The sequence below is a fragment of the Cryptomeria japonica genome, chromosome 4 (assembly GCF_030272615.1).
Source record: "Cryptomeria japonica chromosome 4, Sugi_1.0, whole genome shotgun sequence".
Lineage (NCBI taxonomy): Eukaryota > Viridiplantae > Streptophyta > Pinopsida > Cupressales > Cupressaceae > Cryptomeria > Cryptomeria japonica.
Window position 1 is genome coordinate 60,282,033 of NC_081408.1, and position 72,089 is coordinate 60,354,121.

The 72,089-nt window shown below is 36.2% G+C and overlaps 1 protein-coding gene and 1 pseudogene across 5 annotated transcripts; one reads left to right on the forward strand and one right to left on the reverse strand.

Annotated features, from left to right (window-relative positions):
• Positions 1-17,166: 17,166 nt before the first annotated feature.
• Positions 17,167-18,035, reverse strand: LOC131040583 (uncharacterized; annotated as a pseudogene).
• Positions 18,036-25,536: 7,501 nt separating this feature from the next.
• Positions 25,537-55,989, forward strand: LOC131040577 (disease resistance protein RPV1). Of its 5 annotated transcripts, none has more exons than XM_057973525.2 (6): positions 25,537-26,375; positions 26,555-27,662; positions 27,790-28,089; positions 28,205-29,338; positions 29,433-29,866; positions 54,990-55,989. In XM_057973525.2, the coding sequence occupies exons 1-6, from the start codon at positions 25,873-25,875 to the stop codon at positions 54,991-54,993; spliced, it is 3,483 nt and encodes a 1,160-aa protein (XP_057829508.2). In that variant the 5' UTR covers positions 25,537-25,872; the 3' UTR covers positions 54,994-55,989. The 5 variants fall into 5 exon arrangements, with proteins under 5 accessions (XP_057829508.2, XP_057829507.2, XP_057829505.2 ...); XM_057973524.2 differs by lacking the exon at positions 54,990-55,989 and adding an exon at positions 53,364-53,725; XM_057973522.2 differs by lacking the exon at positions 54,990-55,989 and adding an exon at positions 47,518-47,796.
• Positions 55,990-72,089: the final 16,100 nt, after the last annotated feature.

Sequence of the window (72,089 nt, forward strand, 5' to 3'; positions counted from 1 at the left end):
GGATGTTCAGGATTTGCTAGACATCAAGCGATGTGATATTGGCCTCACTTATAGGCAAGTGAAAGTTGCATGTCTTGCTATCCCATCACTTGACTAGCACTATCATCATCGATGTATGTGCTCAAATCCGTGACCATCTTCCCATGAACCCTAATCCTACTGCATTGATTATCTCCCACTCATCTCTCCTTAACCACCTGAACAACCTCATCATCGACGGCCAGTGCTCCCAAGATGTAATCGGACCAAGGTCCACCTGTATCCACCAAAATCACCTCATTAGCCTCTTATTCTAGCCTATCCCTAAGCTTATTCTATCCCTAGGGCATCCCTGTGATCCCCCACCCCCTTTCCCCATTTCCCACTATCCTTCTTTTTTCTCCTTTCCTCCTTTCTAGAAGAGATGGCATTTCTCCATTACGGAGATGTTGAAACCGCAACACAGATGTCGATCCACAAAGCGAAGACGTTGAACCATAATTTTACCCTCTTTTTTCTTTATCCTCACAAATCAACGTCTACATAGATGATATTCATTTGCGTGGTTGGGGATAGACCTCCTTTAGCCAGTTTGGCATCCATGTAGATGTTGAACGCCTACGCAGACATCAATCCACCATAGAGACACCAAACAAGGGATCAAGGTCTCTGCCCTGACCAACTTTTATCCCCATTAATTACCCTAATTAATACCCTACCTACAAAATCACAAAGTTGGGATGGGGTACATATCAGTGGGTCATACTCGGTTAGTCACTAGAAGCATCAAACCCTGTCTACACAGTGCTCATGGTGTGGGATGCGTGCCATCTCTCTCCTAAGTGCTCTGAGCTACTTCTATCTCTAAGGTGTATGTATGACAATGACCCCTCCTTGGGCCACATGTGGCCTATATAAGGGGCCCCCTTCACTATTTTTCTTCTCATCCCCCTTCAAATCTCTCTTCCCCTCCTATCTTTCTCTCCTCTCTTTCTTCTAACTACTATTTTCTTCTTTTCGAGAATTTTAAATTTTTCTAATTAAATTCTCGAGGGGGCATATATCACCCACATCTTCATGCTAGGGCATATTTTTCTATCTTTTACCCACCACCAATTTTGCCGCTGCATAAAAAAGGGGCAAAATGTACACGTTTAAAATTAATTAAATTAAATTATCCTTTGTACATGATTAAATTATTTAATTCTTATTCTTCTTAGAATTAATTAAATTTAATTAATCTTGTCACTATAGTCCATTAATTGATTTATCAAATAAATAAATTATTCCCCATTCTTCTAAAGTCATCTAAATAATTAATTCTTCTAAATCCCCTTAAGTTAATTAATTTTAATTAATTAACTTAAGTCATGTGATTCCTACAAATCACTTCTTCTAATCCCACTTAGCCTAATTAATATTCTCCATTTTTTAATTCCCCCACTCATTCTCTCTCTTCATGTCACATCCTCCTAATTTATCCACTTGTTCTCTAATCCTCCATTATCTCACCTAATCACTTCACTAATCATTTTCACAATCCTAATCACCATGATTGGGAGCAAGTCAACTCCTTGCCATAAATGGCTTGTCTCCTCTCACCTTCCAAACCTTAAATGCGCCAACTTTGTTCATTTCAAGGATTTTAAACTCTCCCACTTTCCTGTGCTCCCTCATTTCCCAAGGAATTTTAAATTCCTTTCCTCTCCTATTTTTCCCATGAAATCCAATATTTGAGAAATTTTAATTTTCATGTCCTTCCCCAAGGATTTTTTAATTCCTATTTGTTCTCCCAGTGTACTTGGGGATCTCTTCCCCATGTACCTTGAGGTGTGTGGAGACAAGAAATGCCTTTATGCCAAATCTCTTGGTCTCCACACCTTATCCTCTCAATCCACTTCACCCATTTCTTTCAATCTTGACCCTTCATCTCAAATCAATCCTAGCCCTCCATTCTTTTCCTCTCAAAGCTATAAATTGGGGTATCCTCCCTTTCATTTTCATATCATCTTTTGTGAAATTACATGTTGCTAAAATAGAGCTTGAAATATCTCCATATCATCTCCATTATAGGCAATTTAGGCATTCACACTTAGTCATCAATATCACTTATTCATCAATACATCAAGTCATCATCTTGTTGTTGTGTGTGGAGAGCAATCCACAATCAATCAAGAGCCAATCCAAATAAGTTGGAGAAGAGCGCATCTTCAACTTCACCAAAGGATCTATCGGAGGAAGGAGCACAAGATTTAGGTATAACGGTTATGTTTATTTGAGTATTTTTTATTGTTTCTCATGATTTATGCAACTAATTATTAGCTTAGATTTAGGCCTCTTCAAAATGCCTCTAAATCATAGCATAACATGTCATAAAAATAAAATTTAAAAATGGATTTGAAAAATTATGCAACCCACAAGTAAATTTTACAATTATAAATTAATGTTTTTGTGAAATCGACCTCTAAATTTATTCAAATTGATTGAAAATGAAATCTATGAGTGCAGATTTGAATTTTAAAATGCATAAAAAATCAAATCTAAGATAATGAATCCAAATTAAGCAACCCTTATATAAGCTCAATTTTAGAATTATAAATTAGGGATTGTGTGAATTTAACCTCTAAATTTATGTAATTCAATTGGAAATAAAACTTGTAAGTGTAAATTTGAATTTCAAATTGACTGAAAATGAAATCTATGAGTGCAGATTTGAATTTTAAAATGCATAAAAAATCAAATCTAAGATAATGAATCCAAATTAAGCAACCCATAAGCTCAATTTTAGAATTATAAATTAGGGACTGTGTGAATTTAACCTCTAAATTTATGTAATTCAATTGGAAATAAAACTTGTAAGTGTAAATTTGAATTTCAAAATGCATAAACAATCATATCTAAGATCACAAATTAGAAATTAAGGTGTAAGAAGTTGGATTCACCAAAATGTAATGGGTGAAAATTAGGGTTTCACCATTAAACGTAATAAAACCACTAATTTTGCTTAATTATCATTACATTAAGGAGAGAGGAATTTGATAGGTATGATGTTGAGAGATCAAGATTCTAATCAGATTATAGGCCTCCTAAATGGGGCTCTTATTTCCCTAAGATTGAACTGAACTTGAATTATTTAAAGATTAGGGCAAAATAGTGAATTATTGAAGCAATTTGATAGAAATGGTAAGCTACAGTCTTCGTACGAAGCCACGAACTTAGATCTGAGCAAAAGATGATGGTTTAGATCTATTCCTAGAAGTTCCACCTAATTTGGTGGGACTGTAGTGGTGGTTGTCATGGTCCTCCGAATTTTTTATTGTCAAAAGGTGAACTTGTTCATCTCTGTGAATCTTGTCGATCCTTCAAAACACAGCTATGTACCTGTTCTTGCACACAGTAAAAGGGGGAAATTATTGGGAATAGGGATTTGCCTTAGGTCAAATCCTAATTTTTAAATTAACCATGAAATTGAATTGAAAATGTAAATGAAGTACTACAGTAAAATACTTTCATTTTGAGAGAAAGACTGAAAATGAATGAAAACCTAATTATATACCTTTAATGAAGTTTTCTTTGTCTTCACAAGGAATTAGGATTTCATGTACATAGTCTTCATAAAACATAGAACATGAATGTCATCTCCAATGCTTGAATCTTGACTTCACATCTACTCCAATGCTTGATAGAAGATTGATTGCTTGCTCATTTGAATGTGGGATCTCAATTTTTCTCTTTTGAGTTGATGATGAATTCAAATTATGAGTGTTCCATATCAAAAAGAGAGGGGTAGACCTCCTTTTATACTTGTTGGTTGAAAAACATTAAATTTTTGACAGAGGTTGACATGGAATCTAGGTCCCTACCCATATTAGGTGACCTTTAAGAGCTGCTAATATGGGCCCTTTTTGAGAGGACATTGACCATGGTCCTGATTTAGGACCACGTCATGTAGTGCCATTGTCTTGGAAATCAAGGTTCTAGAATCAAAGAGAGTTAAAAAAGATGGTGAAAAGTTTTGTTTGACAGTTGGTGTGAGTAGAATCAGTGCTTTAGTCATGCCTTAGAGGATGAATGCTAAAGTGAGGGCTAAGTGAGGACAAAATTGTAGGAAAGTACAATTTAGGATGCTATAGTTGAAAAAATTTGTATATAAGAATGTATGGTTATATGTGTTGAGGTATGGAATGTATGCGAAACATTGTGAAGTGGATGAGAATAATATCCAAGTAGATTTGGTGTTGGTGATGTGGGTATGTGCAGGATCATGGTGTGCCAAAACAGACCCTTAAGTGGCAATGAAATTTCAAAAAATCAGAGTTATGCAACTTGACATGAAAAATTGAATAAGTTATGAACATTATTTTTAAAATATGTAAGAAGAGAATCTATAGAAAATTGAATGTAGTTTCTAAGCTACTAGTTGTTTTTTGAAAAAAAAAAATCCTATTTGATGAAATTTTCAAATTTCAATGCAGTGGTACAAAAATTTCAGGAAAAAGATAAGAAGTAGGTGTATGTCTGACCACCCTAATCACAATCAAATCATAATATTTTTTTATAAGATTTATAATATAAGTATTAGACTCATGTCCGGATGTGACACATATTTTTTTATACTTTTTTATAAAGTAAATAATTATTTATGATTTTTTTACTACAACTTTTCAGAAATTCAGAAATTCCTACATCTGACCACCTTTAACTTGGTCAAAGCCTTATGAAATTCAATTTTTTTAAATTTTAGATGAAGCATAGGATGTGACGCATGTTTCAGATTCAAAAAATGTTATGTGGTTTGAAAGTTATGAGTATTTTTCAATCAGTCTATCAATCAAACTTTTGTCAGAATTCAATTAGAAAATAAATAATAATTATTTATTAAAGTCGAAATAAGACAAGCCTTATATTGTTGGAAAGCTAAGAACGTCCTTAAAAAACCCTTTTCATTTTTATCAATTTTGGCTATAAAAAAAGTCGTCAACCACCAGTGTAAAGTCTAAAAAATCAAGGAACACTGAAAAACACATTTTTTCAGTTGACATTTTTGAGGCTTGTCACTTCCAAGCCAAATCCCAAAGCAAACCCGAACCAAAATGTGGAGGGAAAAATTTATGTTGTAAAATTGAATATCCAATTTTATTGGATAAAATCAGATATCCAATTTTTGAAAAAATAAAAAAATATATTTTAGTAAATTGGGCATAACTTTTGTGTTTTATATCAAAATTTTGAATTTTTACAGACTTTGGAAAGGTAATTATGATTTTTGAAAAAATAAAAAATAAAAAGATTTTAGTAAATTGGGCATAACTTTTGCGTTTTATATCAAAATTTTGATTTTTTATAGGCGTTGGAAAGGTAATTAAGAGATCTATGATATGGAATAGGTATATTTTCAATTATTTGTTTTAAAAAATAATTATAATTCATTTAAATTCATCCTTCATTTTTAAAACATAAAAAACTCATCACTTTTTCATATGATTTCCCTATTGAATGAATTTTTGTAACAATCATCTCAAAATAAACTAAATAAGTAATTAATTAATAATAGAAAATTTATGAATTTTATTGAGTTCGATAAATTTTGATAAACCATGTTATCTATGTTTGTCCCTTTCTCCACCTTTCTCTCTCCTAAACCTATCACTCCACCTATTTGTTTCTTCCTCCCTCTCTTTTGTCCATATTTATACATCTCTCTCTAGACCTATATCTCTAACTATCAATGAATACCTCATTAAATCTCTCAAGCTCTACAAGGTGCTTATATTTCTACCTCTTCATAATTTCCTCCTCTATGTCACTCTCTCTTCCCTGAGATCTAGACTAGTCTCTTTGCATTTCCTTCTCATCTCTAGCAACAAAATTCTGAGGGGACAAGGAGAGGCATAGGGAAGTATCAAAAAAGGAGAAGGGGAGAGAGGTGAGAAGGAGAGATTAATTGGGGGAAGAGAGTGTGTGTGAGAGAGAGCTATAGGTAATTAGGTGGAAGGCGGAGAGAGAGGGAGGGGGTGATTGGGGTGAAGAGAGAATGAGAGGGAGAGTTTGATATTATTAGGGGGTAGGAGGAGAGGGGGAGAGGGGAAAGTATCAACAAAGAGAGAAGAGATATGGGGACAGAGGTTAAGAGAGACATAGAGAGTAATTAGGGGGTGGGTAGAGGGGGAGAGGGAAGTATCTATAAACCCATAGGAGGAGAGCGGTGATCGAGGATAATTGAGGAAAAGAAATAACGCGAGAGAGAATATGGTGTCCTAAAGGGTCATATGGTATCTCATGAACCTTTAGGACACCATATGACACCTTAGGACACCATATGATGTTATTATAAGTCTTATGGTGTTCTATGAGCCTTTAGGACACCATATGGTGTCATTAGGGGTCTATGGTGTGTTAAGGGGTCATATGGTATCCTATGACCCCTTAGGACACCATATGACCCCTTAGGTATTTTTAGGGGTCATATTATGTCCGAACAGGTCATATGGTGTTGTTGGGGGTTGTATGGTGTGCTAAGGGGTCATATTATGTCCTAAGGGGTCACAAGACATCGTATGACCCCTTAGACACCATATGATCCATTAGGTTTCGTTAGGGCTCATACTATGTCCTAAGAGATCATATGGTGTCCCATGAACCTTTAGGACACCATATGACCCCTTAGGACATCATATGGTGTTGTTATGGGTCTTATGGTGTCCTAAGGGGTCATATGGTGTTCTATAACCCCTTAGGACACCATATGACCCCTTAGGACATTATATGACCCCTTAGGATACCATACGATACCTTGGGACACCATATGATGTCGCAAGGAGTCGTATGGTGTCCTAAGGGGTCATATGGTGTTCTATGAACCCTTAGGACACTATATGACCCATTAGGTGTCATCAAAGGTCTTATTGTGTCCTAATGGGTCATATGGTGTTGTATGACCCCTTAGGACGCCATATGCTTGGGAGACTATATGGTGCTATGGGTCGTATGGTGTCCTATGACACCTTGGGACACCATATGACCCCTTAGGATACCATTTGGTGTTTTTATGTGTCGTATGGTTTCCTATGACCCCTTAGGTGTCATTGAGGTTTATTTTATGTCCTAAGGGGTCATACGGTGTCCTATGACCCCTCAGGACACTATATGACATTGTTAGGGGTCATATTATGTCCTAAGGGGTCATATTGTGTCTTATGACCCCTTAGGACACCACATGGTGTCGTTATGGGTCGTATGGTGTTCTAAGGGGTCATATGGTGTTCTATGACCCCTTAGGACACCACATGGTGTCATTATGGGTCGTATGGTGTTCTAAGGGGTCATATGGTGTTCTATGACCCTCTAGGACATCATATTATGTTGTTATGGGTCGTATGGTCTCCTAAGGGGTCATATAGTGTCCTATGACCCCTTAGGACACCATATGACCCCTTTGGAGACCATATGGTGTCATTATGTGTCGTATGGTATCCTAAGGGGTCATATGGTGTTATATGACCCCTTAGGACACCATATGATCCCTTAGGACACCATATGGTGTCTTTAGGGGTCTTATGGAGTGCTAAGGGGTCATATGGTGTCCTATGACCCCTTAGCACACAATATGACCCCTTCGTGCACCATACAATGTCCTTAGGGGTCATATGGTATCATATGACCTCTTAGGACATAATATGACCCCTTAGGTGTTGTTAGGGGTTATATTATGTCCTAACAGGTTATATGGTGTCCTACAACCCCTTAGGACACCATATGGTGTCGTTAGGGGTTGTATGGTGTGCTAAGGGGTCACATTGTATTCTAAAGGTTCCTAGGACATCATATAACCCCTTAGGACACCATATGACCCCTTAGGACACCATATCATGTGGTTATGGGTCTTCTTGTGTTCTAAGGGGTCATATGGTATTGTATGACCCGTTAGGATACCATATGACCCCTTAGGAAACCATATGGTGTCATAAAGGGTGGTATGGTGCCGCAAGGGGTCGTATGGTGTCCTAAGGGGTCATATGGTGTCCTATGACCCCTTAGGACACTATATGACATTGTTAGGGGTCATATTATGTCCTAAGGGGTAATATTATTTCTTATGACCCCTTAAGACACCACATGGTGTCGTTATAGGTCGTATGGTGTTCTAAGGGGTCATATGGTGTTCTATTACCCTCTAAGATACCATATTATGTTGTTATGGGTTGTATAGTCCTCTAAGGGGTCATATGGTGTCCTATGACCCCTTAGGACACCATATAGTGTCATTATGCACCATATGGTGTCATATGGTGTTCTATGACCCCTTAGGACACCATATGACTCCTTAGGACACCATATGGTGTCATTAGGGGTCATATGGTGTGCTAAGGGGTCAAATGGTGTCCTATGACCCCTTAAGACACCACATGGTGTTGTTATGGTTTGTATGGTGTTCTAAGGACCCTCTAAGACACCATATTATATTGTTATGGGTTGTATGGTCCTCTAAGGGGTCATATGGTGTCCTATGACCCCTTAGGACACCATATATTGTCATTATGCATCATATGGTGTCCTAAGGGGTCATATGGTGTTCTATGACCCCTTAGGACACCATATGACTCCTTAGGAAAGCATATGGTGTCATTACGGGTCATATGGTGTGCTAAGGGGTCAAATTGTGTCCTATGACCCTTTAGAACATGATATGACCCCTTAGGTATCGTTAGGTGTTATTTTGTGTCGTTAGGGGTCATATAGTGTCCTATGACCCCTTACGACACAATATGACCCCTTAGGTGTTGTTAGGGGTCATATTGTTTCCTAACGGGTCATATGGTGTCCTACAACCCCTTAGGACACCATATTGTGTCGTTAGGGGTTGTATAGTGTGCTAAGGGGTCATATTGTGTCCTAAAGGTTCCTAAGACATTATATAACCCTTTAGGACACCATATGACCCCTTAGGTATCGTTAGGGGTCATATAGTGTCCTAAGGGGTCATATGGTGTTTCCTGACACCATATGACCCCTTAGGACACCATATCATGTTGTTATGGGTCTTCTTGTGTTATAAGGGGTCATATAGCATTATATGACCCCTTAGGATACGATATGACCCCTTAGGTGTTGTTAGGGGTCATATTGTACAACCCCTTAAGACACCATATGGTGTTATTAGGGGTTGTATGGTGTGCCAAGGGGTCATATTGTGTCCTAAAGGTTCCTAGGACATCATATAACCCCTTAGGACACCATATGACCCCTTAGGTATCATTAGGGGTCATATTATTTCCTAAGGGGTCATATGGTGTCTCATGACACCATATGACCCCTTAGGACACCATATTGTGTCGTTATGGGTCTTCTTGTGTTCTAAGGGGTCATATGGTGTTATATGACCCCTTAGGATACCATATGACCCCTTAGGACACCATATGGTGTTGTAAAGGGTGGTATGATGTCGTATGGTGTCCTAAGAGGTCATATGGTGTCCTATGACCCATTGGGACACTATATGACATCGTTAGGGGTCATATTATGTCCTAAGGGGTAATATTGTGTCTTATGACCCCTGAAGACACTAGATGGTGTCGTTATGGGTTGTATGGTATTCTAAGGGGTCATATGGTGTTCTATGACCCTCTAGGACACCATATTATGTTGTTATGGGTCATATGGTGTCCTACGACCCCTTAGGACACAATATAGTATCAGTATGCATCGTATGGTGTCCTAAGGGGTCATATGGCGTTCTATGACCCCTTAGGACACCATATGGTGTCATTAGGGGTCGTATGGTGTGCTAAGGGGTCATATGGCGTCCTATGACCCATTAGAACACCATATGACCCCTTAGGTATTGTTAGGTGTCATTTTGTGTTGTTATGGGCCATATGGTCTCCTATGAACCCTTAGGACACAATATGACCCCTTAAGACACCATATAGTGTCGTTAGGGGTCATATGGTGTCCTATGACCCCTTAGGACACACTATGACCCCTTAGGTGTTGTTAGGGGTCATATCGTGTCCTAACAGGTCATATGGTGTCCTACGACCCCTTAGGACACCATATGGTGTCATTAGGGGTTGTATGGTGTGCTAAGGGGTCATATTATGTCCTAAAGGTTCCTAGGACATCATATAACCCTTTAGGACACCATATGACCCCTTAGGTATCGTTAGGGGTCATATTGTGTCCTAAGGGATCATATGGTGTCTCCTGACACCATATGACCCCTAAGGACACCATATCGTGTCGTTATGGGTCTTCTTGTGTTATAAGGGGTCATATGGTGTTATATGACCCCTTAGGACACCATATGGTGTTGTAAGGGATCGTATGGTGTTATAAGGGATCATATGGTGTCTTATGACCCCTTAGGTGTCGTCATGGGTCGTATTGTGTCCTAATTAGTCATATGATGTTCTTTGACCCCTTAAGACACCATATGACCCCTTGGGACACTATATGGTGCTATGGGTTGTATGTTGTCCTAAGGGGTCATATGGTGTCCTATGACCCTTTAGGACACCATATGACCCTTTACAATGCCACATTGTGTCATTAGGGGTTGTATGGTGTCCTAAGGGGTCATTTGGTGTCTTATGACCCCTTAAGACACCATATGGTGTCATTAGGGGTCTTATTGTGTCTTAAGGGGTCATATGGTGTTTTATGACCCCTTATGACACCATATGACCCCTTAGGAGACCATATGGTGTCGTTAGGGGCCATATTGTGTCCTAAGGGGTCATATGATGTTCTATGACCCCTTAGAACATGATATAACCCCTTAGGAGACCATATATACTAATTTTCAAATAAGGAGAGATATAAGGGTGAGGAGAGATGAAGAACTAAAGAGAGGGAAAAGAACTAAAGGACAAGGACATAAATAGAGATATAGATATTAAAGAGTATGAAGTGAGAGGGAGAAAAACTAAAGGACAAGGATGGATAGAAAGAGGTAGACATATCTCGATATTGAAAAGGAGAGAAGAAGATAGAGATAAAAGATGAAGATAAAGGGCGAGGGAGGTGAATAGATATAGATAAAGAGAGAGGTAAAGACAAAGATAAATATATGAAGAGATGGAGAAAAATGGATAGAGAGGGGTAAAGAGAGAGATAAAAAAAGGAAGAGATAGAGAGATATAAAGGAAGAGAAATATTGATAGATAGAGATATATAGATAGTGAAAGAGAGTGAGAAAGAGAGATAGAGTTTATAGATAGGGATAGATAGAGAGGGAGAGAAAAAGAGGAAGATATAGAGATATATAAAGGCACTATAGAGAAGGATGTGGGGAGAGAGAAAAATATATATAAAGATGGAGTAAACAAAGAGATAAAAGTAGAGAAAGGGAAAGATACTTCAAGAGGGCGATAGAGGAAGAGACGGAGAAGTAAATTAATCATGTATAGAGGAATATATATAAAGATAGAGGAACATATAAAAAGAGAGATTGATAGGGAAAGAGACGGAGATGTGAAGATGGAGATAGAGATAGATATGGATAGAACGTGATAGAGAGAGTAAGATAAATGGATGGAGAGATGGAGTGAACAAGTGAGATTTAGAGATAATGAGATATAAATATACATGAAGATAGATCTATAGGGATATAGAGAGAGAGGGGAAAAGATAGGGAGAGAAAGGAGGCGATAGAGACAAGTAATATATAAATATAGGTAGGATAAGGTAAAGGAGGGAGATACATAGAGAGGAGATATGATTAGAGAGAAATATAGAAATAAGGAGTGACAATGATGGAGTGGGAGAGGGAGAGATATGATTAGAAAGATGGAGATATATGCAGAGATGCATGTAACTTGGGAATTTATTTATCTACATGGAATGATGAAATAAGTGACATAAGTACAGAAGAAAGAGATATATAAAATATATTATATAAGTATAGATAGGCAAATGATAGATAAAGGAGGTGATAGGAAAAAAAAAGAGACTTTGTATGCAAAATTTGTGAGTATTTAAAGTTTTAAAATTGAAGGACTAACTTAAAATTATTATAATTAATTTTTGGTCTATAATATCATCAAAATACCTCATCCATTTGATAGATCTATGAATTACCTTTCCAATGCCTATAAAAAATCAAAATTTCGATAAGAAACACAAAAGTTATGCCCATTTTACTAAACTATATTTTTTATGTTGAGAAAATCGGATATCCGATTTGAAAAGTATGATATCACAATAGTGACATCACAAATCGGATATCTGATATTATCGGATATCCAATTTGGTTTGGTATTACCAAACCAAATTTAAATTTCGCTTGACCCAAACAAAAAGTCAAAGCAGATTTTGGCGTGTTTGGGAAGGTTGAAAATGCATTTTGTTTTCCATTGCCACTTTTTGGCCCCCATGATCTTGCACATACCCATGTGTGAGAGTCAATTTAGAAGTGCTTTGATAGTAATATCTTTAGAGTGACAATGATCAAAGACAATATTTATAATAAGATGTGCTTGCTATGATATTGGTTGCTTGACACTGAGATTCAAGGATAATTTTGTGATCAGGAGATCTTACTCATTTTAGTTTCAACTAGTCCTCTGGGTTTCTAGTAGCCAATGAGTCTATTAGTATACTTTTGTATCTTTCCCTGAGATTGTGCATCTCAATTCTGTAAGCCTCTTTTCATCTTGCCCTAAGGTTGGGCACCTTGGCATTGCAATTCCATCAGGTGCATATTGATCCTTGGTAGTGAGCCTACAACCTTGTAATCAATTTTATTATATTGTGAGGGCGATTCTCCCATGGTTTTTCACTTATAGGGTTTTTGATGTAGATTTGGTGTTCATGCGTTGGATGTGCTTTGTGATTTCATGCTTTGCAATTACAGTATAAGATTAATTGTTATATAGATCTGAAAGGAATTGGTCCAAACTGATTCACCCCCCCCCCTTAGTAATGCAATGTGTTCAACAAGAAGTGCATGGTAAAGGGTGGTTATCATGAGGTGCAATAGGGGTAACTAACTATTCTCATTTCGAGGGACAACATAGTGGTAGTATTCTACCCCTTTCCACCAAGTAGGTTGTGCTTGAAGTTGTGAATTCTTCTTGCAACACTGTGAGGTGAGATTTTCTGTTGAATAACAAATCTTGTATCAAAAAGAAATATTCTAATAGTCTATTGGTTGTTTCTAGCATCTATTACCAAACTTTAGTTAAATCTTGATAGGAAGACCTTTTGATAGATCTATTTCAATGCAAAGACGTGCAAAGGTAGAAAATTCACAGTTGATTGTTTCTTTTGATATGCCTTGATATTTCCCCAAACTTGTGAACTTTTCTTGTAGCACTAGGAGGTGAGATTTTTTGTTGAATAAAAAATCTCGTATCGAAAAGAAATCTTCTAATTGTCTATTGGTTATTTCTAGCATCTATCACCAAAATTTAGTTAAATCTCGATAGGAAGACATTTTGATAGATCTATTTCAATGCAAAGAGGTGTAGAGGTAGAAAATTCACAATTGATTGTTTCTTCTAATAGTTTGTTGGTTGTTTCTAGAATCTATCACTGAACTTTAGTTAAATCCTGATATGAAGACCTTTTGATAGATCTATTTCAATGCAAATACATGCAAAGGAAGAAAAATCACAATTGATTGTTTCTTTTGATATGCCTTGATATTTCCCCAAACTATTGCTATTGGCTTTCAGACACTCAATCTAGCAAAATTGTAAAGAAAAAAATGGAAGACAAATCCATAAAAAACTAGATGAGAAAGTCTTAGTTTGAGGGTCGAAGGGCAGGAAACACCACTTCATGCATAGAAATTCTCCATGAATAAACAAAGGTCCAATGTCAAGGATCAAATTCTTATCTTCCTCGGCCTCAAACTCCAAGATGAAAAACCCCTAGCATAAGGGTAAATGCTAATTTCATTCACCATGTATTTTTTCCACTTGCCGTTGATCCAATTATGGAGATTTGGCGGATTAGGCCAAGTTTATATAAATCTCCTAATTAAAGCATTGCTTTGGAGAAAATATTTTGTCACTAATATAATTTCCAACATTTATCTTCACATCAAATTTAAGAGCATAATTGAGAATAGGGTGCTAATATTATTGACATTGAGGAGGAGAAAATACCCAAATTGAGAGAAGTTTTGAGGCAAATTTGGTGGGTGGACATGCTTTCCCTTCATAAAAGCTCCCTGGTGTAAAGCAACCCTAAAGTCCATTGGGGTATTAATCATCTATCATTGAGAAGTGCCACAACCCTTATTTTTCCCTTATTTTGTTATATTTAAATAAATTGAAAATATAAGTGTATATATTTTTTTGTTATATGATTTATTTATTTTTTTTAAAATAAATTTATTATGACTTGTTAGGAAAATAAAATGAGTATATTAAGTACTTGTTTATAACGTGCATGTTTAAAAATAAGTTGTTATAAAAATAAAAAATAAAAAAATCGTTTCTTTTATTGATTTGTCATAATTATGCAAATCATTTATTTTGAAAAATAAGATTTATTTATAATCATACTATTTTATTAAATTAAATAATTATATTTTACTGCATATATTTTGGCTCCAAATTAAATATTATAAACTATAATATATATTAATGTTCTATTTAAAAAAACATAAAACTAGCAATCACACTTTGGTGTGCAATGGGCACGCCGAAGAGGTGTGGAATGTCAAGTAGGGAATTTTTTGGTCTATATTTTGCATACATTTGTGTTGTACATGAGGTCAATTGGAGAGATGCATAAGGGTAGAGAGATAGATAGATAATGAGATAGAGATGGAAGGAGAGATTGAAGAATAAACTTGAGGAGATATAGATAGAGAGCGAAATAGACAAATATAGAGGTCTAGGAAGAGAGAGGGAGGGAGGGAGAGAGATTGATGGATAGAGAGAGGGAGACATTTGTAGAGATAGAGGGGGAGAGAGGGATGTGGAGGTTGAATTAAAGATAGAGAAAGACGGGAAGAGAGAGACAAATGGATAAAGAGATAGAGAGAGGGAGATAGGGAGATCTTGAAATAGAGAGGGAGGGGTAGAGGTGGAGAGGAAGTGATAGAGATATATAGAGTAATATGAATGTGAGAGCCAAAGAGAAATATAAATGTTGAGATATCTAGAGTGATAGAGAGATAGGTATATAAGGAGATATAGAGACTATAGAGGAGAGAGACAATGAGATAGAGATATAGAGGTGGGATAGATAAAGGGAGAGAGAAAGAGATATATGAGAATAGAAAGGGAGAGACTACTAGATATAGACAAATAGACAAGGGGATAGGGAGGGCGGGAGGGAGGGAGATATAAAGAAGGATAAAGAGAGGGAAGGATAGAAAGGGAGAGATATAGGTAGGGAGGAGGGAGAGATATATATATATAGATGATGATATAGAGAGAGATAGACAGGGATGGACAAAGAGATAGGGAAAAAGGTAGAGAAATAAAGAGAAATGGAGATATAGATATACAAAGGAGTGGGAGGAAGATAGAAAGATAGAGAAATGGAGATGTGGATATAGTGTAGGAGATGGAAGGAAAGGGAGAGGGAGAGGGAGTGATGGATTGGTATAGATAAAAGGGAGATATAGAGAGATGGAGAGGAATAGGGAGAGAGATATGGAGATAGAGGTAGAGAGATATGACTACAAAGAGTTGGAGAAAGAAGGATAGGGATATGGAGAGTACAAGGACTAATAAAGCAATGAAGACAAGTATAGATAAAGATCAAAGAGATAAATATATAGAGAGGGAGAGAGAGGGATATAATGAGAGAGGGACAGATAGAAAGTTAAAGATAGAGATATGAATTGATATAGAGAGAGGGGTAGACAAAGAGAATGATATAGGGATGTAGAGAGATATAGAGATAACAAGATAGCGATAAATGGAGAGATGAAATAAAATATAGAGAGATGGAGATATAAAGGCAATTAAATATAGATATATAGGTATATGAATTAAGAGAGGGAAAGAAATGGATGAGAGAGAGAGAGAGAGAGAGAGAGAGAGAGAGAGAGAGAGAGAGAGAGAGAGAGAGAGAGAGAGAGAGAGAGAGAGAGAGAGAGAGAGAGAGAGAGAGAGAGAGAGAGAGAGGGGATATGGAGGGAGATATGGGGATAGATAGAGGGGGGAGATAGAGAGGAATGGAGAGAGATAGGTAGAGGAGGGAGAGATAAAATGGGGAAGAAAGGGAAAGAGAATAAATGGGTAAAGAGGGAGAGAGATAGGTAGAGAGAGGGGAAAATAGAGGTAGAGAAAGATATGGGTTGAAATAGACAGAGAGAGGAGTGAGAGGGAGATAGGGAGAGAATAGAGTAGGAGAGATAGAATGAATACTTGAGAGAGACCAATAGATAGAGAGGGAGAGAGTGAGTAATATAGATTGAGGGGGATATAAAGATATATAAAGGGATAGAGAAATATAGGTAGATAGGTACAAGAAAGGAACAATCAAAGAAAACAAGTAGGTGACTAGAATGATGTATGCAAATTTCTTATGCAAGTCCAAATTGGAAGGGCACTGTAATGCAAAAGAAGAGTTTCATTACAACTTTTAACGCTTGCATTCTTCTCATTTGGAATTGGTGATGAGAACTTCTAGTGGGTAAGCTATAATTACAACTTGCTTTGTTGGTGCTATTAGGCTTCTGGATGAGATTCAAAGATCTTCACAATTCAACATGGCAAGAAGTAGTGCCTCTATCATCAGCATTTTCTATATATTATTGTTGGAAGCCTATATTTGGAAAGATAGGGCATGGGAAGTCTATGACTTGGTGATAGGAGATCACTCCTTTTTTATTTACCATTCCTCAATCCACATCATTGCTTCCATTATTTGTTGTGCATTGTAAATTTCAACATTCAGAGAGGAATGTGAGAACAACTTCATAGTTTCGTTACCGGATTCCTATTCATCTTTCCTTGAACAGATGTCCCTCAATTGGTCTTGCATCGCTTGTGGAAGAGGCTCAACCGTTGATTCAATAAACCAGGTTTGGTCATTTTATATTATGAAATGCCGTGAAGTAATAATTAATTTTTTAGTGAATAAAATTCTATTGAATTATGACATAAATGAAAAAAGATTAAGGCCAAACAAAAGCCAACAACAATAGGCTACATAAACAAGTAAAATAATATTAAGTACATTTAATTAATTAGCCCAAACAATTTATGCAAAGCCATATTTTCTTTACAATAAGCATCATTCTTTCTTCAATAAAATCATTAATCATTAAACATATCTACAAAACCAAACCATTTACCGTCATTTATCCTTCACAACATTTACAGAAGCCTCTTCTTTATAGTAGTACTTCCTGAAAGCCCTGGGTAGATAAACAGGAATCAGAAAATATAACAAATTGAAACACCAGATTCGTCACAGCAAGAGCCCGGTCGTAATTGTTCCATGGCTCGGTTGCCCTCTCTTTCCCAAATTTCGTTTCCAGCCACTTGAAAATGGTGAAAACCCTAAGCGTATTGTAAAAAATAGGGACGAAAGCTCTGGTAGGCAGCGAAAGCTTGTGTGAATTGAACGTCACGCTCTCCCAGAAAATCTGTGCAGAGAGCAAAAAAAACATGCGGTGCCGCTGCCAAAACGTCGGCCTTCTGCCCTGCTACAATGCCGCCGAAAATGTAAACCAGAGAGAAAAATAAGCCTACGACGGTGCCCAGCAAGACGTCGCAAGCAAAGCGGAGATTGAGGGAAAATACTAGCTTGGGAGGGTTTGAAGCTGCAACAGTGATTGCAGGAAAGGCAATTTTGGACATGATTAGGATATATATTGCTGAGAAGAAGAATAATAGAAGGTCTTGGACGGTTACGAGACAACTGGCCGTGAAGATTATCATGATTTCCATGGCGTTGAGTTGTGTGAAGCTTAGGGTGCATGTCATGGATTTTTTCAGCCCTGGGGATTCGACCCCGTCACCTATGGTAACTTCTCTTGCGCTTGATATTATTTTACTAGCTCTGTTATTTTTTCGGTTTAGTGTGAGACACTCTCACGTACACGTTGTTGAGCCGGGGCTCTTAGTGGTTACCAGACTGGACGTCGGGCTTTCCTTGGAGCCGCAGAAAACGTGTTGGCTGAATGGGTTTGTAGGTGGCCTCCACTCAACGTGTTTCTGGACCCACCAATCCTTTTTCAGTGCCCTCTATGAATGAGAGGCGAAAGGTGAGCCATTTCTCATTGGCGCATAAAATAACGTGTAGTAGAAGCCATCGCCTGAGGGACATAGTTTTCCGGCAGCACACGGGAACGATGAACATCTCCGTAGTAAAACTGCTGACAAAAATGAATGGCCCAGATTATTTAGATCGTCTTGCACGTTTCTGCAAAATTCCTCACCGTTGATCTTTTAAGCTAACTCAAATACTTCAAATAGAGTACGCCTTCGGCATAATAAAATTTGCATATTTTAATTGAATAAACTAAAAAAAAAATATGTTAATTAATAATTAATAAAATATTTAAATGCATGAAATAAAAAGACAAACTTCCTTATTAAAAAAAAAAAAAGAAAAAAAAAACTATTAAACTAAAAGAAAAAAAGCTAAATATAAATTCTCTTAGCTAATTTGAATTTTGGGTGAAAAAACTTCCATAAATGAAAGCTATCGAATTATCTTAGAAAAGTAAAGAACTTAAAAATTTAAAAGCTAATATTAGAAACTTGGGAGAAGAAATGCTTCATAAGGCAAGCTAGAATTTATTATAAATAAAAAGTCAGTTTAGGAAAGTGTGAACCATCACAAAAAGGAAGTTTTTAATAAATTTAATATCTTAACAAAAAGATTACAAAAGAGAGAGTTAATTCACATGCAAGACACAACATGAGGGAAAAGTGACTTAGAGATTTCGATTTTATTTTAAAGAAAGCATATTATTAAAATTAAGATAAAAACAAAGTAAGATAAGATTTTACATTATGCATGATAGGCACGAATGGGTATGAGATATTTTTCAGAAATTTTCTACGAAAAGTGCATGCACCGAATTTTATGAGAAGGCTAAAAAAAAATCATAACGATAGCATAAATGATTGAGCTATTTTGTAGAATAGGAATCAAGGAAGAAGGATCTTACTATTATTTTAGATGGAGGGTGGGTCCAGAATATGGAATCGGGTTGCTCTAATCATAGAGGAAAAATCATCTACAATGTGAAGAAGAATCATAATTAATTACAGAGGGTATTGACATACAATAGAGAAACGGCATAAATAAAAGGAAGTTGGCTGATTTGGAGTAGCGATAGGAATGAATTTTTGTCAAGGATACTGTGTGTGTGTCAATTCATTATTCCTATATATGTTAATCTGTTAAGTCATTTATAATTTTTTTTATTCTTATTAAGGAAAATAGGTAGTTTATTTTAAATCTGAAAATTTGATTTTAAATCCAACTTAATGGGTGTAGTAAATGTATGGATACATATATACATGTATGAGAATACATCTAAATATACACATACAAATACTTACATATGCCTCATATCTAAATTTTATGAAAATACTCTCTCTCTCTCTCTCTCTCTCTATATATATATATAAAATAAAGGAATGATTTGGTGGGGAGTCAATTAAGTTTCAGCTAGTATGATTACATGTAACGTGAGGCTATCTTGTGTTTTCCTTATGAATTCATGTTATGTCTAACCCTTGAGATGATTGTGGTCAAGATGGCACTGGGATCTTGAAAGGTTAGTTAAGCAAGGTTGTTTCTATTTTCATATGTTTAGGTAAAATTTCAATAGAAAAAAGACACAATATCCTACCATTGTGAGTTTTTGATCTCTTTCGCTCTTCTTGATTTAATTGTATGATTAGCCCAAACTTATATCTTGAAACACAATTTATTGATACCCCTATTGATTTGCATGATATGAGAATAGAGAGACATTCCTTATTACCTTTTGTAGATGCTATTACATGACAATATCTAAATTCTCTTTCAAATATTTTATGTAACCTACTAATCTCTACCTCAAAGTTTTGACTAACATTATTTTGCATAAATTTTTGATGAAGTTTTACTAGTCATTCTGGTGCATATCTTGCAATCCTAGTGATCCTTGGCACCATGCACTTGCTCAATTTTACATGCCTTGTTTTATTTTGCTTCCACTCAGATGGACTTGTCTATTGCCTCGCCATAAATGGCTTAGTCTTCCAAAGTATGACTCACTTTATGCTGATTCTAGGTAGCACCTTTAGGCACCTTTAAATTTTGAAAACTCAAATTGAAATAACTTTATGCTATAGGGGTGCATGGGAGATAAACAAAACCACATAGCAACTTTTAGACCTATATCTGGAGGTTAGATTTAAAAAAAAGTTAGTCATTTTCTTTTTTAAAAAAGACCAAGGGTATTTGTATTTTATTCATGTTTATTTATCCTTGTGTTAAGCCATAGGCTACGAGGAGAGAATAACGTAGGCTGAGTAATTAATTTGTTGACAAGGACCCTAAATCCTATTTTGATTCATATGAATATTACCATTTAGCATTCACTTTGAAGAATTAAGTGTGCATTTAGCCTTTGGAACTGGCATAAGTAAGAATATTTTGGCCATAGGAGGAAATGGGTAAATGAATAATTTTTATGTATGTATTCATTAACATAGACTAGAAAATTTATCTTAGTATATAAGTTTCCACTATAATAACATATTTCTTCTTAGACAATATTATTTTGGATTATGATTGACTTTTTGTAAACAATTGGTGCTATAAATATGCATTAAAAACTTTTAAATTGATGACATGGATATCATTTAGATTAGTGGTGAGGGATGTTCTTTTCAATTCTTGATAAAAAGTCAAGTATAAGTTGAGGCGCTTATATGTTCTTGTATACACTTGTAAGCTTTGTGTGCATTTGTATGTCGCATGTGTACTTGTATGCTATTAATCCCTATGTAGTTCATATATGTTTATGTATGCTTTATGCATTTTTGTATTTCTCAATGTTGGGATAAATACATATGATGTTACTCCTTAGAATAAATGTGATTGAGATGGAACCGTGAACTTGAAATGACTTTAGACTATTTGAGATCTACTTGATAATGATGTTCTTAATAAGGTATCAAGTGCAAGGATTGTTGCTCCTCTATACTCTTATATGCACTTATGAGCTCTTGTGTTTATATGAACGCTCATGTACGTTTTTGAGGTGCTTTTATATACCTTCTGGTGCTTTCTTAATGTTATGATAAAATCATGTTATGTGTACCCCGGGGATAAATTGTGATTGAGATGAGACTTTATTTTTGTATGATTTTTAGATAGTCAAGCATGTTTCTTGTATCTTTCTAATGTATTTTATAGGAAACATGTGTATTCGGTTCATGCTTTGGTATTATGTATGCATGTCACACTACACAATATTCCATTACTCTTATTAGTATCACATTGCTATCCTGCCTTGTGCTGGGCTAGGTATCTTTCGTGTCATGAAAGATTTCAGGGAAGTGTAACTACTTCATGGTAGGGTGGAAATGCGCTCCGACAATGTTCTCGCCCGTGATGTGCTCGACGAAGAGATGTCAGGGTTCCTATCAGGGTGTTCATCGTGATTTGGTCCTTATGCATTTATTGTATTTGGCCTTATGGTTATTATAAAGAGTATATGTTTCCTTATGTCTATCTTGATGTTAGCTTGTGTAATTTGATTTTATATGTTGAAATGTAGTTTCTTGTCTCTAACCTTGTATATCTAGACATGTGGTAATGATTTATTCTTAATTATGTTATTTTTGAAATTTGGTGGTCCTTACAAGAAGAGTCCACAACATTCTATGGGCCAAGTTTCTAAGATGAAGGCAATGAAGCCAGGGCAACATGAACTGATTTATTTGTCTAATCATAGTCTCCCATATATGGGATGGTCAACCCTAGACCCACTCGAGAGCTAGACGAGCCCCCCTTAGGCTGTTGTTGGAACCCCTCTAGGCTAGGACAAGAAGAATGCTTGCAAGATGAAGGGACAAGGTCGCTGGTAGAAAATGGCTTCTGATAAATAGAATATTTGTGCCCAATGAAATGTACAAGGGAGCTTGGATTATGTGCATCCTTGAAACAATGCTAGGAAACTTCCTTTTGTGCGAGGAAAGAATAGGGTCTGAAGTGAGCATGACATGAACATGCACAAGATTGAAGACATGAATCCTTAAAAAAAACACCATCAATAGGGCTTGAATCACATGAAGCAGACTTGGGTGTTGTAGACTTTGAACCAGGGTGAGGGGAGATAACACTATCACTAAAGGAAACAAAGTGAGCGAAGGTGTACATCGCAGAGAAAGGTGCCATCAATTATTGTCTTAAATTAAAACAATGTTATATAACATGTACAACACCTAATCTTAATACAATAGTAGAAAAGTTCAACAATAAATGACAAAAAAAAACTACAAAAAATTGCATATAGATGACTAATCTTGGTCACGTGACCATTAAACAGTTTATTGCCGATCATTTATAATGTGACAAAATTTATGACTAAATAATTTTTAGTCATTTAGTGGTTGTTTTGATTGATCAATTTGGTAGTATATTTACTCGTTAATTTAGTCATCAATTGTTGTTAATTGGTCATTTATTTAGGTATGGTAGTCATTTATTTAGTCATTGTAATCATGTATATTTTGAATGTTAGTGGAGATATTCATTTATTTATTTACATATGTTTCAATATATACATATGTATGTGGATTTATGTATTCATATACATATGAATATATATTATATGTATATGTACCTATTGCTCATGTCGTTTGTTGTGTACATGAACTCATAAACACAACCATAACACACACACACACACACACACACACATTTTTATATATATTTTTTGCTCGGTATATTTATATATATTTAATTATAGACATATACATAAATTTGTTTTGTTTTTATTAAAAAAATTAACAAAAAAAATAAAAAAATAAGAAGGGGAGGGACCTACGATACCCACAGGGGGACCACATGAGCTTCAAAGGTTGCAGCCTCATTGTGGGGATCATAGGCCCTTGTGGGGGTGTTGCGGCCTCCCTATGGGGGTCGTAGACCCCATAAGAGGTTGTGGCCACTGTGGAGGTCACATACTCTCCGCAAGGGTGTTGTGGCTCCCACAAAGTGAGTTGCAAGCCTAGAGGAGAGGAAGGGGAGCCATGGGTAACAATAGACCTGACTCTCTCTCAATAAAAAAAAAAGAAAAAAAAGAAAGAAACATGTTATTAATATACAGGAAAAAAAAGGGGGGGCATAAAACTCAATCAGTCCTGGTCTTGAGAACTCTTGCATTTTGGGCACCTGTAACAAAACCCCCATTAAAAAGAAGAAGAAGAAGAAATATTAGACCTTAGGTTATTATGAAAAACAAGTGAAAAATAAGAGAAGTTAAAAAATAATAATAATACCCATATTAGAAGAATTCAACAAAAACTTGTTGGGAGAATCCTCTGAATCTTCATGGCATCTTGGAGTAGCCCATACACCCTTGAGAAATCTGCAACAATGGGCTCCATGGAGGAGGCTAGGGTTATGAAATTTGGAGAGATGTCCAAATGAGAGAATAGGGCTAGAATCCCCCTTCTTTCCATCGTATTAGAAATTAGGGCTTTCCAATGAAGCCCTAAGATTCAACAATGGAAATTAAAACAATCTAATGGATGAAAATCTATACCCATCTCATTAGGTTTGGCTGGAAAAAGTAATTGAGGAATTAAGTTAATTAAGTAGAATTAGTCTCATGATGGGGAACAATGATATTAGGAACCCATAACTTGGGAGTTTAAAACAACTTGAGGGGGGCTCGGGGTTATTCATTTAGTTGGCCTAAAAGAATAAGACCAATAAGGAGTTAGTAAGAAAATTATTAAATGGGATGAGTATATTTAAGTTCCTCTTGAAAATTAAATTCTCAGGTCTAATTAAATGTTGTAGATTTATCTTAGAATCTTGTAGTACATGGTATTTAATTAATTTTTAATTTAAACATGAATATGGTTAATTTAGTAGATTGTGAGGAATTTTTTTTGTAGTAGTGTTGTGTTTCATTATGTGAAGAATGGAGCATGACATTAGGATAGGAGTAATATTCATTTATTTAGTCATTTTTATTTGTGTGACTAATTATTTACTTGTGTTTTTTTACCTTACAATCAAATTAGTCATTATTTAGTCATTTATAGCTGTGTTGTAAAAAATAGTAGAATTTAGTCATTTTTAGTTGTTGTGACTAAAATTTTTAATCACGTAGTCATTTATTTCCCAAATTCTACTAGTGACAAGTATGTGACTTGGTTTTCCTTTCCAAGTGTGAGATTGACCATCCAAAAAAACACCAAAATATTCCTCTATAAAACAATACAATGATTAGTCAACAAAGCCCTTCAAACAAATAAAAAATGCAAATAAACCCAAAGGAAAATCGTATGAAATCATTGCAACAATGTGTAGGGGGATGACATTCCTGCATGGTGTCTCCTCTACCAAATGTTTGCACCATGGCATGCGACTTGACTTTCCTTAACAAACACGAGATTAACTATTCATAAAACACACCAAAATATGCCTTTGCAAAACAACATAAACATTTGATCCACAAACCTCTTCAATTTGTTAAAAATAGCAAATCAAGAAAAGCCTATGAAAAAACCCAAAGAAAAATAACATGAAGAAATTGCTGCACAAGCATGTCTTATACTTGTAGAAGGCTGCATGCCTATGTGGTGCTCGTCTCTTCTCTCTTCCAAATATCCACAACAACAATATATGACTTGGCTTTCCTTGCTAGACGTTAAATGTCCAAAAAAAACACCACTTTTTTTACATCTATCATTTTTTGAAACTCCCAACATATGAGCCCATAAGCCCTAATGTGGTCGTAGTGGCAAACAACATCTCCTTACTTTTGTCTAGTCCCCCTTCTAAACACCCTCATCATACCATTGTGTGAAAGAACACACAATGTCTAACGATATTTTAAACATACCATTTTTTAGGGAGAATAGCCACTACTATCGCTTCTTATATGAATATTTTGGAAGACCCACATGTTTGAATTTAACCCTACTAAGGGTAAGGTCCCATGGAAGGGGGGGCTTCCTAAAAAAATTCAATGGGTGTTGCTGAGAGTTTTAGGAATATTTTAAAGCTGGTGGTCCCATGATTTAGCAGTGCAGATCAACTTAAAAGTTTAAGCTCCAAAATTTAGGGAAGTTGGTCATCTCATGAAGAACGATGTAAAGAAAAATTAATAAATGAACTTGTATTTCTGTTCTCATGAGAATTTAAAATAGTAGCTAATTGACAAGTGAGAAAAAAAATCCCTAAACTTGTGAGACAATTTCTAGCCCCACCCCAATTACAATGGCTGAAATATGCAACCCTAAATTGTAAGGACTTCTATTTTCAAAAAAAGATTCGAAATTATCCTATAGCATAAATATTTTTGATTAATGAAACCTCTCCAGAAAAAAAAAAAAAAAACCCACACCTTCCTACCCTGAAATACCACTACCCATGCAGGGCATCGCCACCGACCACAACGAGCATTTTCCCGCGCACTATAAAGTTCCCCCTCTGTTACTTTTTCTTTTAAAACAGATCCTATGGCGGGGTGCTGTACTATTGGAACCTTATGAAAAGCAATTTAAGATTCTAGCTTCAATGTCGACAATGGCGAAGCTGCTTTGAAGATGCAGACCGAACACAAATTGGAAAGTTGGAAGAAATCTCTTTTTAATCCTCTAGCCATGTTAGAAATCTGCATTTCCTTTTTCAGTCTCGCTCAGAAAAATATAGGGCAAGACTGTACCGTCGGAGCATTTGAAGCCATTAAAACCACTAGCCCAGTACGAAACCCTACGCTTAGATTAAATGGATGAATTCAAAGCTTACGAGCCTCCAATAGAGAAAATTTCATTGGAGAATAGGAGATATCATGTATTTCTCAATTTCCGCGGTAAGGACACAAGGAAAAGCCTGGTGGCTTACCTGTTCGAATTGCTCAGTGCTGCAGGCCTTCATGTTTTTATGGACAGCAAGAGAATACGCAAGGGAGATGTCATTTGTTCGCAATTGGAGCAGGCTATTGAGGAAGCGGTTATTCACATTCCTATATTTTCCCCAAATTATGTTGAATCGCGGTGGTGCCTCCGGGAGCTTACACAGATGTTAAAATCCAAAGGGCTGGTCATTCCTTTGTTTTACGGTGTGGAACCCGCAGATGTCAAATATGCGGAAAACCGTATTATGTATAGGGAGGCTTTTAAGCTTCACAGAGAAAAGGGCAGAGAGGAAGAGAAAACTATCAATGAGTGGAGCGATACTCTGTCTCAGGTCGGATCTTTTTCGGGATGGACTACACAGGCATCGAACCCGTGAGATTTTTTCTCTCTTCTTTTCCATTATATTTCTTAGGCTTAGCTAGAGTTTTCATTTTCAAGGATTTGCAGGGAGGAATGAAATCAAATTCATTCGGGGTTGATTTTTTCTGTCTTCTTTTCTTTTATATTTCTTAGACTTTGCTGAAGTTTTGATTTTAAGGGTTTGGAGGCAGGAATGAAATCAAATTCATTCGGGGTGTGGTGTCGGATGTTCTAAAAACATTGAAAATTGCTCAACTGGGCGTGCCGAGATTTGCCGTGGGACTGAAAGAGCGTATGGATGGCGTCATTAAGTTGTTGAAGATGGATGACAAGCAGAAAGTAATTACAGTTGGGATATGGGGTGCGCATGGCGCCGGAAAATCCACCGTGGCTAGGGCAGTTTACAATAGCATTTGCGGGAATTTCAAAGTTTTTACCTTTGTGTCTGATATCGCGGGCAACCGGCTGCGTAAATTGCAGAAACAGCTGCTGAGAGATCTGTTGAAATGGAATCCTGAGGAATGTAAGATTAACGATGAGCATCATGGTAAAGCTAAACTGGAAGAGCATTTGCAGAATATCTGTGCCCTTGTAATTTTGGATAATGTTGATAATAGGAAGCAGATTGAAATGTTGGGCGTAGAGTGGCTTGGTGAAGGCAGCAGGGTCATTGTTACTACCCGCGACAAGAGTATCTTAAATTTTGGGGAAAATGAAGGAAGCGAAGCTGATGATCAAATTTATGCTATCCCGGAACTCAGAAAAGAGGAATCTCTTCAATTGTTCAGCTGGCACGCCTTTCTCAAACCATATCCGGATAAAAAATATAAATTTTTAGCCCAAGGAATTGTGGATGCTTGTGGCGCCCTCCCGTCTTCTTTGGAAATTCTTGGGCGGTTTTTGTGCGGGAGAAAAGATTTCAGGTGTTGGACTGAGGTTCTGGACCAGCTTCAGAGTGCCACTTTTGATGAAATATACAGGCCACTCAAAGTCATCTACCAAGATCTCAACGCCAAGGAAAAACAAATATTACTAGACATTGCATGTTTTTTCATGGGCCATGACCAGGAAGCTGCTATTAGTTTTTGGGAAGATATAAAGCTGAATCCCCATATAAACCTGAAGAATCTAGTTTTGAAGTCACTTGTCAAAATAGATTATAAGGAGGCGGTAATTTCAATGCATGATCATCTGAGGGATTTGGGGCGAGCAATTGTAGTGGATGAATCTTGGGATCCGTCCAAACGCAGCCGCCTGTGGAAATCCGAAGAAGCTTCTCAAGTTCTCCTTGAACGGCCGGTATAGAATTTATATCTGAATCTTGATTCATTTGTCATTGTAACAAAGCGAAAACAGGTTGTGCTCATTTCACTGTTCAAATTTTAAATGCTTGAAGATAAATTGTTTGTTTGTGTATTTTGATCAGGGCTACGAAAGCATCCAGAGTATTTCCTTGTTAGCCGTAGAGGAGAGTCTTGCTGTCTTGAAAGCCGAAAATATAGCGTCAACGAAAAAATTGCAACTGCTTTGGCTGGGTAACAACACCATAGAAGGAGATCCGCAACCATTATTTTCGAATTTGAGATGGTTTAGATGGAATTCATGTCCATTGAGTTCTTTGCCGCCCAAATGGAACATGGAACATCTGGTTATACTAGATCTCAGCAGCAGCAGGGGAATTCCATCTCAAATAAAACAAATCTGGAAAGAAGAATCAAAATACAAGGTAAATTCCCATTTCCCACTAAATCGCTCTCCAAATCTCATTAATGGGGACGCGGTTGCACGTATGTAAAATTCATGACAATATATAACATTTCCCTATTTTTTCCTTATTGCAGCACCACCCCAAAAATCTAAAAGTTCTTCTGCTGAGGCGATGTCTCCTCCTTGAAACATTGCCCGATCTCTCAAACTTTTCTCGTCTTTTGAGAATCGATTTGGAAGATTGTCCAGAATTGAGAAAGATACCCGAATCGATTGGTCTTCTTCTGCAACTAAAATGGTTGAACTTGTGTAGATGCAAAGATTTAGGAGAACTTCCAGAGAGCATCGGTAGCCTATCTTCGCTGGAAAAGCTTTATCTGAATGGTTGCTCCTCAATTAGAACGTTGCCAAGAACGTTGGGGAATCTCAGAGCCCTAAAGGAATTAGATCTAGGCGGTCTAGTACTGATAGAGGAACTGCCCCCTTTTCAAACAGGCTGCTGTCTGCAGAAGCTCGTTCTAAGCGGCTGTCGAAGTTTAAGAGATTTGCCTGCATCAATTGGTGACCTTAATCACCTCAGCTACCTAGAAATTAATGAATGCAGAACTATTTCTTATTTGCCAGAAGAATTTGGGAATCTTACAAGCCTGGAGGGATTGTTTCTGAATGAGTTTTGCCGTCTGGAAAATCTTCCTGAAAGTTTTGGGAACCTTACGAATCTTGTAACCCTTGAACTCAAGAAAGCTTATTGCCTTACTAAACTCCCAGAGAGTTTCTCCAAACTGGAGTCATTGGTGTATTTCGATGCAAGCTTTTCTCATCTGTATGGTCTTCCCGCAAGAATGGGTGATCTCTCTTCATTGCAGACTCTCAAATTGCAAGGTACTTTCATCGAGGGATTGCCTAACTCTTTGAAGCAGCTGAAAATGCTCCAAACACTAATCCTCAATGAATGCAACATGTTAACCGAATTGCCAGCTCTTCCTGAAGCACTCATCAAGTTTCAAGCTCGGGATTGTAAAGAACTAAGGAAGGTCGACCAAATGTCGGGTTTGAGCAACCTAACAGTGATGGATTTGAGGAACTGCCAATGCCTAGAGGAACTGCCTATATTAAGCTCTATGGAATCTTTAGCAAAGATAGACATACGTGGGTGCATAAGCATGAAAAATCTTGCAGACTTGCGTTTAGGAAGGCTGAGAAGTTTGCAGACAGTATACTTGAGCAGGTCCGATAGCAGTTGCTTTAATCTGAGACAGGTTGTGGAGGTACGCACAGGTCTATTGAATGAGCATTAGGCTACATTTTTTATAAAAATTGTCTTTGATTTCACCGCTGACTAGAGTGGGCTTGCATTAACAGGATATGCCATTATTTCGGAGATCAAATGCACTAGAAGAGGAGAATCGCGCATTAGAAGCGAATTGCTTCAAAGATGTGGTCTCGTTTCCTGTGGAAAAGAATCCCAGATGTGAAGGGGTGCTGCTATTTTTTCAGCTGGAATTTAATGCTAGGGGTATCAAAAGTGCCTGCATGGAAATCATCTTTGTGATAGACGAGGAAGAGACTATAAATAGTCTCACAGTGGATACTGAAGGAGAGGAGGAATTTATCTTGATTTTTAGAGCAACACATGAAATGGTCGTGGCTTTGGAGAAGGCTCGAAATCTCTGCGTCCGAGCAAAAGGGGAAGGAATCTGTATCAGATTTGTGGAGTTACGTGTAAGCAATAAATTTCAAGAAGCAGTTTCTGAAGAAAACAGGGGGGCAGATCATGGCTCGAGTGAAGGGGAAAGGTACGTTGCCTGTCTATGCATCCGTTTTTATTAGTGATTGTAACTGTTTGTTATTTTCCTTTGAAGGGATTTTCAACTATATATTTTAACCGGTTAGAAACCAATAATGTGTTGCCTATATATGCTTGGTAACTAGATAGTATCGTTGTTCATATGCCATATTTCGCTTCAGATTTTAAACAGGCTGTTGCAATGTCTATGTAATATCTAGGAGTACAACAGTTTTTTAATTTTTAATTTAATAATAAATACAGTCAGTATTGTGAGTGTTGCATAGACATTTTGTGTATAGATATGCTATAATATTTGATTGAGAAAATTTAACAATTAATGTAGAATTTCAATTATTACTAATTAAGATTCAATTGTATACATAATGAGGATTGAGAATCAACACAATAAAAATCATTATTCTACTATATTTTTTTTTTGATCTGTAAGAATTTGTAGACATGGGGTCTACTCCCACATAACAACAAACCCATAACAACAAACCCCTAATAGGGGTGCATTCAATTTGTTCCCAACTGGAAACAATTACAAAGAGTGGGCAATTTTTGGTCAAATCAAAATGATAACTGTGGCCACATACAATAACATAACCAATGCTAATCTAAATGCAAAGCGGAAATGCTTGCAACCAACCGAAAAAAAATATGCCCTCTAACACAAATGGCTGTTTCTGAATTTTTTCCCTTCATGGCCGATCTTAGTGTCATTTGAAGAGAAGATTTATTTTTCTTCCTCTCAATTTCTGTCCAATCTTGGTCAGAATGAGGAGGTGACACAGAAGATTGATCTGTTGTTCCACTTGTATTGGTAGCTGATTTCCCCATGCCATCATTCATAGGAGTATTTAAGGGCCCGGAAGAGTCTGTAATATTGTCACGCTATCTGTAGTTGTTATTAGTCTGAGGAGATTTAGTAGCCTCTACAATTTGAGAAGAGACATCCTCAGTCAATGTTTGTAGGCTGCCCCCATTCTTCACATCTGTCTCTTGCGGGAAAGAGCTCGCAAGGCCTGAGGGGACTCAGGTTCCTTCCCATAGAATAATGATGTGGAATAACATCAGTCCACCAAGATTGGTGCTCAACTTTATTTTTGGGTCTGGAATAGTTGTTGGCCATGTACCTGGTTGCATCGTCTGCAACAGAAGGGAAAACCTTCTTAGTCCACATGCTATACTCAACTGCGATTGACAATCTTAAAAGTGATTTCTGCAAAGAGATCTCTTGAGATGTCCATATCCACCAAGAGGCGAGCAACTGTTGTGTGGGTGAAATTAGAAGTGTTTGTTTCTATAGCCAAAAAGTTAGCCAGAGAGTGGAAGCAATCCTCAAACCAGAATTGTAACGGAATATTTGGAAGGTGGATCCATACAGGTTTCACTGAAAAAGATTCAATAAGAGGGTTGAAATCTGGATGCCAGGATTTGAGGAGGAGCAAATTTTGCTCCTAACACCATCGTTCAGGAAGGATGGCATCCTGATCCTGTTTACAATTAAAGGACACAGTAAAAACCCTTGCACACAAGGGTAGACTTCCACAATTACTTTTGAACATAGGTTGCCATGCAACTTTGATCCATTTGTGCAGGTGCGAGAGCTTTGGCCAAAGTCGATTGAATTGTCCGATCAATCCATTGGTGATGTAAAACTGCTCTCCTTCAAAGACTTCCTTGTTTAAATTGTTAGAAAAAACTGAAGTTGGGGATGAAGAAGCTTGTTTGAGGGGAATTTTTGAGCATGACATAAAGATCACTTGCGGATTAGAGACCATCTTGCTCTTTTTTGGCCGCGCATCTAAGCTCTAGCCTTAGTGCCTGACCCTCCTTGGGCAACGAGGTCCCTGAAGGAAGAATCTCTCACAACATTGGGCTTCTCCATACCAAATGGACTGGCAGCCGAATTATCACTCACATTGTCTCCAGGGGGTGAAATGTTGGAACGCGCAGGATAAGAGATTTGCTGCTCAGAGCCGCAATCCAAGCTTCTGTGACCAGGGGAAAAAATGCCTGTATCATTGGGGAAATCCTCGCTGCATCCATGGAGGCTAGGATCAACATTTAGGGCACCATCACTGCGGTTGTTGGAGGGGCAAATAGTGATAGAGCGAACATGAGCGACGCTTAGGGCATCAATGCCTTTGGCCCAATGCACCCCATCCCTACACATGCACCTAGGAGCCACAGAGGATCGAGCACATGGAAGGATTGGAGCGAAGTCGCAGGCAGAGGCATTCTGTAGCGAGGAAAAGCAAAAATGGCCCATTATTCTAGTATTTTTTAATAATCATTTTATATCACGTTTAATTATAACTATCGTGTTTAATAAACAATTTATATCATTAAAAAATATTTTTCACTATTATAATCTATTTGATCAATTTTAATATTAAAGTAATTAACTAAATTTAAAAATAAATTGTTGTAATGAGATTATACACATCACTTAGTAAATCACATAGATTTGTATATATATACGTTTATAATTAATTATATTATTTTATTTAATTAAACTTTTGAATAATAAAAAAGGTTAAAACAAACTTATATTGATCACTTAGTAAATTGCATAGATTTGTATATATACACGTTTATAATTAATTACATTATTTTATTTAATTAAACTTTTCAATAATAAAAAAGGTTAAAACAAACTTATATTGATCATATTATGTTAAATTATAAAATATATAAAATTCAACTAAAAAACATATAAAGATAATTACAATAATAGTAAAGTCTTTTTTCTAATTGAATAAATATTTTCTATTTAAAAATATTTAAGTGGCTATTCTAGCCGAATAGAAGAGTGGGAGCTTGAGAAATAAAAAGGATTGTTGCACAGAAAGACTATCATAATAACCATAAGACAACTTAGTAACATTAACATCGATTATACCCGAGACTATAATATTGATGACTAATCAATGACTAGTTTTGATCAAGGTATCAATAAGCGAATAAGGATGACAATGATATATTTAAAGAAACATCCGATTTCATCAAGTATCGCCACCTAATGATATAAATTGATTAAATTATGAGCAGCGATCATAAAAACATGTGTTGTAAGGGTAATTGACACCACTTCACTATATTGTAAAGAATAAATATGATTATACGTGTCAAGGTTGCGGTCTATTAAGGAGGACGTCGAATTACCTGGTGAAGAGGAAATATTAATATGGACGATTTGATATCTTCTGCTACGAATGTCCGTTTACAAGCACCGAGATATTAAGAGTTAAGTATTGGACTTTGGGACAGCTCGATCTTCAATCGATATTAAAATGTCGATAAAACATGATGTCCATTGTTGTAAATATGGACGCAAGTAGAAGCTTGGTGCCAATATCGTGAAAGGCAAATCAATGTTATATTGCATTTCGAAATCAAAATAATAATTCCAGAAAGCTTGTATTCAGATTATCGGATCCGTTCGGTAGAGTGGACTGTCTTTGTGAGACAGTTTCCCTACACTTGGACGGGATAGTATAGAAAGCATACTTAACTAAATACAAATGAAACTATTGAGCATCGATTAGTCTTTAGGAGATGATTAGGACAAATAACAAACACACATGAAGAGATGTGATTAAGGAAAGTTTAGACTATTCACAATCGAAGGATGCAACCATTCAACTCTACAAGGTATTTAATCTCACTCCAAGAGGGGCATGGAAGGACATCTTTTTCTTTATACAGCGAATCACAGATCTAGAAGAGTGGACTTTGGGCTCTTAACGTTTGCATCAGGAACGATACCTACAATAGTGACAACATCCCCTCAGTTGCAAGCATACAAATCTCCATCAAGTGCAACAACATAACATTAAGGGTGATATTAACAATTGAACCCACATACTTCATAAATAAATCAAACATCACAACAATCAGGAGGAAATTATATTATTTATTTAACCTAGTGGATCTGCTATGTAAGAACTAATGCTGGTGGCATTATCGGTGGCAAGCAATAATAGTACAAAGCATAGAAAACACCAAGGGATTGAAAATATTGAAGTTATATCTTAGAAACATACAAACATTTGATAGAGTAAGAAGAAGAATCTAAGAAATTGACCTACTTTCCAAGTAAGTCAATAAGGGGACATTACAAGGCACCAAAACTGGCACAACACACTTGAGTTGCTTCATTGCAATAGTCTATCAATCAGAGCACATTTGACATTTAACCATGAACTTCAAAACATAACATATTTGACATCCAAACATCAACTTCAAATCATCACTTATTTAACATCCAGCCTTGAACTCCAGATAAACACATTTGATCAATACATTTGACATCCAACCATGAAGATTCAAGCATGCAAATATAGGTTAAACACACTAATACCACAATTGCAAACTCTTCAATTCAACTCTTCATTAGGAACAACACAGTGTCACCACAATTGCAACAATCTCCCTGTTTGAACTCTTCATTAGTAACAACACACCATCACTACAACTATAATAATCTCCCCCTTTGTCATACAAGTGCATCATGAGTTAACATCAATGACAACACCCTGTTACCATATCTACAACAATCTCCCCCATTGTCATTGATGGCAACACTTGTTGAATGTTACATATACTCTCCCCCATCGATGTTACATACACTTATTGAAACATGAGATCCTTCTACTTCCCAAGAAGGCTTGTGCTTCTCCTAAAATCAATACTACCAACCCAATCAACATCACTATAAGCACTTAAGTGAAGGTCATTACTCTTTTTATACCATAGTCCATGGTTCAAAGTGTTTTTCAAATATCTAAAGATTCTTTTGACACCTTCACATGGGTTTCTTTTGGATTAGCTTGAAATCTTGCAACCAAACTTACTGCATGCACAATGTCAGGTCTGGATGTAGTAAGGTACAATAGGCCCCCAATCATAGATCTATACAAAGTTTAATTAGCTTGAGGTGACTCATCACCTTTGCTCAAATGACAACCCATTGCCATAAGCGTACTCACTGGTTTGCAATCTTCCATACCAAACTTCTTCAGCATCTCCTTAACATATTTAGCTTGAGAGATAAAGATGCCCTCATTTAACTGAGAAATTTGAAGTACAAGAAATAATGATAACTTACCTAAAATAGACATCTCAAATTTCTTTAGCATTTCTTCAACAAATTTCTTACACTAATTATACAACAACAATTATAATTCTTTCATCCTTAAGTTTTATATAGAGATTGTTATCTACGATATCTTTCTTGAATCCCTGTTGGTGTAAGTACTTGTCTAGTTTTGCATACCAAGCCCTAGGAGCTTGTTTGAGTCCATATAATGCTTTCTTAAGTTTGCATACCATGTTTGGGTCTTCGGTTAGTCGATATCTAACTATGTTGAGGAGGAATTACAATTAACTCTTTTCAATGACTGAAGAGCAAGTGACGACATTGCACTACCAATATTGAACTTGAATCTAGAAATGACATTACTACGAACTCCTTTGATAAGGCCATCATGATATATTGACACAATCACTTGTACAACCATTTCAAGAGCTATAGCTAGTTGTACTAAAATGATTTCTTTAAGCCACCCAATCTATAGAAACTAATTTTATCCACTATAATATGAGGTTAGGTATTATTGGTTGAGAACTCTAGAAATAGACCTTTTTCAAGAAAATGGTCTAGCTTGAGAATGGGAAAGCATTGGGAGACTTGTTAGAGACCCATTCGAAATAAGCAACCAAGAAGAGAAAGCATCAATGGAAGTCCAAGGCATTTAATCAATTTCTTTAGATAGGATGGATGAACTCCACATTACAATTAAGGAGAGCATTCATGACCCCTCTAATGTAATGCATTGGTCTATCTTAAAGAGACATTGCATGTTCTTCCTTAGGGGCTAGAAGCATTGGTGTCTAATCTATAGCATTGGAAAAGTGGAACCCAAAGTTATCATTTATTCAATGTGAGATATCCCAAAAAACCAATGATGAAATGCCATAGGAATCTTCATGGTTGGAGGATAGGGCATGCCCACTTGGTAACATAATTAATACATGGGCATCTTATAAGGGACTAGAAAGAATGTATTGAAACATTTGCTTGATAAGGGATACCCAACCTAGACCTTTTGATAAAATATGAAATAACCATTGCATATTCAAAGTTCACTTAGTCTTTCAAAATTCATTCTTAATTAAATGAATGGAAGGCCATTACCTAATATTATAAAGTATTGATTGACGTTTACTTTATATAAGTAGTTGTGGTTCAATTATGGTGAGCAAGCTCATTGTAAAGCCGATACTTGAATGTGGGGCATGCAATGCTCTAATATATGTAAACCTTCATTATTATCCCCTTATACTATGTACTAGAATAAGGCCTTGATCATAGTGAAGTCTAGACCACCTACTTGATTTTCCTATTTGTGGGTTACCTAGTAACTTATGTTCAAGCTTCGAGCATCCCCCTCGCTTTAGGATTGTCCTTGAAAAGTTGGTTTCCAAAAAATGTGGGTCACATTGGTCACCTATCACATTGAGAAAACCATTGGATTGAAACTAGCAAGCTAATCCACTAGATTTGGTATAACAATTCTTAATCTAATTGACACATGATAGCTTAGCTCCAAAGACTTTTAGAGGGGAGGTTGCCATAGAGATATCCCTCCTTAGTTGGCATACAACCATACAAAGGGATTCAAGTTCACCCTATGTCTATAATATTATTAGAGAGTCGAACCCCAACTTGTAATGTGAGAATTTGATACTCCACCTCAAAGGGGCAATTGTCTAATCTACTTAGTCTTGCTTTTCCAAAATCTACATTTTGAGAAAGTTGATTGTGCTTAGTTATAGAATTATTTAGCTCACCATGTGCAAATTTTTTTCTTAAGATCCTTGAGTCGCAATACACCCTTTATAAAGGGAGTGCTTTATAGTTTGAGGTAATTCTCTCGCCTTTCCCTTATCCATCACTTCCAAACTTCTCCCTCACATTGAAAGGAAAGAGAGAGTTTTATAGGATGATCAATTTCCTCCCTTTGAACAATGGTGAAAAGAGAATTCTTCCTTTTAGAAACATGCACTAACGCAAGGGAGATTCTCCCTCACAAACACCCACATTAGGAGTCAACTATGACATCCACTCAACTCACTAGGACCCAAAAATAGAGAAAGCAAACCCACTCATTCTTGGGTGCCCATTTTGAATGTTTATCATTAAAGGAAAGAATATGTTAGTAATGGCAAGTTGTTGAAATAATAATTGATTGTTCAATAATTACAAAAGAAGAGAAAATCTCCTTAAATAGAGAGGATCTTTTTATAATGGAAATGATCAAAAGAAGGGAAACACAAAAGACAAAAAGGAAACTCCTAAAACTAGCTAAAGGCGGAAGACATAAAAGGAAGTTTCTAAATATTAACTAAATGACTTAGATGACCATTATATCAATATTACAATTATTTTAATAGCCTCATGGTCACCTACTAAATACCCTACAAAAGATTTGACATAATTTGTAAGTCTTTTGGCCACAAATGCATAGACGGTTGCCCCCTTATCCTCATAACACTCCGTGACATGAGCTTGCTGTTGAGACCCTCCCTGGTTTGGTAAAACTTTTGGATATGATCAAGTTTACCACAATCCTTCCAACATTGTGTTGGGTAACAAAGCTACCTCTCCATAGCTAAAAAAATGCGTTGTGATGTCGCCTGTTGTTGCCCTAAGGCCGACTGTTGCTGCCGTCTAGCCTCCTGTTCGACCGGTTGCTGCTGCCGTCCAGCCTCCTCTTCGCCTAACTGCTGCATCCCTTGGCGAGGCTACTGTGTGTGCTGTGAATGGGGGCTCTACGGAGGTTTCTGTCCGTGCCTTGGCAGGGTCCGACAGTTTCTTCACCTCTCGCTTTGGTTGCTCGACTTCAGTCTTCCGTGCGGGCCTTACCTTCTTCGGGGGTGAGTGCTGGGTTTGCTCCGCCCCTTGGGGGTACCCTTGCTGGTGTGAAGCTGAAGGTTGCTCCTATGGTTGATCCTTGCAGGCCCAAGATCGATCATGTACCTATTGCTAATACGGAGCATGGTGATTCGGTGCATCCAGCGCCCTCTGCTACAGATTGGGGTGCCCGTGGCTTGGGGCCTGTGGCTGTAACCGTGTGCAAACCCTTGGCTTTCAGGATGTCTGCTGATACTAAAAAGGAGATCATCCACAACTCCTCTGTGTTTGAATCTCATGGTTTGATTTGCAGGTTTCGGGGCTTTTGGCCAAGCCTTCGTTAGTTGCACACTTGGATTTCCCAAAGCTGGGAACCGATCTTAAAGGGTTCAGTTAACATTTTTCCTTCAGTCAAGGGTTTTTTCATTGCTAAATTTGAACATGCAGAGGATAGATCGAAAATTTTATGTATTAATCCTTTCAGCTGGGAGGACAAATTTGTTTTGATGGTTAAACCCTGGTTCTTTGGTTTTAACCCATCTACTGATTCATTTAATGAGATTCCTATCTGGGTTAGGCTCCCTAACCTTCCCCTTCATCTATGGACAGACTCTTTGCTAGAGGAAGTGGGGGAGGCTTTAGGCGAATTCCTAATGATTGATAAGGATTCTTACCAAATTTATCATTCTACTTATGCTCGAATTTTGGTTTACATTGATGTTTCTAAAGGGCTTCCAGCTGAGATAGAGATTGAATCTTCCTTGGGATCTTGGGTCCAGCTGCTCGACTTTGAGGGTATCCCCTTTAGATGTCGAAAGTGCTTCCAAACTGGACATGTTGCCGCATGGTGTGAAACAGATAAAAAGAAAAAAAGATCTGCTTCTTGGTGGAAGGGTGCCTCCTCTGAACACTATTTTGTTAAAAAGAAAAGCTTCTCCCAGGTGGTTGCACAGGCTCCTCAGGCCGATGGTATTGCGCCTCTGGCTGCTGCCTCTGTTTCTGGTGTAGCTTTGCCTCAGGAGTGTGTGGATGCTTGCGGTGGCATCCCGATTGATTGTTTGAAGAATGCTGGATCTTCTTCTTTGGTGGATGACCATCCCGCTTCCCAGATTGCTGTTGGATCTTTGTCTGATTCTTCAATTTCTGCTGTCCTTGCCTCTCCATATGCTAGCTATGTTCCTTCTGGTGATGGGAGGTCCTCTATTCTGGACCCTTCCTCTTGGCAAAAGGCTGCTGCTAGGGTTGAGGAGGGATGGATTACTATTAAAAGTAAAAAATCTAAATCGTCCCAGTCCTCTTTTGATATGACCCTTCAATCCCACAAGGGTAGGTCAAATTCTTGATTTGTTTTGGTTGGGTTGGGGCTGTTGGTCTTTTGCAGCCCGTTGGTTTTTGTTGGGGGTCCTTCTTGTGTTGTACCCCATCTTTTGTTTGGCTGTGCCGAGTCTCTTTTGTGTTCTGATTCTTTGAGTGGACTTTCAAGCTTATCTTTCGGTTCGGGTTGCAGGTCCTTCCAAAACCTGTCTTGTATAGGGTTTCAGGTCCCTTCCAAACTTGTTTTCCTTAATCAAAAAACAAAGCTACCTCTCTTGCAATTCAGAGATATGAAAATTGAGATCAATTACTCAAGAACTTCATAGTTCTGAAAGAACATGATTTTGCCAAAATTGTCAAAAGAAGCAACACTCGCTCTTTTGTAAACAAATTATCAAAAAAATTTGCAAAAGAACAACGTTCACCCTAGAAACCCTAAGCGCGACCCAAAAACAAGTTGCAAGAAACCACAATTTTGTGGAAAAAAACGTCAAACACTTGATACGATGCTAAAATCACACACGATTTTGTGAAAAACTTGGCAAAAGGCTTCATTTTGTAAAAAAGGTAAAACCCCATGACCACGATTTTATGTAAAAAATCATGGAAAACCCTCAATTTTTATGGAAAAAATCAAGCAAAACCTTTCCATGATTTTTTGTGGAAAAAAATTTAGAAAACCCAAAAAACATCAACACCCTTCATGATTTTTTGTGATTTTTTTTTCGAAAACTCTCAAATAGAGAAAGAACCCATGAACAGAAAGACGACCAAAAGCAATTAAAAAACACCTTTGGAAATCTTCAATAAAACCCTTGATTTTTTTCTTAGAAAAAAATTGATCAAAAAACCCTTCTAAAAATTTCTCACAAAAAATTCAATTTAAGACCATGATTTTATTTAAAAGTCAAAATTTCTGACTTTTTTTTTGGAAACAACACCATGATTTTATCATAAAAATCTTCTAGAAATAAATTCTAGGTTAATACCCATGATTTAATTATTATTATTATTTTGTCAAAAACACTTAACCCACTTTGATATCATGAAATTATAATTGATTATTTGATAATTAGAAAATGAGACAACTCTTTAAATAGAGATTACAAGAGGATCTTTCCATAACGGGAACGATCAAGAATAGAAACACGAAAGTGTAGTGTCATAAAATTGCGACCCCTGCAATTTTAACCACATTTGGGGTCCTCGCCTTGGCGACGACATCTCCTTCCCTAATCGGGACCTATTTCTGCAGTTCCAATCCTTCACTTCCTCCTTCATATCTTGTGTTTGCTTTAGACCTTGTCCAGGCCCCAAAATAGGGTAGGACAGGGGTGTGGTGCCCCTGTCTCCCCTAGGACAGTGGCGTGGCGTGGCGCCCCTGTCCCCACCCCTTAGGGTGGTCCTTTGTTCGGTCTACCCGATCTCCTATGCATTTCTTGTCTTCAGAGTTTGTTATTCCTCTTTGTCGACCTTTGGTGGTTGAAAATTAATCCTTGAGGCATGTATAAAAAGGAATTCAATACCCTCATTCATGAACGGATGATAGATGATAAGAGATAGAGAGCATAAGGAGAAGAGACAAGATTTCAAGGTCATTATCAAGCATTCAAGCATTCAAGTCTTCTTCATTCATCCATTGGAGCAACATTACAACATTCATTTGCAAGCATGTGTGTGTTAGGGTTTTGTCATGTTACACGCCATTTCATATCACATTTGTGGTTACATTCAAAAAGAGAAGCAATCATCATCAACAAGTTGCAGATCTACAAGGTATACATTTCCATTGTTTACATTCAAGCATTTGCAATTACTTTCTTTCAAGGTTGATTCCTCAATCGGGGTTTGACTGAGGCAAACCCCTATCCACAACCCCCCTTTCTTCTCTTTTCTGTGTGTAGGTTGTAGGTGCAATCCACTCAGAATTCACATCCTTGTTTCCCTCAGATTTGGATCTAGTGGATTCAACCCCTATTTTGAATGTAAAGTCCTCCAAGTGAAAATCATCATAGTGGCTTCCTTTCTCTCTCCTAGGTGCGGAGTCCCTAGGATCCAATTTTCCACTTTAGATTTTGGTGAACCCACATTGCTCCTTTGAACTATACTGCTTTCATGCATTGAATAGTGGGACATTCTTGGAACCAGAGGGAAACCTCTTAGAGCAAGATGTCGTCACTTTTTGTACAGTGGGTCATTCTCGTAACCAAAGCATAGTCTCTTAGAGCAAGATGTCTTCTCTTCTTCTTTTCTTGTACAATGAGACATTCTTGGAACCAGGGGGAAACCTCTTAGAGCAAGATATCGTCACTTTTCTCTTGTACAGTGGGTCATTCTCAGAACCAGAGCAGGGTCTCTTAGAGCGAGGTGATGCCACTTTTCTCGTTTGCGGGGTGATTATTCTCGGAACCAGAGCATGGTCTCTTAGAGTGAGATATCACACCTTTCTTGACACTTGTACTATACATTGTATACATGTTGTAGCGTACTCAAACATAGACTCCTATGAGGCGCTTCGAACCTCACTTGCACACACGCACATGAGGCTGAGTGGAACTAATGGAGTTCTCACTCTATCTCTCTTTACATGGATCACCTAGGCATTGCACACACGCACATGAGGCTGAGTGGAACTAATGGAGTTCTCACTCTATCTCTCTTTACATGGATCACCTAGGCAGGCTCTAGGGGTGAGTTTGTCCATGTCCTTCCATGGATCACCTATTTTTAGGGGTGAGACGTCAATGGTTTCTTTCTTCTTCGCCTTTCTTCTCATGGGTCACCAAAGTGTGTATTCATGTTCTTTCTCTTCTTCCTCTCATGAACTCATAGTTTTACTATTGATAGTTCATGGATGATGTCAGCTTTTCTCTTTTATGTGATCGCTTGTGTTTATGTGATGGCATTGGTCTTTGTGTCCTGATTAGTGGTTGAGACATTTGAGCTCGAGATCTCTTCGGCTAGCTAGCTTGTCGTCTTGTGTCTTGTTCTTGTTGTGTCTTTTTTGCGCTTTGTCTTTGTTTTGTGTGCTCTTGCATATGTTGGCGTGAGTTGAGACAATAAGATTGGGGGCTTTTTGCTCCTGAATGTTAGTGATATCTTATACTCCTCGTGGTTTTGCTCTGCATTTCTCATCTTCATCTCTCTTTTCTTCTACTTTACCGGTAGTAGTGGCGTAAGCCATACTCCCGCTAAAGTGGGGGCTAAATGTAGTGTCATAAAATTGCGACCCTTGCAATTTTAACCACATTTGGGGTCCTCACCTTGGCGATGACATCTCCTTCCTTAACCAAGACCTATTTTTGCATTTCCAACCCTTCACTCTTCTTCTTTCATATCTTGTGTCTACTTTAGACCATGTCCAGGCCCCAAAATAGGGCAGGACAGTAGCGTGGCGCCGCTGTCCCCCTAGGACAGGGGTGTGGCGCCCATGTCCCCACCCCTTAGGGTGGTCCTATGTTCGGTCTATCCAATCTCCTATGCATTTCTTGTCTTCGGGGTTTGTTATTCCTCTTTGTCGGCCTTCGGTGGTTGAAAATTAATCCTTGAGGCATGTACAAAAAGGAATTCAATACCCTCATTCATGGACAAATGACATATGATAAGAGATAGGGAGCATAAGGAGAAGAGACAAGATTTCAAGGTCATTATCAAGCATTCAAGCATTCAAGTCTTCTTCATTCATCCATTGGAGCAACATTAAAACATTCATTTGCAAGCATGTGTGTGTGTTAGGGTTTTGCCATGTTACATGCCATTTCATATAACATTTGTGGTTACATTCAAGAAGCAAAGCAATCATCATCAACAAGTTGCAGATCTACAACGTATACATTTCCATTGTTTACATTCAAGCATTTGCAATTACTTTCTTTCAAGGTTGATTCCTCAACCGGGGTTTGACTTAGGCAAACCCCTATCCACAACCCCCCTTTCTTCTCTTTTTTGTGTGTAGGTTGTAGGTGCGCAACTGTAATTGCAGGTTTGGGCTTCATTTGCAGAGACAAAAGAACCCTTTTCGTTTCGCAGATTTTGTGGCGGACCATGTACATTCACACCACGGTCCTGACGAATTTTCTCCAAATTTGTAGGGCAGGCATCAGTTTAATTAGCTCAGATCCGAAGTTGCAGCACGATCCTGAATTGGTAGCACCTCATTTTACTCATTTCCTCTCTCTTGTCCACATAGTGAACAAGTCAACTTTCTCATTTACAAAAGAGGGTAAATCACACTTCAACCACTTGCAATCCACTCAGAATTCACATCCTTGTTTCCCTTGGATTTGAATCTAGCAAATTCAACCCCTCTTTTGAATGTAAAGTCCTCCTCCAAGTGAAAATCATCCTAGTGGCTTCCTTTCTCTCTCCTATGTGGGGACTCACTAGGATCCAATTTTCCACTTTACAGAAAGATATAGAGGAAACTTCCTAAAATTAACTAAAGACGAAAGACATGAAAGGTAGTTTCTAAATACTAACTTATTGACAAAGATGACCATTATATCAATATTACAATATTATTTTTATAGTTGTAACTCCCATAATCCACGCCAAGAAAGACATATTTGAATATTTGCCTTAAAATTACCTCCAAAATGAATTCAAAGTACAATAAGGTTGCAACATATGAAAGTTGCCAAAATATTTGGTCTTATTGCTTCAAATTATTCACTTACATCATTTATTTAACTAGACTATAGGAAATTAAAAATAAAACATATTTTTGGTTGATGAGGATAGCCTCTGCACCATCAATGCTCTTACATTAGACACCTAGGGCAATCGAATGACTTGTGCTTGTTCTTCATCCATCATCCCCCCTTATCCTCTTCCTCTTTCTTCTCCTTCACCTTACTCTGCACCTTTCTATCTTCATATTTCCTCTCTTTCTCCCTCTTGTGAAATTTATTTGACTATACCATGATTCATCCTCCCACTCTATTTCGTCATCTTCATCACCTGCGTTCAAAGCAATACTAGCAACTCATAGAAATCAAGGAATTCGATTTGCTCACCTTCCTCACCTTTCTTTTCTTCTCACATTTCAGCAAAATCAATAACACTTTGCTTCAACTCAACCTACAACTTCTTATTGTTGGACTCTTCCACTTTTATTTTTTCATATTTGTTTACCATTTTAGTCAAAAGAAAATTAGCCTTGACAATATTTGAAAAATTAATAATTATCTTTACATTAACCTCTTTCACTTCTAGTGGAACATCCTTCTCAATTTTCTCATATTCCTTATCATTCACATGTAAACCAACTTCATCGACAATTTTAGAAATATGAGATTTTACCTCATTATTTTTTGCTGAAACTTAAATTGCTCCACCTATTGTCAATGCAATCCATTCTCTTTTGATGCGTGCAACTTGCATTGGTATATCCTCTTCTTTATTCTTATTTGCACTTTCCAATACTTTCTTGTCCTCCAAGAGGCTCTCATCTGTTGTTGCAATTTCCTCTTTCTTTCTCCTTTCTTTCTTTATGCTTATCTTCATTTCTTGCTTTCATTTAACTTGAATTGTGTTGGCTTCTTCAACATGTTATTTTTTCCATAATCTTCCCATCAGTGGACTATAGAAATGTAGATTTTCGCATTTCTTCTTGTTGTCCTCTTTACTCAATCGAGCTCTATTTCATGATAGATATCTAGCTCTTCCCCTTCTGCTGGATGACATTCCACCCTCTCATAATGCATCTTTTTACTCTTATTTTGTATGCCCTCTTTGCTTGCATACACAACTTCATTTGCAAATAAATTATCATCAAAAGAATAATGAGTCAACCTTTACCCATTTTCCTTTCCTAAAATATTCTTTTGTTTTTAAACTTTTGTTTTCAACTCTCTCATGCACTCATTCTTGAGTTTTCTCATCTCAATCATGAATTCCTTCCTTCTCTTCTCAAGCAATGAAATTTCTAAATCCAATCCTACATTAAACTTGAACTTTGTCCTCTTCTTTGAAGACATCTTTAAAGACACAAAAGTTTCTATGCAGTTACAAGTCCTCCTTCTAACAACCTCTCTCACTTTAGGGTACCTTTTATAGTTTCAGGTACTCCTTGCAACAAAAATTACCACGTCACACTACCCTCTACCCAACAAATATTTTTGGAAGACACATCTCTCTCTGCACCTTGTACCCATCCTCAACCTCTGTTGGAGGATAGTAACAAACTCATGCAATCCATCCATAAATCCTAGTGCTAGACTGCCCCACATTCAACTCTTTATCTACATACTTGGGAACACTTTCTCTAATACTTGTTATCTACTCTCTCTCTCAAATACCCATATTAAAACTACAAATTATCATGAATTAGAATGTTGCAAATCAATAAACAACTTGAAATATTAACTTTCAAACAAGAAATTTCTTCTATTCAAATTCAAGGAAATAGCCTCTAAAAAGCCTTACATCAAAATGGGTTTCAAGAACCACAACCTACAACAATATGGGTTGCATTACATCAATTATTTGTAGTTTTTGGAGATGGCAAACATGAAGTTTAATGGTAGCTTCACCTGCAGACAAACTTGAGGTCTTCTCCTACCCCGCAATTGTAACTTCAACACTTCTTTTCCAAATCCTTCCCCTTTTCTCAATCTCTCCCTTCAAAACTCCCAAACTTTTTAAATTTTTGAGTATGAGATTGTTTTTTTGAAAGGTGTAGTTGCCAATAACTGCACTAGTTATCATAACCTTAGATTTGGTAACTCTTCCAAATGCTACGCCAAAACAAGAGAAGGCTTCTCACACACTTAGAAGCTTTGCTTAATTGCTCAATGATGGCTTGGCATCTATGCCCGACAACCTGCTAACAAAAGGAATCAACTATGACGCTCACTTAACTCACTAGGACCTCAAAATAGAGAAAGCAAACCCACTCATTCTTGGGCGCCCACTTTTAATGTCTATGAGTAAAGGAAAGAATGCACGAGTTATGGCAAGTTGTAACTCCTAGAATCCATGCCAAGAATGGTATATTTTGAATTTTTGCCTTAATTTGCCTCCAAAATGAATTCAATTAATAGTAAGGCAATGACGTTAGAAATAAAATAAATATTGTTAGGTTGCACAACATTTGAGAAAAATGTTTATGCATTGGGGAGGAAGAAAGGGTTGGGGTGGGAAATAAAATAAGTGGTGTTAGGCTTGTGGGTGGGGGAAGGCCATATGGGGGGTGGGAGAAGAAAACATCAGATGATTAGGGAAGGAAGGGTTGGGGAACCTTGAATCAAGGCCATCATAAGACTTTTTGCTTTTACCCAACTTTAATTACCCAAGAAATCGTGTTATGTACAAATGTGATGATAACATTAGTTCAATTTAGTAGCATTTTTTGGTATTACTAAGTTCTATTAGTCAACTACAAGAGTATAACTAACTCTACTTTATTCCTTGATTTATTTTACCTCCTACTTTATTTTTTCCTATACTAGTAGGCTTAGGTATTTTTTCCATTGTACATGCATGATATCCTTTATATTTTGTAAAATTTAGATATCTATTCAAAATAACTTTATGGTACACAAAATAGAACTAAACTTGAAGTATCCATAATATAGAAAAGTAAGATATAAGTACCAAGACAAAAGACACAATCAACCCTTTAATATTGTTTTTAAAATGACCAGATTCTAGAATGTTTGAAACTTTATTTTTGTACATTTCAATCTAAAATACTAGATTAATAGAGATCTATAATGCCCAAAGTGGTTGAAATTGTAAAAATAATATGCTTATAGAATAAGAATAAAAATTGCATTGGAGTGTGGATATTAGAAAATGACACTAGAAAATAAGTTTGTTTGTGAAAGCTATGATTATTTCTGCTTTTGAAAGCATGATTGAACAACAAAATATCTAAGAAAATTCTGATGCTAAAAATAAAGAAGTCAACCATTGCAAAGAGCACAATTTTTTTTTGCACTTCAAAAAAATTACTCAAAAAAATACCATTATGTGAGGAAGTTATGTTCATTTGAATTTAGGGTGGGTAATAAAAAATGCCAATGTATAGGTGTCCCTTAAAATTTTATTTGAAAATAATGATTTTAGCATTTCATATGATAATACCATCATTCAATAGTAGTACACATTGTTGCACACATGTACTAATGTTTTGATGGTAAGGCCATATGAATTTCCACATGAATAGTGCCAAGCCAAAAAAAAAAAGACCCCCCCAAGCAACAATATCTAACTTTAACAAATTGTATATCAATTTATAGGTTTTTATATATTCTAGATGTAATGCTAGTGTCTATTTGGTTCCAAAATGCCCAAAAATATTGATAGCTTACAAAACACATGCAAATCAAATATAAATAAAACTTAGTTGTATATTTTCTTCCTATAACCTATTTTGAACAAAATGAAATCATGATCTAACCTATGTTCCACAGGGACACTTCCTCGGCCTTGGTATCCTTTTCCCCATACCAAGGATGGTATGGGGACACGAGAATGTTTTTTCAATGTTTCTTGTCCGTTCTAGAAATAGGGGACATTTCTGGGCCTATTGCTCCAATTTTAGCTCTTTGGACAATCCATAAAAAATGTCTAGTTGAGTTACAAGTAGAAATAACATGTTGAGTAGAAAAAATGGAGCAAATGTTTTGGTTGCAGACTTAAAGTAGATGCAGAGGATGTGAGACTGGAAGATTTTAAAAAACAATGCTAAGCCAAAATGTTTTTTTTTTGTAATAGCTTGCTATTTTATTTTGTATAAGATCATCAATAAAATTCAACAAAAATGCATAGGACTACTTCACTGCAACACTCTCATACAACCTTGACAAATTTGGTAGCGCACCTTCATGTGACCACCATGTAGTTTGGATATCCACCATTTTATCATTTTTATTCGTGGATGGCTCCTAAAGCATTGGATTGATCTTGTTTCCATTGGTTTTGGAAAGTGGTCGATATTCATTTAACAAAAGAAATTCTTATGTTTCTTGCATGATTGAACACTTTAAATTCTAGGGACAATCTATCACATGAATGAACTTACTCAGGTTATTGCCAATTTTTAGAGTATGCTTTGTGAAAGATAATTCAAGGAATCAATGCATATAGCTTATAAGCTTATATTGCATGAGAAAATTTAATAGTTTAAGTATTTCAAAATTTCTTCCAAAAGGGAATGAGAATGATGCTTAATTCTTTTTGCTAGTATAATGTTTTTTACCCAATCAATGATGAGCATTAATGTCTATGATGAATGCTTTATCATTTTTAGGATATGCCTATTTTTTTAAGAGCCATCCCTTGTCGTCCCTTCGAAAATGGCCCAAAAGTACCCTCGTACTAGAAATGATGCACACACCCAAATTCATGAAATCCATTGTCTCTCAAAATATAGAAATGAACTTTGACCTTTCTTGATGTTAATGGATAGAATACTATGTTAGATTGTACAAATAAGCAATAAACTATCTAAGACCTAGTGAAAGAGTAGATACAACATAACTATTCAATAAGATCAATGAATCAAATATAATATATTCATTCAAAAATAATATATAAGTTATTACAATGAAAGAATATAATACATAAAAATAATTATAATTTAATTCAAGTATTTCACACTTTTTTATTTTTGAAAGTTCACTTGATGGTCCTTTGAATGTAAATTTTTCTTGGAGATGCTCAACATTTCTAATTAAATGGTCAACCATTAAAAGAAAAATAAATTTCCAAGGGATTAAATAACATGATATGATAGTTATATGTTTATTAGTTTTAGTTTATTTTAGTGAAAAATGACTTTTTTTATTTAATTGGTTGTGATTGTAGGGATATTAATCAAGAGATGCGCTCTTATTCAGATGATATAAAGCAATATGTTATGGTGGATAGTTGTCTTATCTAAGAATGGTTAGCATGATCAAGGGCATTGATTGAGCTGTTACCACAACTTCTTATGAGGTGATCTAACAATGATGCATCATGTAGAGATAATGACCCAATATTCTAGGAGGGATCAATAAACAAAGGTTACCTTTATTGTCCCCTTTATAAAGGCAATACAAATACTAGTAATAAAGATAATCATGTAAGATAAATTACATGAACCTCCTACATTACCTTTATAAGATGCGAAAGAACATTAGGAGAGACGAACAAGAGGAGTTAGATTAATTGATAAAGATTAAAAGTATTAGATTTAGTAGCATACAAACATACATTAAATGAGGGATATTACTGATGGGAAGCTTATCATAGAAAGAAAGGAAACCACTAATAGAGTAGTAGAAAATTTATGTTCTTAAGAAACCCTCCTATGAATAGGTGTAAGATGCATAAGGACCCATCCAAATGTTTTTGAGAATTTTTTTGGCGTAAAAAAGAGAAATGATAGGATCAAATTTCTAGAGGGTGAGAGAATGAGATTATAATTAATTGAAGGAATTTTTAGTTAGAGTACATTTTAAGAAACTGTGTCTTGAAAATTATATTAAAATTATGACAAATATTTAATTAAAATCATAAAATTTTGGGTGATTTTTTAATTTTAGAAATCAAATTTAAATTGGAGGGTAGTATTTCTTGATGTATCAAGTTTTTTATATATAGACTATTTTTTCTTATTAATGTATAACATTTATGGTGATTCAACATTTAAATTTCCTATTAGTATTTAGCTTTTGAATGTAAATATGTTGAATTGAGATGAGCATTGAAAATTGAAAATAGCCCCTACTAAATTTGAGTGATTAGGGTGGTCGTCTATGGAAAGACTCAAGCCCAAGCATAGCACAAAAGACAAATACTCATGCAAAGGTTTGGCTTTATAGATTATATTGATGAAAAATTCAATATCATAAATACATTGCATAGTTGAAGTAAAAGATTTGACAAGATGTCTACAACTTTTATTCACAAACATAAATGAATGTGGCATAAAATGGTTGTTTATAAAAATCATAACTAGAAATGAGAATTCCTATGAAACTAGAAAGAGAAAGCATATCTAATTATTTTTCTTATGACTTGCAATATCCATCAATAACAACTTTCTAAATGTAAAATAAAATACAATGTAGTTGTAAACCAAGAAAAGGAAGTTGTAATGATCCAATTTGAACCATCTACATCTATCCATCCTAATTGTTGTGCTCAATGATGGTTAGCATTTTGTTACATGGCTAGAGTGTATTAACATGTAGCACTACTAAAGTATTTAAGTGTCTTGCATAGAAAAATTCTTATTCGTGCATAGGAACATCCAATGAATGGGATGCATAAGCCTTCAATAAGAGCATAAGGAATGGTGAATGCACATTGGTTTGCAATGTTTAAAATAATTGTGCTCTAATAATTTTCCCCTTTTGAAAGTGATGAACCCATAACATGTTTGGTGAGTTGTGGAAATTGAATATGGAATTGTTGAATATATTATACCACTTTGCTTGACTTGTATATTACCTTAACCACTCTAAATGATTGATATGAATCTTGGCATGTGCACATTGTGGTATTTTGAACATGACCTCATCTTTCTCGAAAAAACAAAAGTATTAAAGATCCGACTTTGAAGGTTGTAGTTGATGCTTGATCAATAAGAGGATGAAAGTATGGCTTGAGTAGTTCCACGCTAAAAACATTGGATGTTAATCCAAGTATATTAAAGATTAATAAGAAAAGTATTCTCAGTAATTACACCTAGTATGGTGTATAAAACACAGTATAAAGGCTTCATCTTCTAATGTGGACCCTTGAAGTGTTCCTTCTGAAGATGAAACTAGACCTTATCACCAACCTTAAGGAATAAAGTATGCAATGAGCATTGCAGCTCTTTGTATTTGCTTTGTTGTTGTAATAGAATCTACTAAGCCTATTAATTAACATTCTTAATATATTATAAACATTTATAAGTTTTATTTTCTTCTCATTACTATGCATGTATTTAAGCATGGTGGTGCATAGAAGGATATGTTGATGGGTTCTTTAGGCTAGAAGCTAGAAATGTTTGAGAAAGACCACACCTTGTATAACTATGCAAAGCTCCATTATAAGTATGTAAGATCTAAAGTAGGTTATTATCCTAAATGCATTTGAGTGCATGTAGTTGTACATGTACAATAGGTGCAAAAGTGCGCAATTCATTACCTCTATTGACTAGTATTCTATGAATGAGAGGTTGTGTATTGAATTAACTATGTATCCAATATTTTTCACATGAAACACAAAAATACACTAACAAATCTTGGGTCACAATAACAAAATGATGAAGGTAGTTTGAAATGTACTCAAATTTGATTGAAGAAGAGGTGTGTTGCCTCCTACATTACGATGCTTTTCTTGCAATAAATCACAATGGCCATATTTGGTAATTTCTCTAATATAACAAATTGCAGAGAATGATGGTGTTTCATCATAGGGCTTTTGCTCATTACATTGATTCTAAAAGTTGAACCATGGCCTTTGTACAATTTCAAGAGGTGTGTAAAACTTGATTTTCTTGTTCCTAGACTAGGTGATATGGAATCCAATAATTGATATGGTGCCCAACATCTATGTGTATGTAATGCCAACAAAAGTTTTTTTTTATAGCATCACAAGTCTTGGTAATGTTGAAGTGTTTAGTAATCTTGAACTAGTGTGCCTCCTAGATGAGTCATTAACGAGGTTCTCCTTTTGGAACACACAAATGTTTGAGCTTGGAGAGGATCCTATCACTCAAATGAAATTCACAAACTTGTTTGCCTTTTGTGAGATCAACATATATCTACATGATATGAAATAGATTGAATTGAGGTTCTCCCAATTCATGAAATTACGACGATGTAATTCTAGTGTATAAAGTAGTGGTATATTGAGACAATTTTCTACCTTATCATCTTTCCCCTTCTTGTGCTTGATTACCAAATAAAACTACAATAGGTATGTATACCCTTTCATGTGGTAAACATTCTCTACATTTTTTATTTGTATTGAAACTAAAGTGGCTTTTAATTGGAATGAATGTCTATTTCCTTACCCACAATGTAGTGTTGGCACTACTTGATATCTTTTAAAATGCAAGAAAGTTCTTTCTCGTGGGTGGAGTTTATTGTGACCTCATAGTTGTTGAGTAATACAATTCATTTCTATTTGGAGTGTGTAGTTTTCCTCTTGAAAAGGTTTTCTCTATGTAATTTAATTTGTTCCGGTATAATTTATTTGTGTTTTCTTTTCTATAACTATGATCTTAGTCATTTTACACATATCTCTTCAAAGTTTAGTGTGGGGAGCATTTTTTGCACCACCACTTCTTTCTTTGGGTATTAGAATTTGTTCACCTCATATTCTAGGTGTTATGGCCAGAGTCTTTTATGCTAATCATGGATTGAGTGAGAGTTTATGTAGAAGGAAGTATTGTAGGAAAAATGATTAGAATATTAGATAGAGACTTATGGATTGTTGTAGCTAGATCCAAATTGGTTGTAGCAAAACATGAAGATTGGAACATATTGGGAAAAAAAAATGAAGTGTCTTTTTAGACTTTATTTGGAAGATTTAGTGTAAACTATACATGAATAAGCTATTTCAAGGAAGTTGGGGGAAATTTATAAGGCTAAATCCTTGGTGCATAAAATTTTCTTGACAAGAAGCTCCATACCCTTAGTATAGAGGATGTTGCTTCTATAGCCAAGTATGTGATTGTGGCCCAATTGCACTTTGTTGGAGTAAAAAATGAAGAAGTATTATCACATGAGCTTCTTTTTCTATCCCAAACTCATGGAATCATCTCTTGATGGTCACTAGGATCATTATCTATCATAAATAATTCTAATCAGTGATTTGCTTTGGGTGAATGAAATTAATAATCATTCATTTTAGGCTATAGTTTATAATTATGAAGCAAGGGACCCTTGAATAATTGCGACTAGAAGGAAAGGGCAACAAGTGTAAATGGGTGTATCCTTTCAAGACAAAAGGGTATGACCATGTCCATTATGAAGGGTATAAAAAGGAAGGAGCCTCATTTGTAGAGGGCATCAAATGAAAAACAGAAAAATAGAAGGGGAATCAAGGAATTAAATCTGATTCGAATGTAATTTAAAAAATATATAGAAATCCATAATATTAAGATTGGTATGTATTATGTTTGTATATAATATGTATTTGTTTATAAATGTGGTAGGATGCTTTAAGTTTATGTATTTAATATTGCCAATCCATTAAGAAATATAAATATAGTAATCATTTATTTGATTTCTATTAGCAATTATAATAGAAATCAATGTGAAATGTTTTGTAGGGAGATGCAACAGTATTGATTTGCCGTCAAGTACCCTATCCAAGTTGAATTGCTTGTGGGCCAAAGGGCTGAATGACTTGAAGGCTCATTCCATGCCCCTGGGCTTGGTTGAGGAGGACAATCTCTCGATGCTTTATCATGCTTTCCCATTTCATTCCTAATATGGTTGGTTGATGGAAATAAGCTAAGAAATAGATCCATATGAATTTAGGATATTTTGTTTTTAATGGGGATTAGTTATGATCATAAGGCTTGATGTTAATTAATTACAAATCTCTCTATGTTTTATTCATAGAATTCTACTTGTTAAAAAAATGTATTGTTGGAATTGTTATTTTGGGCAAAAATCAGGTATAACTCCAAAAGGGGACATTACAAAGGTAAAACCTTTCTTTGTCCTTTTTCGTGTGGTTTAAGTTATTTAGACAACAAGGAGTTATAAAGGCACCCTTAAAAATTATAATTATCAATTCTCCCTTGAAAATAAATAATAAAATTAGTTCCTTCTCGTCTTTACAATTGATTATATAGGAAAGATCACTTACCATTTAGTAATGTCTTAATTTATTTTTTTCTCTATTCATAAAAGAGACTTAATCTAACATACCTAGCTTAGACTTAAAAAAATTGAAAGATATCATTTTTCAAAATCCTATTAAACATTTGTTATACTTATATCATAAATCCATTAAAACATAAATAGAAATATTATTTATTATTCTTATAAATAATTACCAATACAACTACTGATTATATCTCTACCATCCTAATAAGTAGAAAAAAGTAACAAAAAACAAAAGAACTAAACTTCTTCTAAACAATAGTCAAATGTTTATTTATTTATTTGTTTATTGGATTAAGGATAATAGTCAAATGATTTACTCACTTCATAAAGTCACAATTAAAACAATAAGTAATAAAAGAGTTTTCTCACTATCCTTCCAAAACCAGTTTGCTTACAATTGATAATACAGTTTTATACATGTAGCTTGTCGTTCGTCAGAAGACCACAGCAAATTAAAACTACTACAACGGCTTTCGTTGATACTTTGTCCATTTCCGGACATTGATATTATTATTATTTATATAATCAAGGTTGTGGCTATTCTGGCTTAAAAACGGATTTTTCGTACTGTGATAGTGATGTGTTAGTCAATCGTAATCATTTATTGCAAAATCAACAGTATAAAACGCGCGGCTAACGTGCATGTTAGTCAATCCCTATTACTATTTTGGAACCAGAATAGACACATCCTATAATCAATGAGCTATAGTCAACTTGAACTAACAATATGTGCAATAGATGCATAATAAGAAAAGGCCCTATTTATGTAGTGCTGGTATGAATCAGGAAGATCAGGCTGATTTGAATGATTAAATGAACAGTTTGTCCTCTAAACAAATGGCTAGTATAAGTCAGATATGTTTATATGCGAAAATTTATACTGCACACCTTCTTATTGGGTTCCTAGGTTCATACGATGTGGATATATATAAACATTTACTCACCAGTACATTTCTATAATAACTAGATCTCTAACAGAAGATGTCTTTTGGTTTATCCCTGAGCTAATTAAAAGGACATGCAAACTAATTACCCCAATTCTGCTTCCATGGTACAACCAGGTAGAGAAGAGATTTGACGACGAGCATTCTTCTTCTCCTCGATAGTATTTTCATCCGGCCAATCTAAATGACTGTAATGTTTTTGGAATGCCTAGCTGAATTGCGAACAGCACAGGGCTACGCATAATAAAATGGAGTATTGATGAAACCATTGGATCTACAATCCGGGTCGTCTCCTCCAGATACCAGGTGGATTCCGCGTAGCACTTGGGAAATATGGGAATGCTGATTGTCGCTTCAATGGCCTCCTGCAAGCTGGAGTCGATGTCTTTGCCTTTCTCCAGTTTTTTTCGCTGTACAGGTTAAAACAACACATTTTAAATTTTGTGATTCATCTTAAATTATAAAATTCATTTATCAGTATGATTTGATACGAATCATTTAAACAAATCATAACTTTGAATGTACCGAGACCTCCTAAATCTTGTTACAGAAAGATTTCTGTAACATGGTCAACTAAATTTTTTCTCACTTATTCTCCAAAAAGGCTGAGAAACATAAGAAACACATTTTTTCTTCTCCAAAAAGGCTGAGGAGAAACACATTCTAAAGAGTCTTTCTTCTAATTATTCCATGGTAGCATGAGATGCTTCTCACCTGCTGCCATAGGTTATGCCTCTCTTCCTAATTACTGATTTCTTAAAGCCATAAATATTTGGCCCATTTTCACCAAAGAATGAAGATGAATCCGCCGCATGTTAATTCTTTCGCATTCCTTGTTCTTCCCTACAATTGATTAAATATGAGAGTCACCATTCAGCAATGCGGCAGAACTCTCTTTCCTTTTTATGAAAGAGATTATATTAATGTTTTTTATCATCTGATTAAAAGGAATCAATAACCGATAAATCTTTACGTCACTAAGCAATACAGTTGACGTTCTCTGTAGATGGGGAAGGGTTTAAAGAGCCAGGATGTCGTGCTTAGTGCTTACAGATGATCTCAGACATTTTACATTGGGGTGTGGGTAATCAAGTCAACAGGTCTTTTTTTTGTTTACTTACAACTGATTATACCTTAATAATATGTATTCAGCAGTGGATTTAAGCTCTGTTTTTATATTTTGTGAAAGAGGTATCCCTTAATAATTTCTGATGTTCCGTTCTTGGGTTTTGAGGAATCAACAAGCAATACATGTTTATAGCTATATAATCAACACTGCTCTGAGCTGGGCTTTTCTTTGAGCAAGCCATTTATAAAACAGCAATTGCCTTTGTAAGTTTGAGTTTGGTTGCGTATCTTCTTATGAGATGTGGACCATTAATCTTTTAAAGATTTTCTGTAGCAACTGTTTATTTTCTTTAATATCTTTTTAAGATTTTCTGTAGCAACAGTTTATTTTCTTTAATGTGTATCCACAGTTAAAGAAATCATTTCAATCCTGAGAATGTTTATATCTCATCTTGTTTGAGATGATTGTTAGGTGTTACTGAAGGTAACCTCAACAAGGTGGAAAAAGTTAATTAGTAGATATATTCTATCAAGCTATCTTGAGAAGAGTTTGATTTTTGGTCTTTTTTGTCATAACATTTTTAGTGTTTTAAATCGTTTTTATGGTAATTTCCATGTTACCTTTAACATTTTTGTGATACATTTCTATTATTCTTTAGAAAATAACTTCTCTTTCAAGAAGCATTTGGGATGATCAGGATCCATATTTAAATTGTCTTCAGGCATTGAATAAGATCTACATTGTTTGACTGTATGGAAGATAGCCACCATTTTCTTTTTATCAGTTGGGTTCAATGAATACTTACATTTGAGTTGGTGATTTTCAAATGTAATGCGTTCATCTTTTTGTTGAAGTATTGCTCCTATTCCATTCCTAGAAGTATCACATTCCCTACTAAAGTTTTTAGGAAAAAATGAGATCGCGAGAACTAGACTTACATAGCTTCCTTTAGCTTCACCCTAGTGTCTCCATCATTCTATTGGAAGAAATCAAATCAAACACATTAGATATGTATGTCTTTGCCAATGATATGATTAGGGATCCATTTCTAGCTAGGATACTTTTTGACTTTGCATCATATATTCATTCCACTACTTCGATGAAGTCATTATTTACAAAGATGTTGGGCACAATCACCTTGCCCATATCTAGGATCCATCGATTCTTTAAGGGGAAGTGATCTAATCTCTTTTGGTACTACTGTTCAAAGAGTGACCACCTAGGGACTAGTATGATTGCATCCTTGACCCCCTCGAGCTCATTCGAAAATTTGTCATATGATCCTCCCAAACCAAAAATGTTCACATGCTTTTTTGTTAACCCAAGGCTCTAAAGAATAGGTAATATTAAAATCTCTTGTTCTAGATGTTCCAACCATGGTTACAGGCAGGGTTTTGCAGATATGTGAGGGTTTCACAGTATGTAACAATTCACCAAAATTCTCTTCAAATTTGAACTTAAATCACATTATCCTAGTACTTACAAGCCAAAGAACACAAATTTGAAGAGAACTGAGCAAGAAAGGACTAAAAATTTTACTTAGAAACCAATTGTTGATCTTTAAAAGGTTGTTTCCTTAGTAAGTGGAGTTTGGAAGTTTCACAAACATGGGACTAGGACTCAATTTGCAATCTATGAAATGACCTTTGGTATTTTAGAAGCCGACTCTTTGTATTCGGGGGAAAGAAAAGAGGAAGAAAAACATGAAAGATAACTAAACTAAGGCGAAACACCAATGCAAAGCTTTTACAACACTTTAAAGCCCCCTTTTGTGAGAATCATAAGGAAATGTTAGTTCCTTGGAATGAGCACATCACACCATAACCCTTCATTATTGAGAGGAGAATGGAATGCACAAAGTTACAGTGTAGAGTTTAAAATTGCATACCCCTTTGTAATTCAACCTACACTTTTGTAGCCACTTTAGTGTCCATTCCTCTACCATTCGAGTAGGCTCATTTCAGCCCTTGCATCAACATTTTCCCTTTCAGGATTCTCCAGACACCTTTTCAACAACTACCCTTTAGCTTCCCTTTTGCATTAGCTGCGTGTATCTCTTGCTACTCGTCATTTTTTAGCATGATTCGTCTAGACACTAGCGCACTGTGCATTCGTCCTAGGAGATCTTATCGTTCAAATTTCGGTTTTATGCATTTTGGCACTTCTCACCTTTTTTGGTTGGTGGAAACGGCTCCAAATCTTCTAAATGGCTCACCAACCCTCTTTTCCCTCCTCTTCTCTCTTTTAAAATCCATCTTTTCTCTTCATTCAGGCTCTCTCTGGGTTCTTGAAAACAAGCTCTCTAGATTCTACACCCAGTCTCTCTTGGTTCCTCAAGCAATCTCTCTTGTTCTCTTGGTTGACACAATTTTCTCTTGCTCTCTCGCTTGCTACAACAATCGCTATTTTGCTACAACTATCTCTAACTTGTCACAATACTCTTTGTATATTTCTTGGCTTTCTCAAGCCTTGTTGGTAATATCTTTCTATCTCTGTTATGTCTTTGAGCATCTTGGGATTTATAACATCCCTTATCTATCAAATCATTTATCTTTTCTATTTACATTTTATTTATCCATCTATCTTTCTGGCGGTTGTGGAGGTGGAAACACCAAAATAGGGACTTGATTGAGGCAAGTCTCCAAATAGCCCCAAACATTTTCTCTCTTCTGTATGTGTGCAAGTTTCTTGAAGGCATTCAAACACATGAGGGTTTGCTTATGCTTTGTTTATTTAATTTCTATTTGTATTTATCATGTAGTATTTGTTGTTACATTTCTAACTTTTGGGTTTTGTAAGTTAATTAAAACACAAAGTTGGGTTTTCTTTATTTTCTAAGTTTTCTGTTCGCGGTCTATAGAAGACACCAGAGCACTGTGCAAACATTTGTGCCTCCCACTGGCCTCATGGATCAAGATGCTTAGATTCAGACCAAAGACTCTTTGTTATCTACTCTTCCCATTTCTTTAATTAAATATCTTCACCAGTTTCACTTGTTGGAGATATCTGAATGTATGTTGTGAAATTGGGTCTCAAGGGAACATAGCTCATCCCTTTGCAGGGTCACTTTTGCACCATTACACATAGACATAAGGCTTAACATTTGAATCCTCTTGTAGGAAGCACTTGTCAAGGCTCGATTGAAACGACTAAATCCTTCAAGATTTTCACAATAATTAACCATTCTTAAAATTTGTTCACAGCGAGTATAGTCTAATTCTAGACCTCTGGGAAATAGAAGAGTGAAAAATCTCACATGATCCATAATTTATAGATTCATCTAGAATTTGAAAAGTTGAATTGAGCATATAGTAACTACCTCATTATGAAAACAACATAGAGCATGTTAACCTAAATAAAACAAGCAAAAGCCAAGCATAGGCATAATCTCATGCGTTATCTTAGAATACACATGCTAAGGTTTGGTCACAGATGGAAATGACTAAGCTCTAAGAAATATTATTCATAATTGTTATGAGAATTCAAATCTTTGAATGACGAATTTCCATAACCCATAATATAGAATACTTGTAGGCTTAAATAGGGTTCCTTTCCCTTATTGAAAAAGCTTTTGATAACTCATCTTTTTCTTGCATATCTGTAGTGTGTTAACCTTATTGTGATGGGTGTTGCAAGTGCTTTCATATGAAGGATTTTTTCATTATTGCCCCTCTTCAAACATATGGCATAAGCACCACTTGGATTTTTCATGATTTCTTAAAATTGTTTGGGCGAGGAGTTTCTTTTCCTATTTTCAGTGTTTGCTTCTTGCTTTGGTCATGTGATATGTCTAAATTCATTTTTGCTTTCTTGGTTGATGTTGTGCATGTGTTTCCCCTTGTACTCAAGATTTTTTGAATCCTTCGCTTGGTCCACAAGTGACACCTTCCCCTGGAACTTGAAAAGTTTTGTATAAGTTGGCTGGGCCCAAATGTGTTATGGACACATGATGTGTTGGCAAAATTTTTGGAGCGATCCTTTTCGGCTTAACTTTAGACTTCCACGAAGTGTAGTGCCTCGCTAGGAACCTCGAAGGAAAACCCACAAACAAGGGTGAAACACATTTTAAAAAAAAGAGTATAAACATCATAAGTGCATTTACAAAACATGCACGATAACACAAGTGGAAGACTTACACAAGAATTCCTTAAGGGTTACCAACGAAGAATTAACTTCATAAGATAAATTCCACAATTACCATTAATCCAAATATTCATCTTTAACTCAATGATCACAAGAAGCCATAAGCAATAATAGATTACACCATTGAAAGATTGAAAGGATACATTATAATTCCACTTCAATAAGCATGTACAAATATCATAAAGGAAACTGATAAAAACATCCCAACATAGGATTACATTGCTCTTCCAATACATAGCTTCTCAATATACATATAAAGATACATCTCAACCAACTACAAGGTTACATAAGATCAATATTACAATGACCACATAGGTCTCCAAATAACAATAATCTCCAACATGAGATGAAGAATGAGCCATGATCCACAGAAAACAACTGCGAAGCCAATCCTCGCATGAAGCTACAAATCCGAACATCCGATGGGAAGTGGCACTACCACTCGACCATGTAATTCCCAAAATGGAATCACCCCACCATGCTAGGAGATAGCCGAGGACCCTCAAGAAAGCAAAAGCATGACATGGTTGACAAAACAATACGACTCCATGACAACACAAGAAACTCCACAATAATCCAAGTGGACTCAAAATCACAAACACACAAGTGAACCAAATGAGAGAGTGTCGTCACATAGCTTGATGGTTACCTCGATAGGCTCTCCTAGGTCCCGGCTCTCTGTCCTGGTAACCTCTCTCGAACCTTTGGCTCCAACTAAGTCTCATGCGGACCCTACCAGCCTTTCGTGAAGACAAGGTGGTCGGTTTGCCATTTCAGGCCTTCTCACAGTATTATGAGCCCTGTACGAGCACTCACCTATGCGCGAGGTATAATTATCTTCATTAATGTTTGAGTACTACCCACCTAATCAATTAATTAGATTATCACTTATTATCTGACTTTCGTAGGAGTAACTTGCTCGAAAGCCACTCTCAAAGGACACTAAATAGACAAGGTTACTCCCCAAGGACCCTATGGCGAAACAAACCGCCATAACACCACTATCAGAAACAAATGGTCAAACAAGGACATACTGACTCTTGGCTAACCATAAGGCAAATACACTACATGGTTACGACAACGAAGCCAACATATATCACTTGGTCAAAGGTACCAAATACGCCACCACAAGACGACTAAACCACAAACCAGAAATAACACAATATACACTTACAAGGACAACTAATTCACTAAGTCCACACTCAGACAATCTTTGAGAATATCAACATCATAAGCACTTGCAACATCATTCATTGAAAATTAAATAAAACACTCTTTTCCAACAGTCACATCTAATCAATTTCCAAATCAATATTCCATCAGGAATGAAATCCACATTAAACATTCAACCGCTTATAACATGAATTCCTAATAGGCATTTAATTCATTTCTAGAATATATCCAAATCTACAAATTTGAATCTCTAATTCGTGCCTTGACTTCGATTGATAAATTTATTAAACTACATAATAAAAATCACATGGAAAATCACCATTTACATTTAACACTAAAACCACTTCACAAAGTATATTCACTTTATAAAATTTAATTAAATTTATTACACATACCGGTTTGCATCGGTAAGGCACTTGGTCAAGCAGTGGCAAAAGCCAAACCGCAGTAGTGCTGCTATCAGAGCAACAGACACTACCTGCCGGTAGTATTGCTGCCGACCGGTAGTGCTGCTACCGTTGGTAGCAGTAGCTATTGACCGATAGTACTGCTATCGCGTAGCAGTACTGCCGACTGGTAGTACTGCTACCTGCGAGCAACAGAGACTATTGACCCGCGTGGTGGGACTAGCCCGCCACGGGGTGAGGCAAAGTCAACAAAACAAATAAAATACATGCCTCAAAGGCATTAAAATCAACACTCCACCCAATCGTTTAAACATGAAAACGATTCATTTCTGGAACATTTCGCGGGCACACACATACACAGTGCCAAATCCAATTTTCAAATGGAAATTTGCCAATAAGGCAAATGGTGAAATAAAACCCCACAAGAACCCCAAATCTTGGGCAACCAGATACTAGAAAGCACACAACAAGCTAAATCTAGTTCCTTCTTTCCAAATAGAAGAGGTATAACCAGAAATTGATTTTCAAGAACAAACACACAATAGATAGAGAAATGAACCATTTCTTTCCTAAATGCAATCTTATGTTATAAATTCACAAAACCAACAATAATAAACAGTCTTTCTTCCATTCCAATCATTCCACGAGCATCTACAGGAAGATTTGCATAATTCCCACACATAGGAAGCAAATTGAAAATTTCAAATTTAAATTGAAAACAAGAAGAGATTATCCAACCTTGAAGCAAACTAGCAACCAAGACGAAGGAAGAATCCCAATCCCTGCAAACCAATTTGAATTCTAGCTCCTCCTAGAATGGTTTACCAATTTTCTTCTCCAAAATTCTGGCTCTTCTTCCCGTGAATTTCCAGGCATATATGGAAAATAATCTTTAACCTAAACTTTCTAGGTTGAAAGTTATTCCATCCAATCAGATTTAAATATTTTAAAACTAAAAAGCAATTAGATTTAACTTTTAAAAAATAATTCTTTTCCAACAGTTAAAATAAAAAAGTCAAATGGAACAGCAAAAAGGAAAGCTTTTATTTATTTCTATTTCCAAAAATACTTTCTTTCAACATAATCATTTAACATTTAAATGGCTAGGCAATTATTTATTTCCTTCGAAAATATATCAATGCACCTTACAAAATAAATAAGCCCTTTAACCATTTAATCTAGCAAATCATTAATTTAATTAAATCAATAATCATAGAGCATAATAATCAACTAATTATGTCAACATAAGATAACATCATCCATTTAAATTAAATAACCATTTAAATGAACGAAAACATGCAAAACCAAGAATGATCAAATGACGACTCTCAAATGACCAAACCAAGGCACCATGACTCGCATAACAGCCAGACGGGAAAGACAACTGATTGACAATACTCCCACGAGTGTAATTGCGGGTCAAACTAGTGTACAACAAATATCTCCTCCACTCCCATCGGATATATAAGGCATGCTCAAACCTGTGAAACCAGGTGGAGTCAATACCCCGTACCTACCCGTATAAGTACCTCCAATGTCCTACACCAAAGAACCACACGTGCATATAGACCAATATATATATATATACAAACACGACATGCACACCGATGAAGGAGAAAATGACGTTCCTTGTCTCACCGGAGTGAGTGAAGGAAAATCATCCCCTCGCATCCCAATACACTTGCAAACACGCAACATATAAATAACGCATCGCAATATAAGGTAAAAGTGCCAGTCCATGATAATGATCCATAAAATAACATTAATCATAAGCACTGAGATACTGCATAAAATCACTCACCATACACCCAGATAAAGCATGAAATAACACCGATTAACATCCGAATCAATATACAAAAATGTTCCACTGAACAATCACCGAAGTCAATTAAAAACATACAAAAGAGGTTGATCGAGGAGGGGTACTACACAAAGTCTCCACATGTCTCGTTTTTGACACAAATGTTATTGGTAGTATGTTGCATTTCAAAAACCAAGAAGGAAACACGTGGCACACTAGAGAGATTCTTGAGGGCTCCTATTTGTTTCTTGCTCCGTCTCCCCTCAAAGCCTCCACGTGGAGCATTCCACCACTTGTTTGTTTGAATTGAAAAATCTTTGAAGAGGGCACGAGAAACAAACAAAAATAGAGTGATGGACTATTGTTAAATTTGTGTAGCGTCGTAAATTGTACACCCTTGCTAGGGTGGTACAATTCTACACTTAGTTTAGCACCTGCCTTAGTGTGTTTGCATCTTGCATTGTAATTTCCCTTTAAGCATTCAATTAAATCTAAAGTCATATTTCACCACTCCCCACATCATAAAATTGGGCCCTTTACCCTAAGTTTGCCCCTTTTTATTTTATTCCTCCAATAAATCATTAAATCATAAACCTTAATTATGTCTTATTTTGACCTTTAAGGCCTGATTTCGCAAGTCAAAATTTCTCGAAACCAGCTGTAACTTTGGGATTCACTCTAATATCTTCATATCTAGTGACGCTGAAAATTTGGTGAAAAGTTGGTTGGACTGTGCATAAGTTATGCACGGTCTCTGACATTTTTCTCGAAATTTCGGGAGCATAGTTCTATGATATTATAATGCTTAATCCCAAGAAATTGGCGGAAAATTCAAATCCTAGGTCGGCCTAAAGATGAAATTAAGATCTAGGGTTTCATACATAAGAGCTCTCTTTCTTCATTTGAAGGCCAAGGAAGAAGTTTTTGGCTAAGTTTTCTAGCAATCACAAGGAGCCTTCTATGCAGTGATAGAGAAGGTCTTTTGGAATGTTCAACAACATTCAACAACATCTATCAAGCATTCATCAAGCATTGTTTCATCAATTGGGGGCTTTTGAATATGTAAGAAAGCAATAGGAGATCATCGGTTGAAGATTGGCTTGTACCCCTCCCTTGGGGTTGGGTATGATTTCATGTCTTTGTATGAGCTTTATTACATCAATTTGCAGATTTACATTTATGCTTTAGATCACTTAGCATCATTCATTTAGAGTATTTACTTTGTCAATTACGAGCATTTAGGGTTTACTCTTTAAAGCATAGGGTTACTCTAGATTGTTTGCATTCATCATTTTAGGGTCTTGCACACACACAAGAACACACTATTTTACTATACAAATCGGCTATTTGTTGAGTTGGAAATCCCCAAAACAGGGGTTTGACTAAGGCAAAACCCCATATAGCCACCCAAAATCCTATTGTCAAATTTTAGGTCCTCTCAGTTTCAGGTGAAATTTGGCAGGTTGAGGGCCTAGAACATCAAGATTGCAGTCTCTCAATTGCAGCTTCCTGTTTGCAGAATCAGGACAGGGGTATAGCACCTCTGTTCCGAGCAGTTTGACTCAGTTTTTGGTGCCAGGTACACATTCAAATTCCTCTCCCTTTTCTACTTTCAGTACCTCAGTTTCAGTCCTGCAAGTTTCTGCAATTTCAATTCATATATGCTTCATTGCTCATCGCCTAGTCTAGTTGATCAATCATACCCTATTTTTCACATCTTCTCTTCATATACAACAAGAGGATTAGAAACCCTAAGATATAATCCTTGGCTCTCTCTTTCTCACAAGAAGAAGTCAAAGTGTGCTATCTCCCTAGGCTCTTTCCTATTCCTAATGTGTTGGCAAAAGTCAGATTAGGTCCTAGTCATCCGGTCTCTCTTTTTCCCCTCTGCAAGTTGAAGCTCGACTTGATCTAGCTATGGATAGAATCTAAACCAATCACATAGGAAATCCTAGTTTGATGAATTACATCACAAAGAGCTTTAATCACATGAAAATTATATTGCAAATGATAGTGCTCATCAAAACGGTCCAAATGATATTTTTATTAAGAGAAAATGAGCAAAGATTTGATTAGAATTAGTTTTTTAACCATTACTACACGTTCCTTCACCAATAGAACAATAACTAGTTGTTCTATATTTTAAATGCAGATTGTTGATTGAAAGGGATTACAACAAAATCTACAATCTTGATTCAAGGTATTGGATTTGAAATTAGTATTATATGCCATGATATGACTGAAACCTGTAAATGATGTTCAATTTACATTCAATATGCAAGTTATAAGTCTATTATCTAATTTTGTATTATTAATTTCTTATCGTATATATCTAACTATCTTCTTGCTTGTGGCAGATGAGAGGAGCATTTAATATTTTCTATGTACTATTTCAAGAATGCCACTTACTATAAGTATATGACAAAGGAGGCACGGTCAAGCAATTCCTTGATCGGTCATGACCGATCAAGAAATTACTTGATCGTGCCTTTTTGTTTATACTAACAAAAACATGTTACGGTAAATGCCAATCGGTGATTATAACCGAAGTTCATCTGTGTATTAACCCAACGCTAACAATCGATAGTATATCGGTAGCTGTCAATGCTAACAACCGATAGTTATCGGTGTGTTAGCCTTGACAACCGATAACTATCGGTGTAGACTAACACACCGATAACTATAGGTGACTAATACATTGCCACTCGATATACATTCGGATATACCTTATATGCAGCCCGATATATATTATATGCACCCCGATATAATATTATATGTAACCCGATATAATATATATTCAATTCGGTATATTTTAATCGGTGTCATCATTATTTATGTTTAATTGATATTCATCTAAATACAGGATTCATTAGATAGATGGACATGAGGAAGATAATAGTGTGATTATCAATAGATTGCCCATATGCAAATATAGAATGGCTATCAAGGATGAATTAATTGCTTGATGGTTTTATCATAGTTATCGATATGATAAATGATTGAAAGAGAGACTTCATTTATCTCTCATTCAATCATTTATCTTACCGAAGCTATTATGCATTAACACTCCCTCTTAGCTAGGTAAGATGGATGTAGATAATATATTCAAGCATCATAATTTAATTGATAGTAATCATTTTAGTCATTCATGGAAATCATACCATCTAATCATTTGGTATGTAGTATCACCTAAACATGTGATACTGAAGTTCATGACATCAATCTTACGATTGATAGGATATCACCTAAGCATGTGATATCAGTATTGCCAACACACAATACTTAAGGATAATCATATGAGAAAGATTAATTTCTCACCTTATCCTAGTTGTGATAAGTGCACTAACACTTTATACAAATGTTTTATCACAACACAATCATGGCACATCCATGACATACCAGAGATCCAACATGATAACTAGTTTGGACATTATAAGATCGTCACCTTATAATGTCCCCATACAAAGTTCACTATCTTGAGAGATTGTCACCTCTTAGATGTGAGCCTAGGGGATAGAATCCAAAAAATTGTCGTAACATGACAACGAGGTTTACACATTAAACATCTTATAGGTATGCAAATATAGATTACAAAGCGATTTACCTTTCTGTCATACCTAAACCTTTTCTGAAGTGATCAACTTTTACTTTGGAAAGGGGTTTGGTCAGAATGTCTGCAGTTTGATCTCATGTACAAACATATTCTAGTTGGATTGCATTCCTATCTACCATATCTCGCACATAGTGGTATGAAATCTCAATATGCTTGGATCTGTCATGAAACACTGGGTTTACTGAAAGTTTCATGCAAGTTTGATTGTCAGTGTATAACAATGGGTTTCATAGGTTCTCCAAACAATCCCACAAGCAACTTCCTGAGCCATACCGCCTCTCGAGCAGCCATAGAAGCTACAATGTATTATGCCTCGGTGGAACTTTGAGCTACAGAAGACTGCTTCCTACTGATCCAAGATATCATAGCTGAACCTAGACTGAAGCAACACCCTAAAGTGCTTTTCCTGTCTGTTACACTTCCAGCCCAATCTGAATCTGTAAATCGATGCAAGTCTATCTCAACCTTCTTGTATTTGAGACCAAGGTTTAGAGTACCTTGTAGGTACCTCATAATGTGCTTCACTGCAACCAGGTGTATCTCCTTTGGTTCACACATAAACAGACTTAGAGCATTGACTGCATAACAGATATCTGGTCTTGTATTTACCAGATACATCAGGGACCCAATCATCTGTTTGTATTGAGTAGAATTAGTGGGTTGTGACTCTGTTGCTGCTTCTTTAAGTTTATGTAAGTTGGTTTCCATAGGAAAGGTCATGGGTCTACAATTTAGCATTCCGAATCTCTTCAAAATATCCAAAGTGTACTTTCCTTGGTTTAGTATAATGTTGTCAGAATTCTACCATACTTCTAATCCTAGGAAGTAATGAAGGAGTCCTAAGTCCTTCATATCAAATTCTTTAGATAGATCATTCTTGCATTGTTTTATGAGTTGACCACTACCTGTGATTAATAAGTCATCAACATATAAGATCAATATTAGCATATCATCTTTATTTCTTTTGTAGTAGAGATTAGGGTCTGCATAAAAAGAGTATAAACATCATAAGTGCATTTACACAACATGCACGATAACAAAAGCGAAAGACTTACACCATAATTCCTTAAGGGTTACCAATGAAGAATTAACTTCATAAGATAAATTCCACAATTACCATTAATCCAAATATTCATCATTAACTCAATGATCACAAGAAGCCATAAGAAATAATAGATTACACCATTGAAAGATTGAAAGGATACATTATAATTCCACTTCAATAAGCATGTACAAATATCATAAAGAAAATTGATAAAAACATCCCAATATAGGATTACATTGCTCTTCCAATACATAGCTTCTCAATATACATATAAAGATACATCTCAACCAAATACAAGGTTACATAAGATCAATATTACAATGATCACATAGGTCTCCACATAACAATAATCTCCAACATGAGATGAAGAATGAGCCACGATCCACATAAAACACCTGCGAAGCCAATCCTCGCATGAAGGTACAAATCCGAACATCCGATGGGAAGTGGCACTACCACCCGACCATGTAATTCCCAAAATGGAATCACCCCCCGTGCTAGGAGATAGCTGAGGACCCTCAAGCAAGCAAAAACATGACATGGTCGACAAAACAATACGACTCCATGATGACACAAGAGACTCCACAATAATCCATGTGGACTCAACATCACAAACACACAAGTGAACCAAATGAGAGAGTGTCGACGCATAGCTTGATGGTTAGCTCGGTAGGCTCTCCTAGGTCCCGACTCTTTGTCCTGGTAACCTCTCTCGAACCTCCGGCTCCAACTAAGTCTCATGCGGACCCTACGAGCCTTTCGTGAAGACAAGGTGGTTGGTTTGCCATTCTAGGCCTTCTCAGAACATTATGAGCCCTGTACGAGGACTCACCTATGTGTGAGGTACAATTATCTTCATTAATGTTTGAGTACTACCCACCTAATCAATTAATTAGATTATCACTTATTATCTGACTTTCGCAGGAGTAACCTGCTCGAAAGCCACTCTCGAAGGACACTAAACAAACAAGGTCACTCCTCGAGGATCCTATGGCGAAACAGACCGCCATAACACCACTATCAGAAATAAGTGGTCAAACAAGGACATATTGACTCTTGGCTAACCATAAGGCCAATACACTACATGGTTACGACAACGAAGCCAACATATATCACTTGGTCAAAGGTACCAAATACCCCACCACATGACGACTCAACCACAGACGAGAAATAACACAATATACACTTGCAAGGACAACTGATTCATTAAGTCCACACTCAGACAATCTTTGAGAATATCAACATCATAAGCACTTGCAACATCATTGATTGAAAATTAAATAAAACACTCTTTTCCAGCAGCCACATCTAATCAATTTCCAAATCAACATTTCATCAAGAATGAAATCCACATTAAACATTCAATCGGTTATAACATGAATTCCTAACAGGCATTTAATTCATTTCCTGAATATATCCAAATCTACAAATTTGAATCTCTAATTCGTGTCTTGACTTCCATTGATAAATTTATTAAACTACATAATAAAAATCACATGGAAAATCACCATTTTCATTTAACACTACAACCACTTCACAAAGTATATTCACTTTATAAAATTTAATTAAATTTATTACACATACCGGTTTGCACCAGTAAGGCACTTGGTCAAGCAGTGGCAAAAGCCAAACCGCAGTAGTGCTGCTGACAGAGCAACAGACACTACCTACCGGTAGTACTGCTGCGGACCGATAGCAGGCACTATCGATTGATAGCGTTGCTGCCAACCGATAGTAGTGACTACTGACAGGTAGTGTTGCTACCGTCGGTAGCAGTAGCTACCGATCGGTAGTACTGCTCCCTGTGGGCAGCAGAGACTACCGACCCGTGTGGTGGGACTAGCCCGCCACGGGGTGAGGTAAGGTCAACAAACCAAATAAAATACATGCCTCCAAGACATTAAAATCAACACTCCACCCAATCGTTTAAACACGAAAATGATTCATTTCCGAAACATTTCACGGGCACACACATACATAGTGCCAAATCCAATTTTCAAATGGAAATTTGCGAATAAAGCAAATGGTGAAATAAAACCCCACAAGAACCCCAAATCTTGGGCAATCAGATACTAGAAAGCACAGAGTAAGCTAAATCTAGTTCCTTCTTTCCAAATAGAAGAGGTATAACCAGAAATTGATTTTCAAGAACAAACACACAATAGATAGAGAAATGAATGATTTCTTTCCTAAATGCAACCATATGATATAAATTTACAAAATCAACAATAATAAACACTCTTTCTTCCATTCCAATCATTCCACAAGCATCTACAGGAAGATTTGTATAATTCCCACACACAGGAAGTAAACTAAAAATTTCAAATTTAAATTGAAAACAAGAAGAGATTATCCAACCTTGAAGCAAACTAGCAACCAAGACGAAGGAAGAATCCCAATCGCTGCAAACCAATTCGAATTCTAGCTCCTCCTTCCAGAATGATTTACCAATTTTCTTCTCCAAAATTTTGCCTCTTCTTCCCATGAATTTCCGGGCATATATGGAAAATAATCTTTAACCTAAACTTTCTAGGTTGAAAGCTATTCCATCCAATCATATTTAAATATTTTAAAAATAAAAAGCAATCAGATTTACCTTTTTAAGAATAATTCTTTTCCAACAATTAAAATGAAAAAGTCAAATGGAAAAGCAAAAAGGAAAGCTTTTATTTATTTCTATTTCCAAAAATACTTTCTTTCAACATAATCATTTAACATTTAAATGGCTAGGCAATTATTTATTTCCTTCGAAAATATATCAATGCACCTTACAAAATAAATAAGCCCTTTAACCATTTAATCTAGCAAATCATTAATTTAATTAAATCAATAATCATAGAGCATAATAATCAACTAATTACGCCAACATAAGATAACATCATCCATTTCAATTAAATAACCATTTAAATAAACGAAAACACGCAAAACCAAGAATGATCAAATGACGACTCTCAAATGACCAAACCAAGGCACCATGACTCGCATAATAGCCAAACGGGAAAGACAACCGACTAACAACACTCACATGAGTGTAAGTGTGGGTCAAACTAGGGTACAACAACTATCTCCTCCACTCCCATCAGATATATAAGGCATGCTCAGACTTGTGAAACCAGGTTGAGTCAATACCCCGTACCTACCCAGTACTAGTACCTGCAATGTCCTGCACCAAAGAACCACACGTGCATATAGACCAATATATATACAGATAGGACATGCACTCCAATGAAGGAGAATCGTGGTGTTCCCTGTCTCACCTGAGTGAGTGAAGGAAAATCATCCCCTCGCACCCCAATACACTTGCAAACACGCAACATATAAATAACGCATCGCAATATAAGGTAAAAGTGCCAGTCCATGATAATGATCCATAAAATAACATTAATCTAAGCACTGAGATACTGCATAAAATCACTCACCATACATCCAGATAAAGCATGAAATTATATCGCATAACATCTGAATCAATATACAAAAATGTTCCACTGAACAGTCACTGAAGTCAATTAAAAACATACAAAAGAGATCGATCGAGGAGGGGTACTACAAGAAGTCTCCACATGTCTTGTTTCTGACACAAATGTTATTGGTAGGATGTTGCATTTCAAAAACCAAGAAGGAAACACGTGGCACACTAGAAGGATTCTTGAGGGCTCCTATTTGTTCCTTGCTCTGTCTCCCCTCGATGCCTCCACGTGGAGCATTCCACCACTTGTTTGTTTGAGTTGAGAAATCTTTGAAGAGGGCATGAGAAACAAGCGAAAAGAGAGTGATGTGCTATTGTTAAAGTTGTGTAGTGTCGTAAATTGTACACCCTTGCTAGGGTGGTACAATTCTACGCTTAGTTTAGCAACCGCCTTAGTGTGTTTGCATCTTGCATTGTAATTTCCCTTTAAGCATTTATTTAAATCTAAAGTCATATTTGAGCACTCCCCACATCATAAAATTGGGCCCTTTACCCTAAGT

Bases quoted from the DNA above. Each gene is read 5' to 3' on its own strand.
- LOC131040577 (XM_057973522.2), top strand. From the start codon at position 25,873: ATGGATGAATTCAAAGCTTACGAGCCTCCAATAGAGAAAATTTCATTG. The intron at 26,376-26,554 runs GTGAGATTTTTT...GTTTGGAGGCAG, and splicing joins ACTACACAGGCATCGAACCC to GAATGAAATCAAATTCATTC. The intron at 29,867-47,517 runs GTACGTTGCCTG...TATGTTCCACAG, and splicing joins GGCTCGAGTGAAGGGGAAAG to GGACACTTCCTCGGCCTTGG.